Below are 72089 nucleotides of genomic sequence, written 5' to 3'. Positions count from 1 at the left end.
TTGGTGCAGAAGGCAAATGTTCAGGGTTCAAAAGAGCAGTTTCAGGAGGAGAGTCAGAACTTGGTGAATCCGTGATCAGTTCTGCATCGCTGAAAGGTATGAACCTGGGGACTCGTTCCGTTTCAGAGGCACCGATTCCTTTCTTTACCCAGTTGTCGTAAGGAAGTGGCAGAGGCACACGTTTAGCATGTGTCGTGTGGATCCAATGTTTCCTTCCGGCCACACGAATAGCAGTTCTCGTTGCTAACAGGACCTGGAAAGGGCCAATAAATCTGGGCTGAAGATTTTTCGTTCTTGCAAAATTTCGGATGACCACCTGATCACCCGGTTTCAGCTGATGGCCTGGACTCTCCGGTGGCTTTGGCAATGCGTCGAAAACCTGTTGGTGAATAAGACTCAATTTAGCAGTCAAGTCGAAAAGGTAATCAATTAACATTGGGTATTCCAGCTGCTTAAATTCTTTCGGTCTAGGTACCCCCCAAACATTTGCAGGACGACCGAAAACTATTTCGTAAGGACTAAGCCCTACTCTAGAATGTACAGTTGCTCTTGTTGATAGCAAAGCCAAAGGCAATGCGTCTGGCCAGGACAAACCCGTGGATGCTTGTATCTTAGCGAGTTTCAGTTTAAGGGTGCCATTGTAACCCTCGACTAAACCCGCGGACTGGGGATGATTCGCACTATGAAATTTTTGCCTAATCCCTAGGCCGGCACACACACTCTGCATAACTTTCCCTACGAACTCACTTCCGTTATCTGACCATACAATCCGTGGCATTCCGTATCGGGGGAAGTATTCTTTAAGAAGAATTTTGGCAGTGGATAAGGCAGTATTGTCCTTCAGTGGGTATGCTTCGATCCATCTGGAAAAAGCACAAACTACCACTAGGACGTATTTCAGGTTATTACAGCGGTCCATGTGAATGAAGTCTAGCTGGATCACTTCAAAAGGGCAGGAAGGAGGAGCGAAGTGACCTGCAGGTGTGGGGATTCCCTTGCCAGGATTATGCATCAAGCATACCATACAATTTCTCACCACTCTCTCTGCACACTTACTAATTCCGTCATTCTTCCAGACCGGAGCCAACATCTTACAAATCCCTTTTGAACTGATGTGCGCTGTTCCATGCGCCATCGTCACTACTGCAAGCACATACGCATCAGGCAACATCCAACGCTGTTGTTCCGACAAATCAATCCAACACCCACTCGAGTCCAATTTACCCGTGCTCTCTCTCCATGCACGTTTTTCCTCCTCAGTCGCCTCTTTCTGAATTTCCTTCACGCTTTCCACTGTGTCTTCACACATTCCAGACTCAGAAATCCATCTTGCAGACGTTGCAACATACATTCTACTCATCATATTTCTAGCTGTCTGTTTTGCGATCTCATCAGCAAAAGCATTCCCACGACCAACATCATCCGTGATTGCTTTATGAGCACTGCATTTCACAATCGCAACTTCAGTCGGTAAGGTTAGAGATTCCAACAAGTCATTAACTAGCTGACCATGTTGAATCTTAGTCCCATGGGACGTAATGAAACCTCTTTCTTTCCAGAAACGGCCAAAACTATGGGCCACGCCGAACGCGTACTGACTATCTGTGAACACATTCACTCTCTTTCCCTTAGCTAAAACGCACGCTCTTGTTAGCGCGATCAATTCTGCAGCCTGGGCAGAATTCTGACTCACTCTTGCAGTCTCCACAATCGTACTCAAAGTCGTTACGGCATAGGCAGCAGTCACATCACCATTCTCCAATTTGAAGCAAGACCCATCAACATACAACGTGCCATCTGGATCTGACAACGGAGTATTTTTTAGATCGATTCGTCCTTTTGTTTCTTCCTCAGTTCTGAAACAACAGTCGTGTGGTTCGGAATCACTCGACTCTTGGCTAGTCGGCAACAATGTTGCTGGATTCAATACATTGCATCTTTTGATCTGAATATGACTAGCTAATAGTGTCAATTCATAGCCGGATAATCTAGCACTGGTAAGGTGTTGCGTCTTGGTTCGGTTCATGAGTGTATCCACAGCATGAGGAACCATAACTACTAGCATGTTGTTCATGACTAAACCAGCAGATTGTCGAATGGAAGCTGCAGCTGCGGCTGTAGCTCTCAAGCAACTAGGCAACGCTCTAGCTACTGGATCTAATGTTGATGAAAAATACGCACAAGGGCGTTGTTTATCACCAAATTTCTGCGTCAACACACTCAATGCACAACCTTCTCTCTCGTGGACATAGAGCGTAAATGGCTTACTGTAGTCGGGTGTACCCAATACAGGTGCTGAACACAGTGCATTTCGTAACTCAGAAAAACTCTGCTGACATTCAGCAGACCATGGTACCGGACTCGGAACACCTTTCCCAGTCAAGGCTACTAATGGTTTTGCTAAAAGAGAAAAATTTGGGATCCATTGCCTACAATAGGAGGTAATACCCAAAAAGGCACGCACTTCTCTCTGCGTGCTAGGAACATTCATCTGTGTAATTGCTTTTATTCTCTCTGGGGTCAACTTCCTTCCCTCCTTTGACAAGAGATGACCTAGGTAGGTCACTTCTTGGCAGCAGTATTGCATTTTTGAAGGTGACACCTTGTGATTCAAATCTGACAAGTGATGCAATAAAGAAATCGTAGCTGTTTTGCAAGTTTCCTTGTCATCGGCAGCCACTAGAAGATCATCGACATACTGTACTAAAGCAGAACCACGAGGAAGTACGAAGGAATCTAACTGGCTTTTTAATGCTTGACTGTAAATGGATGGGCTTTCACAATAACCTTGTGGAGCGCGTTTAAATCTAAAACTTCGTCCTCCTAGAGAAAAACCGAAAATATCTCTGCTTTCCTCGGCTATCGGAATGCTGAAAAAGGCATTTTTCAAGTCGACAACTGAAAACCATGCTGCTGTAGCGGGAATCAACGTTAACAAGGCAGTAATGTCTGGTACCACAGGAAACTGTGGGATCACAATTTTATTAACCTCTCTAAGATCAATTACGAACCTATATACTGGAGGCTTTGTAGGGTCAGTTCGTTTCAAAATAGGCAGTACAGGACTATTACAGACATTACCTCTAGTCTCTTCTACAACATCTTTCTTGATCAGGTCTTGTACTATCAGTAGGAGCGCACGCTCACCTTCACTAGAGATTCTGTATTGTGGAATTCGTGGAAGTTTGACATTTGCTTTCAAAGTTACTACATAGGGTGGAATTTCCAATAGACCTACATCATTAGGACCAGTCGCCCAAAGAGTATCAGGGAGTGAACGCAGCTCTGGTGGGAGCGCATCCATCGACAAGTACATCGGGGAGATGATTCTTTTACCCAACGTAAGCTGTACTCCCGCTGGAGAACAGTACAATGTCGCGTACAGGCGTTTTAACAAGTCTAAACCAAGCAGATTTTCGTTACAACCTGTCGTCAAAATCAGGGGTGCTTTCAATTGACGGGGTCCAACAGAAATAGACAAAGGACCAGAAACAGGGTTGTGAACAGGGGCGCCCGAGAAACCTACTGAAACGTTTGTTGAGCCAGACAAAGGTGCGCCAGGGAGTTTTGCATGTATGATAGAACTTTTTGCTGCACCAGTATCCAACAGAAACGGTTCGACTATACCTGATGTTGCTACTGCGACATAAGGCCCACTCTGATCTACTGGTACTGATACTACTCCCTCTCTTTGTCCATGGCTGTCCTAGTATTCACTTTGCTGACCTTCCTCACTAGCTTCATAATAGTCTTCAACATGATACTGTGGAGACCTATTCTGTTGGGCAGATTGTCCATTTCGCTGGTCGAAATAATTAGAGGGGCGATCACTTGTCTGTGGAGGCATAGCACCTCGTCCTCGGCCTCTAGAGTTTTGCATAGAACTACCACGACCTCTCTGAGCTGCCGCATCATTATTTTGTGTTCGAACTGGACACTCACTTTTGTAATGACCTTCCTTTTTGCAATAAGCACATTGATTCCACTGGTATTGTGGCCTTTGAAAGTTATAATCCGTTCTTTGATATGACCCTTGCTGCATATTAGTTTGATTCATGCGAGGCGGATAAGCTTGTTGTAAAAGTACTTTAGTTTTTAAATCTTTCGACTTTTTATCTGATTTTTCCTTCTCTTCTTTATCCCTATTTTCATAGTACTGAGCAGTCGCAAGTATTTGCGCAGTCGTAGAGACAGCCCACGCACTTTCAGAATTTTTTAATTTACTACTAAGTTCTGGCAACAGATTGTGCACAAATTTATCGACAAATAATCTCTGACCTCCTTCTGTGCTCATATCCTGACCACTATGATCCACAAAAGTCTCCTCGAATCTTGTGAAAAAGTCGGAGACGCTTTCGTCTTTCTTTTGTTTGCACGCGGACAATTTGTCCCAGTTAACGCGCAATGCTGGCATCAAGGTTTTCATTAAATCGATTATTCTACCAGGCAAATTAGCAATTAAAGGTTCAGGTTTGGAACCACCTATTTGTTGACCATCCGCTGCAATTATAGCTGCCCAGTCACCACCTAGGGCAACCGGATGATTCTCTTTACGAATTTTAGCCCAAATTGGTTGCGGTACTACATTACCAAACAGCAGATCTATGTCAGTTAAATTTAATACACAAGCGTCAACTGTTTGAGCTAACTCTTTGTAGTACCCTGCAGGATTTTTACGCGGATCTGGCAAAGCCTGTTTTACTGCTAATACTTCAGCTCGCTTCCATGGAATATGTATCCATACTCTCTGGAATTGGGCCGGAGCGGCTGCAATACCAAGCGGTGCATTAGCTTGCACAGCTTCGCGCCAAATTGGTGGAACCTCTCTCATTGGATATTGACGATTTCGTTTCGTACTACGTTTCTCTAACTCTCTCGGTGAAAGAAGGGATGAGTCGGATCTATAACTTAGAACCAGTTCCATCGCTTCTTTTATATTTTGTCCAACTATCATACCTGTAGCAAACTCTTTCTGAACATTAATTAATTCTCCTAGATTTGATTCAGGGTCATCCTCTTCCAATTCCTCACGTAGAAGGAAACACATTTCATCGAACACATATCGTTGTGTCGGTTCGTTCCATTGCATAAATGTATCTAATACATTTTGTACATTATATCTTCCAACTTTCGAAACCCATCTAAGAGCAGTGGAATCTAGTATTCCTCTTTCTTCAGTACTGGGAAGCTGACTACGTCTCTGCACAGAGTCAGAGGTAGGAGTCTTAATCAGAGTTTTATAGAAGGGAGATAGAATATTAGAGACAGAATCAGTGATTCTTCGACGAACAGAAAGCGGAGTCATAATATTAGCAGAGGCAGTGAATAGAGTAGCAGTTGGAACAGATAGATCAGGAACAGTAGGAGTAGCAGGAAAAATAGCTTGTGAAGTAGCAGGTGTGAGCGACACAGGCATAGGTAAAGAAGTCGGCAACCCTAGAAGAGGGGTTGTCGAAGGAACATTAATATTGACCACAGGAGGTACAGGAATTTGATTCATGGGAGCGAGAACAGGGACACCAGGTTGTCCAGCAACCGGTAATTGAACATTCGGTATAGGTGGAGCCGTAGCACCTTGCGCATACGGTGGGGGTGATCGTAACAAGTAAGACAACAGGGGATCCTTTTCAGGGTCCTCTACTATCTTAGCCGTACTCGATGGTAAAGCAGGATAGCACTTGTCTATCGCTAAATTACGCTCTCTATCGGCCACCTCCATCGCTTTCTCGGACTCGTTGAGTTGCAGCTGCCTAGCAGACTGTTCTAAAGTCAACTCTTGCTCTTTCTGTTCTTTCTTCAACTTTTTAATTTCTCTCTGTTTAGATTCTTTTCGCCAATAACGGAAAGAATCAAACATTGCCGGCCGGGCTTTCTTCTTAAACAACCTTCTTTCTAGATTATCGAGAATTTCAGGTTCAAAACTACCATGTAGTGGCCAACTAAGGACACCATCTTTTTCTGTATAGCGGATCCATATCTCGTTATAAGAGATAGGGCCCACACCAAATTTGCAATATAGATCATAAAGGGGAGTTCCAATCGGAGGAACCAAACACGAGTCCTCCAACTGGGAATCACTGTTGCAACTAAAACAAGACAACATACAATTTTTCCGACTTACCATTTTATAATCCGGAACACAAGACAAACAAAACACAAAAAGATGCGCACTTGAACCGAGAACTTAGGCCTACCAGAACTGATAATTGTATCGATACCTGAACTGAACAGAATGATTATCGTAACTAGAATAACCAGTGATAACCTTACAGAACTGAACTGAACTGAGAACTAAAAGGATTATCCAAATAGGAGCAACCCTCACAAAATAACCAACTAGCAACCACTAAATACTTAACTGAGGCACTGAAGACGTCACCAAGGAGAAACCCGTCACGTTTCGCCGTACTGAGGACTGCACCTCGGGTCCAAGACAGGGCGACGGTCAAGGCAACGGACCACTGCAGCCGTCTGAACGGGAACCCTCGTGGAAGAGGACGTCGGGGCCACTTTTGCGATATGCCGGGATCGATGAAGTGGGGCGCCTCCCTCTGAAATCTTCACACGAAGCTCCTCGAATTCTTCAGGCTTTTGGACAGGTACCGAATGACGTCGCCCCGAGTTGGGCGCCAAATGGAGTTCTGGACTTTTTAGTTCCGTCCAGAGGTGTCAGGGACAACACCCGAAGACCCCGGAGTTCAACCTGTCTTGGTACACAAATAAACAGAAACACGGGCTTCTCGATGGTGGCGTCAAAGACCAAAGGTTTATTACTGCAGGGACACAGAAGTCACAGAAACTACACATGGGCAGTATCTAGGAGCCTGTTCGATTTGTACAAAGAGGGTTGTTCCTTATATACTAAATATTGGGCTTCAGGCAAATTCTTTACATGTTACCACAGTTCTAAACATTCGTGTCTTATACAATAAATATTTGGCGTTGCACAGGAATCGTCAACAGTATCTGATGTCAAAACATTGCAAATGAGGGGTTCCCACTAGTCCATCATAATCCCATGTCAATTCTTCATTCAAGACCCGGACCGCCTCATCGTAAATTTCGTTACCACCCCCTACTAAAGGCCCAGAAGGAAAGGAGCAGAGCCAGGTGTGGAAGATAGAAAGACAGGATAAGAAATGTTTGTGGGTCGTAAATGGGCACGGTTACCAGCTTCGGCCGCCTAATCATGATCAGGCCAACGAGCACAAGAACCAGTATAGCAGGACTGGCCTCAGGCTGGGGAGGCAGCTCTTGCCGAGTCATGCTGCCACAGCGTTGCTGGCCTAAAGTGCACGTGTCACTTGCAAGGTGAATCGCCGGCCAAAGCCTACGTGTCCTTTAATGAAAAGAGGTCATTGCGTGTCCATTGACTATGTGAGGGCAAGGAATACAAAATGGCTTCCGTGTTCTAAGATGGATGCCATGGGCAGATCACAAATGTGTTGGTAACAGGAGTGCTCTTGCTCGTAGCATAGCGAAAACACCAGGATATACTAAATGGATCATTTGCGGTTCACCGATACCAAAATTATGTATTTACGACAATGTTACAAACACGAGTAAAATCGTCACGGAACCTCAACACCACACAAGGATAAGGTTCAACGTTACTTTATAAGCAATTCTTTAAGTACGGTGAGGTGGTACAAGGAGGTCTGGACTCCGGGGTCCCCTCTATTCTAGTCTCTTGGTTGGGTAAGGGGGGTAGCGGGACAGTCTCGTTACCACTCTGGGGGATGTGGTGGTAGATGAATCAGCTCACAATCCTCGAGCTCGGCGTTCTAGATGATCGGGCCGCGGCGGAGCCAGCAGGTCCCGGGATGGTTGAAGGTAGTGACGGTCCGCGGCGGAGCCAGCAGGTCCCGATGAAGATGGGTGTAGAGAGCCGCGGCAGCGCCAGCAGGCAGATCGGTAGTTCGCAAGGCAGGGCTACGGCAGCGCCAGTAGTCCGTCAAGGATGAGTTCTTCACTGCGTCTCTCGACTCCAGGATACAACTGCCTTCCTGCTCTGGAGCTGCGCCAGTTATAGGTCTGGCGCCCTTTGATGTCCGGACCCTCGCACTGGGAGGTCGGGAGGTCCGGGATGAGGGAGTCCAGACACCCAGCAGGGGGGTGGAGCCAGCGCCTGGGGGAGCTGGGGGCGATCGGCACCTGGCGGGGGAGAGCCATCGACACCTCTTTCTCCCATTGACCTGCCAAGTAGTCCGCTCACCTCCTGGGTGGATGGTGGTGCCGGGATGTCGGGGCCTGGCCAGGCCCAGGGTTAGGGTTGATCGGAGGCCACGCGGCCTCGTGGTGCCGTGTCCAAGATGGCGCCCAGGCCGGGCGAGAGGGCCGGTAGGGAATCGGGCCCACGATGTGGAGATGTTCAGGGGCAGGGGCCCTATAGGAGACGGGAAACGGGTTGTTGTTGCCTGTAACGCCTGAGGAGCGGGGCTCGGGCCTGGTCGTGCGGGGAGGGAGCAAGCCTTACACGTGGCCTGTCCAACATGCGTCCCCCCAGCTGAAGGCGGGGAGAGTCACCCATCCTCTTGGGGACTCTCCTCGTCGAGGCGGAAAAAGCGTGACAGGCCATCTGCGTTGGCGTGGTCTTGCCCGGGTCGATGTTCCACAGTGAAGTCCATCCCCTGCAGGGAGATGGACCAACGTAGTAGTTTCGGGTTTTCCCCCCGCATCTGCATTAGCCATTGCAGGGGTCGATGATCGGTCTGGACCCTGAAGTGGGTGCCGAAGAGATAAGGCCGGAGCTTTTTGAGGGCCCACACCACGGTGAAGGCCTCCCTCTCGATGGTGCTCCAGCGTTGTTCTCGGGCCAGGAGCCGTCTGCTGATGAAAGCCACTGGCTGGTCAAGTCCTTCGGGGTTCAGCTGGGAAAGGACTGCCCCAACGCCATGGTCGGAGGCATCTGTTTGGACGATAAATTCCCGACTGTAGTCGGGGGCCTGGAGCACCGGGGCGGAGCACATGGCGGCCTTCAGCTTCTCGAAGGCCGCTTGACAGTCTGGGGTCCAGTTGACCTTCTTGGGTTGGTTTTTGGATGTGAGTTCCGTGAGGGGCCCTACAATGCTGCCATAGTCCCTCACGAACCGCCGGTAGTAGCCTGTGAGTCCCAAGAAGGCGCGGACCTCGGTCTGGGTGATGGGGGGCTGCCACGACTGGATGGCAGCGATCTTGAGTTGCAAAGGGGCCACCAGACCGCTTCCCACCTGGTGCCCGAGATAGGTCACGGACCCCTGGCCAATTTGGCATTTGCTGGCCTTGATCGTGAGGCCAGCTCGTTGGAGGGCCTGTAGCACCTCTCGGAGGTGGTGGAGGTGGTCGGACCAGTGGCGGCTGTACACAGCGATATCGTCCAGGTAGGCGGCGCTGAATTCTTCGAGTCCTGCCAGGACCTGGTTCACTAGCCGCTGAAATGTTGCTGGGGCATTCTTCATGCCGAATGGCATGACCTTGAAGTGATAGTGGCCATCAGGAGTGGAGAATGCAGATCGTTCTTGGGCCCGGGGTGTGAGACCGATCTGCCAGTAGCCCGCTGTCAGGTCGAAGATGCTGAGGTAGCGGGCAGCTCCCATGCGGTCGATTAGTTCATCTGCTCGGGGGATGGGGTGTGCGTCTGTTCTGGTGACCGCATTCAAGCCCCGGTAGTCGACGCAGAACCGAAGCTCCGGCGTGGCGCCGGGGGCGGCCGCTTTGGGGACCAGTACCACTGGGCTGGCCCAGGGGCTGTCTGAGGGCTCGATGACCCCGAGCGTGAGCATCTTGGCCACCTCCTCTTGGATGCAGGCCCGTACCCGATCTGGTACGCGGTAGGCCCGATGGCGGACAGGGGGACTGTCTCCAGTGTCCACGTCGTGTAAGCACCAGGGGGTGACCCCTGGGGTGAGGGAGAACAGGGTGGCGAACTGCAGCAGGAGGTCTCGGCAGCCTTGGCGCTGTTCCAGGGTGAGGGCCTCCGAGAGTCGGACCCCGTCCACGGAGCCGTCCTTCTCCCGAGACCGTAGGAGGTCAGGGAGGGGTTCGGAGTCCTCCTCGGTTCCATTGTCGGTTGCCATCAAGAGGCTGAGCTCTGAGCGTACAAAGTGGGGTTTAAGTCTATTAGCGTGGAGGACCCGGAGAGGGTTTCGTGAAGATTCCATATCGATGAGATAGGTGACAGGGCTCTTGCGCTCGATTACTTTGAAGGGCCCCGTCCATTTGTCTTGCAGGGCGCATGGTTCGGTGGGAGACATTACCCACACTTGTTGGCCGGGTTCAAATTCGATGGAGGATGCATTCTGATCGTACCACCTTTTCATGTCCTCCTGACTGGCCTCCAGGTTTGCTTTTGCCATCTCTCTGAACCGTCTGGTCTGGTTGCGGAGGGTTAGGAGGTACTTGAAAACATCTGGCGGGTTCTTTAGAGGGGGCATTTCCCAGCCCTCTTTGACTAGGCTGAACGGCCCCCGCACCGGGTGCCCATACAAGAGTTCGAACGGGCTGAAGCCGAGGGACTTCTGGGGGACTTCTCGGTAGGCAAAGAGAAGGCACGGTAGTAGCACATCCCACTGGCGACGGAGGGGCTCTTCCAACCCCCCAATCATCCCTTTGAGCGTGCGGTTGAACCGCTCAACCAGTCCGTTTCCTTGAGGGTGATAGGGGGTCGTGAATCGGTAGGTGACCCCACACTGTTGCCAGAGGGACTTCATGTATTTTGAAATAAAGTTTGTGCCCCGGTCGCTGACGACTTCTCGGGGGAAGCCCACCCGGGAGAAGATCCCCATCAAGGCCCGGCCGACTACCGGGGCTGTCACAGTTCGCAGGGGAACAGCCTCGGGGTAGCGGGTGGCGTGGTCCACCAGTACTAGGATGAACCGATGTCCTTGTGCTGTACGGGGGTCCAGGGGTCCCACAATGTCTATCCCCACCCTCTCGAACGGGGTGGTGACCACTGGAAAAGGTTGCAGAGGGGCTTTAAGCTTGCGGCCGCTCTTCCCGCTGGCCTGGCACGTGGGGCAAGATCGGCAGTATTGGAGTACGTCGTTCCTCATCTTGGGCCAGAAAAAGTGGGTCACCAGGCGACTGTAGGTTTTATCCTGACCCAGGTGGCCAGCCAGGGGGACATCGTGGGCCAGGTTTAGCAAGAAGTCTCTAAAGCGGAGGGGCACCACTAGTACTCGACTGGCCCCTAACTCTGCGATTCTCTGTTCGCTGTACAACAGGTCATTGTCCCAATAGACCCAATGGGTTCCGGAGGTATCCCCTGCACTCTGGGCGAGGGCTTGTTGGCGGAGTCCCTCGAGGGAGGGACAGGTCTTCTGCTCGTGGCGAAACTGTTCTTGGGTGGGCCCCCCCTCCTGACGCCACTGATCCAGGCCGGGAAGGTCCTGAGGCTGAACGAGCCCCTCGGGAGTTTGTTCTGGGGTGACGGCACGGTCGGTGTCTGGAGCGACCGGGGGAGGAGGTGCCGGCCATTCAGGTTCTTCGGGTCGGGGGATGGCACGGGCAGCCATGGACCGGGTGGTTACGCACGCCCAATCCGGGATGCCCAACATCCCTAGGTGCTCTCTCCTCTCTACGGCGGCCCACGGGGAACTCTCAAAATCATTTCCCAGGAGACAGTCTACGGGGGCATCATCTCGGACCGTCACTTCCAACATGCCGGAGACTCCTCCCCACTCGAAGGGGACGCAAGCCATCCGACATAGACTCTCCGAATTGTCGGCTGAACGGACAGGGCAGAGGACGTTCGGCAGAATCTGTTCTGGGGTCACCAGGTGACATCGGACGGCCGTTACACTGGCCCCGGTGTCACGTAGGGCTTCGGCCCGGCGTCCATTAATGTTCACCCATTGACTGTACTTCCGGGTGTTGGCGGGTAGGGGGACCCGCGGGACCATGTCTCTTCCCCCTAGGCACGCTAGAACCATGGCGGCTGGTTCCCATTCCTGGCGTTCTTGCTCACATTCCTCATGTTCTTCGTAGGTTTGTTCTTCCCCCAGGGCGGCGGCAGCCATCTGGCGGGGTCTCGGAGTCTGGCTCTGTGGACAATTCGGGTCGTTGGCGTAGTGGCCGACTCGCTGGCATCGGTGACACGTGACATTGGCTCTGTATCCCGGCCGCGCCGGGGTGTTGCCCCGGTTGGCCGGGGGTGGGGTGCTGGTAGCGGGAGCGGCCGGGGCGTTGTCTCTCCCTCGTCCCTGGCCCCCTACTCCTCCTCGGGGACGGTGCTGACCGTGGTTCCGGTTCTGTTCATGGGGCCCAGTTCGGCCCACTCGGGTAATTTCCCACCGGTCAGCCTCGGCGGCGAGCTGTCGTGGATCAGTTAATTTACTGTCGAGGAGGTGCTGCCTGAGCTCGACGAAGCAGTTGTTTGATAGATGCTCCCATACCATGAGATTGAAGAGTTGCTCGTAAGTCGTTACGTTGCTTCCCTTGATCCACCCCTCGAAGGCCCGGCTGAAATAGTTCACGTATTCCACCCAAGTTGTGCCCGGGATCCGAGTGCAGTTTCGGAACCTCTGGCGGTACATTTCGGGTGTGAGCCCATAGCGGGTGAGGAGGGTAGCTTTCATGTGGTCATAGGAGGTCATCAGATGGTCTGGGAGCTGTAGCAGGGCATCGCGGCCCTCATTGACGAACCTCCCCCATAGACCGACTCCCCAGTCGCTTCGATCGATCCGGTGGGAGGTCATAGCGATCTCGTAGGCCTTGAACCATTGCTGTATGTCGTCCTCTCGGAAATATTCTCGAACGACATCCTTGGGGATGTGTACCTTCCTTTCTGTCACCCCCGGGGTGCGCGGTTGCTCGGGCACTCCTAATTCTTTGTTCTGCTTGCGTAAGTCTATCTCAGCTAGTTTGCGTTCGTGTTCGTACGCCAGTCTCTTCTCTTCAAGCTCTCTTTGTCTCTGTTTCTCTTTCCGTTCTTCTCGGAGCCGCAGATGTTCCAGATTTAGTTTTTGTTCGGCTAATTTGAGTTCGCCATCCATTTTGAGCCGGGCCATCTCTAGCTCATGTAGTCGGTTTCTTTCTCGTTCTTGGATCTCATCTTGCGAGAGACCCGTTCTTCGCTCCTCGGGAGCCGTGGTGTCTTTCTCTGCTGTTGCGAGATTTTGGTCCGGGGGTCTGACGGCCCCGGTTTCTGCCCATGACTCAATGGCGTGCTTGAAATCGTCTTTAGTATTCAGACCGGTGGTAGCGATACCTAGTTCAATGCAGAATTGTTTCAACTCACGATGGCTGTATTCTTCCAATTTCTCCATCTGGAATTTTTCGGTGGATCCGCTTTCTTTGGTTGACATTGTGGTTTTGTCGTGGGGTGAGCTACTCTCTGTACGATTACGCGTTGATTCGGATCCCGTCGCTGGCCACCAATGTTAGACGGACCGGGAGGGTCGGCCGAGGATAAGGGGAGAGGTCTCCGGGGAGATCCGTCTCCAGCAATCGTACAGACAAATAACTTCCCCCCCACTGACGTACACCACACAAGGATAAGGTTCAACGTTACTTTATAAGCAATTCTTTAAGTACGGTGAGGTGGTACAAGGAGGTCTGGACTCCGGGGTCCCCTCTATTCTAGTCTCTTGGTTGGGTAAGGGGGGTAGCGGGACAGTCTCGTTACCACTCTGGGGGATGTGGTGGTAGATGAATCAGCTCACAATCCTCGAGCTCGGCGTTCTAGATGATCGGGCCGCGGCGGAGCCAGCAGGTCCCGGGATGGTTGAAGGTAGTGACGGTCCGCGGCGGAGCCAGCAGGTCCCGATGAAGATGGGTGTAGAGAGCCGCGGCAGCGCCAGCAGGCAGATCGGTAGTTTGCAAGGCAGGGCTACGGCAGCGCCAGTAGTCCGTCAAGGATGAGTTCTTCACTGCGTCTCTCGACTCCAGGATACAACTGCCTTCCTGCTCTGGAGCTGCGCCAGTTATAGGTCTGGCGCCCTTTGATGTCCGGACCCTCGCACTGGGAGGTCGGGAGGTCCGGGATGAGGGAGTCCAGACACCCAGCAGGGGGGTGGAGCCAGCGCCTGGGGGAGCTGGGGGCGATCGGCACCTGGCGGGGGAGAGCCATCGACACCTCTTTCTCCCATTGACCTGCCAAGTAGTCCGCTCACCTCCTGGGTGGATGGTGGTGCCGGGATGTCGGGGCCTGGCCAGGCCCAGGGTTAGGGTTGATCGGAGGCCACGCGGCCTCGTGGTGCCGTGTCCAAGATGGCGCCCAGGCCGGGCGAGAGGGCCGGTAGGGAATCGGGCCCACGATGTGGAGATGTTCAGGGGCAGGGGCCCTATAGGAGACGGGAAACGGGTTGTTGTTGCGTGTAACGCCTGAGAAGCGGGGCTCGGGCCTGGTCGTGCGGGGAGGGAGCAAGCCTTACACGTGGCCTGTCCAACACTCTCCATTATATTCGGGTTACAGTGGTCTTCCTTTTAAGAGGTATATCATTGTACAGAACAATTAGTCTCTTAATTTAAACCTTCAAAGCTAGTGCCTTGTACAGAACTAATATCTGTCATATAGATGGATATGCAACATGTACTACGTGCAAATTATCATAGCACATTAAATACATAGGCACTTTGTATGTTTTACATTTATACAGCCTTGAGGAAGTCGCGGGACAGACCCCCCAATAGCGACGAAACGCGTGTTGGCTTTGGCTGTTTTGACTACTAAATGGCAAGAACGATGAAATAAAACAACGAATAACCGGATGGAATTGTTGAAATTTTTACCTGTTTGACTATGACTATTTGAACTGTTTTCGACCATAATAGGGAAACCTTTATGTACATTTGACGTGTGCGGGGGAGTGTAATAATTTGTATATTGAGTTGAGGCTCAAGGTTTGTAGAGTTTGGTGGTTCTCTATACCTTTCAGCACCGTCCCATATAATTGCTTTAACCGAATCCATGTGTGTAAATTCCACCCGTAAGTGCCAATAGCCTAGGATTAATACCACATTTCGAGGTTTGTTTATGTTTTAGATATTGTTGATGGGAATCCACGTAGTACACGCAGAACAGTGCACACGTGCATCACGAGTGTGCAAGGGTGATTCTTCATCAGGTACAAGCAAAATCTAAGAGTATGCAAACTTTAGTGATGGGCGCACACAACCACACACACAACCACACACACAACCACACACACACAACCACACACACAACCACACACAACCCCACAACCACACACACAACCACACACACACAATCACACACAACCACACACACACAACCACACACACACTACCACACACTCAACCACACACACACAACCACACACAACCACACACACACAACCACACACACAACCACCTTCCTTTAGCACTCCTCACAGTGAATGCGAACTCAATAGTGATCACTGAGCGTCCATTCACAAACACATGAACAGCGCGAAATCAATAAAGTGCAGTATGCACTGTAACACCCGTTCATATAACAAAACAAGCATTTACAATGCAATGGTCTCGGCATTATTAAAGGGAGAGCTATTGGCATTGCTCATGACCTTTTTTTTTTTTTCTAATCATAAATAAATGGCATTGTCATTTACACTGCCAATAGCTTAATCGTTAAATAAATGACATTGTCATTTACAATGCCAATAGCTTAATCGCTCGCAAAAGCATGACCTATTGCATTTACACCCACACAGAGCCACTCACACATACAGAGCCACCCAAACAGAGTCATTCACATAGAGCCACCCACACACACAGAGCCATCTACACAGAGCCACCCTCACACAGACAGAGCCACCCACACATAGAGACACCTACAAAACAAGAAAAACTAGTGCAATCAGGGGGCAGAAGGCAAGAAAAACGAGTGCAATCAGGGGAGCAAAGGCAAGAAAAACGAGTGCAATCAGGGAGCAGAAGGCAAGAAAACGATAGCTTAATCGCTCGCAAATGCAAGACCTATTGCATTTGCACCCACACAGAGCCACACACACAAAGCCACCCACACACACATACAGAGCCACCCACACATAGTCATTCACATAGAGCCACCCACACAATCAATCAATCAATGAAAGATCTATATAAACACCAATATCTATATGGTTATGCAGTTTCGTCCTCTACATATTTGCCCATCATAAAGAATCACTGCAGCTTTATTTAAAAACATGCCATGTTTTTGGCTTTTCAAAAAATATTAATATCTATAAGAAATATCTACCGTGTGAGCATCACAAACTGAATTATAGCTAGGTCCTTGAATGGGAGACTTTTACACTATGATACTTGTTGAATCGACCTCAGAAAGATGAGAGGCTGACGCAGCCCTTTATTGACTAAGAACTATGCAGTTCACAAGGCTGGCACGCTGCCCACAGATTGATCCTGCGGCTGCTTCCTTCTTCTGTGTCCAAATGGCACGGGGACACTGCTTTAATGTGTCACTAGCAACCGGAAATGCGCTCCTCAGAAGATTATTGCATAGGCAGACTACGTTACTCAGTTTATTTATGGGCCTTATCTGAACCCAGCACTGGAATAAGGTACCAGGAACTTCCCTGTCTGAATTAATACTAAAGTGCTTACAACTCATTAACTTTATTATTGTGACTCGGATTATCTTCTTCTTACCACTTAAGTAGTAATTTATGGCTTCAAATTCCTGAAAACATACTTACACATTTAATCTAATTTACCACAAACAGCAACAATTCCGCTTGAAGTAAAATCAGGAAATTCACTATAAAAACACAGATTGTAAGTGACACAGAAAATACATAATATAACTATTCCCAAAGCAATCACTTCCTTTAGTCACAGAACCGATCTTAAGAAACATTGAGGGGATAGGGCGTGATCGAACACACCTCTTATCTGATTCTACTGGCCCATACCATTCCTAGGCTGCCTATGGGCTGGTGCTGACCATAAGAACATGTCCAAAGTTCGTATGAGGAGCCTCCAACATGTGAAAGAATTTCAACAACTCAGTCTTCAAGTGCAACTCTTCTTCACCTTGATTGACTACACAAATTTCGAAAACCAGAACATAAACCCTTGTCTAATATTTATTTGGTTTATTTTATAATATGTTCTTTAGTATGGCACCCCGGGTGCCAAGGTCGTATTTCAGAGGACTAAGGGTCAAACACAGAGGAGAATTGGAGAATGAGCAGGTGGCGGGGAAAAAAAATACGTCAATTAGTTTACGATTGATGATTCCTACACAGAGCAGAACAATTTGGTCTTCAGTACTCTTCAGAATTTCCTACATCTATGTTCAAACAGGGTGCAGCGTAAGAGCCTTTGCAGCAAAGGACTCTGACCCTAACTGTGGAGCGCCGGGGGATGAGGCAGCGCCCGGGGGGCCTGTGGGTGGCAAGAAGGAGCGCCGGGGGAAGGGGCAGGGCCCGGGGGGGTGCCTGGGGGTGACAAGAATGAGTGCCGGGTGATGGGGCAGGGCCCGGGGGTGACAAGAAGGAGTGCTGGGTGACGGGGCAGGGCCCAGGGGGGGGCCTGGGGGTGACAAGAAGGAGTGCCGAGTGATGGGGCCGGGGATGGCTCCGGAGGGGGCCTGTGTGGCAGAGGTCTGGCCGGGCAGTGTGGCTGGCACAATAGCGCGGTGTAAGCTCAAGGGCCGGGGGGGGTGCTGAGAGGGGGCCCCTAAGCTGATACAATATTAATAAAAACACACATGGCCCCCAGTCCCCCCCGACCCTCGAATGCTGCAGCGCTGTGAAGCCTGTGCTGAGATCACAAACAACATCATGAGCTAAAGAACAGCAAAACTTACGCCCCCGAATCCGAACGAGACGGGTCTTGTTTGGAGTGACTCCCTTCTCTTCCAATGGATGGCCTCCGTTTAGGAAGCCAGCCAATGGAAGCAAACGGAGCAGAGAGGCGGGTTTAAACTGCCCTACTCCAAAATATAAGATCTCCGGACCAGAAGCTGCGCTTTGCGCAGCTTATAGGTCCCTCGACCTAAAAAGCCAATGGGTGTTTCCCATCAATCACGCACAGAAGGGGGCATGTTTACAAGCAATGCCGAACCACGGCACACAATGCTGAATAGTTCCATTGAGAAATGCTCGCGACTTGTACGAAGAAAGCGGGTTTAGTGGGAAAAACAACAAAGCTGTTCGACTCAGGAAATGCTCCAGAGCCATGTGTAATACAAGAGACACCTCCGAACAGAGCAACCTTTAATCCATATGCCGCGACCCAACAGCGTTGGGGAATGTGCCTCACAGGAGTGGCACCAACAACGTTGTGATATGTTTCACAAGTGCTGTGTCACAGCACTGAAAGTCAGCCTGTATCACAAACGCGCAGTGACAGCATAGCAGGGCAGTGCGCAGATTTATCACGTGTAGTGTGTAGCGTTGCAGGGCAACACTTAAGACAAAAGGTGAACCACAGCATCACAGAGCAATGTGTTTTGTAGGGGCTCTGTCGCAGCTTGGTAGTGGTATTATCGGAGCTACACTGGAGCTTGGCGATAGCAGGACAATGTGCATTGTGTAGCGCTGAGGGGTAACGAGTCACACAAAAGAAACAACAACACTGCAGAGCAGTATATTGCAGAGGTTGGGTCATAGCAGGACAATGTGTATTATTGCACGTGCGCCACAGCAATCTGTGTAGAATGAAATAAAATCAAATTGAAAATGAGTTTTATAAAGCGCTCGAATACCCTAGGGCATCTTGGCGGTGGTAGCACAGGAGAAGATATTAATGACAATAAGAAGCAGAGACTTTAGATTGAAAAGCCAGGTCTTAAAAGTTCCTCCTAGAGATTAACAGGGAAGAGCTGGTCTTTAAGTTTAAGGGTAGAGCATTCCATCGTTGTGCTGTATATGAAGCTTCTGCCTCCCCCCTCCCCTCCCCCCACTGCGATCTTCTGACCTTAGGCACTGTCAGGTTACCTGCTGAGGACAATCGTAGTGTATCTAGTTAGCTTATGTTTAAAATAAACAGAGACCACCATGAAATGCCTTATAGGCGAAGCACATCGCCTTGAAGTCTATCCTCTTATTAACTGGCATAGTATGTGTAGCACTGCTAGGCAAAGTGCACTAGAAGGCAAACTACATCACTGCAGAGAAATGCCTATCTAAGGTTTTGTGTCATTGTGGGGCAAGGTGTATTACAAGCGATACCCCATGGTATTACAACACAATGTGTATGAAAAGAGATGCATTACAGCGCAATGGGATAATAACTGCTCTTTCAGAGCACGACAGTGAGATCTTAAACACAAGAACACGGAAGTGCGATGTGTACTATTACAGTGCTGCGTCCAAACACCACAGGGCAGTGCGTATTGCAAAATTCATCAGAACATTGCACGACAACATGAATCACTATTGCTCAGCCTGGACTCATGCCACTGATGCTCCGTGACACGAGAACACGAAAACCATACCATAGAAGCGGGGCCATACCATCGAAGGGAAAACTGGTGCACTGCCACAGGGCAGTCTGCCACAGGACAGACGGTCACAGGAGTGGCACCGCAATACAGGACCAACGGGTACCACCACAGCATGCAAAGTGCAAACCATATTATTTCGTCACAGCATCACAGAGCACTCCTTGACATGAAAGGAAAACACAAGGTGCGAAACAAAAACGTAACCTTAGTTTCTCTACCCGTCACAGGTGTAAGGCAGAGCAACGCAGATCCGGTAATCTGTTCCGAATCAATCCACTGCTCACTCTGGAAACATGAAAACATGCTGTTTAGCTCAGATTATCGCAAACAGGGGACGGATCACAGAAAAACAAAGACAGCTTTATACATAATTCACAGGTAGTTTGAGGGTGTTCCTGCAGACCACTGAAAGCTGGCTTCGCAAGTATCCCCACTAGCCGAGTCCAGGGCCGTTTCTAGGTGTTTTGCCACTCTAGGCGAGAATTGAAAAATGTCACCCTCTCCCTTTTACTACCATCACTCTCTACCCCTTTCATCCAGGCTTTTCAATATAAAAGTAAATATTTAAACAGCATATTTTGGGGTGAAAATGAATTGAGGCAGAGCTGAAGATGGCCTAGGGGCTCGGGACTGGAGCTCTGTGAGGACTGAGGCTGCTAGGGCGACGGGGGCTCTAAGAGGGCTGGGACTGCTAGAGGATGAGAGTTGAAGGTGCAGAAGCTGCTAGTGGATAGGAGGTCTGAGGGTCCGGAAGCTCTGGGACAGGAGCTTAAAATGCCGAGGGTTCCGGGAAGGCCCGGTCTGCCGGGGGGTAGGGAGTTCTGATACGACTGGAGCTGCTAGAGTGTGGAACCTTTAAGAGCTAGGACAGGAGCTGTACAGACAAAAAGGGTTTCGAAAAGACCAACTCTGCTTGAGGACGGGAACTAAGAGGGCAGGCTGCAAGGAGACATAGGCTCTGGGAGGACTGGGCACAGCAGCTAGAGGAAGGGGTTTGTGAGAGGGCTGGTGGTGGCTCCAAGAGACTCCCCTGGGGCACTGGATGGTCCAAAGGGCAAGGGGCTTCTAGAGGCAGTGAGCTACAAGAAGGTCAGAGCCACTAGGCGATAGGAGGTCTGGGAACACAGGCTGGCTGTTAAGGAGAGTCTCCGAATGTACTGTGTCTCTGCCTCCCATGAGCTGAGATTTCAACTTTCCGTGCGGCCTAAGCCCTGTTACTGTTTTGAGAGTGCTTGTTCTCCAAGGAACCTGTCCCTACCTTCAAGGCCCTACTGCCGAGATGATGGACAGAATGCTGAATAAATTAAAACATTCACCCAATCAAGAGATCTGGGTTAAATTTGACGTTCCTTTGCTCACCGTGCCACCCCAGTTTAGACCCACCCATATGCAAATCTGTCTTGCCCCTGTTGGGAACAGTCCAGCCCGAACTGCCAGGCCAGGTCCTCCCTGAACCAGAAACATGAGCCCTGGGACTGGTTTCGGGGTCTTACCCCTCATCAGCCAGGCTAGCTTGAATCCTGATCTGTGACTGGGAGTGAATGTTTGCATTGTCCAGCATTCCATCCATCATGTTCTTTTTGCAATTGTCACCCTAAGTGGGAAGGGTATGCCCAGACGTGGGTCGCATGCTCGCTACACCACCAGATTCAAGCTATCCTGGCTAATGAGAGGTGATGCCCCGAAACAGGTCCCAGGATGCTTGTTTCTGGTCCAGGGAGCACCTGGCCAGATAGTTCGGGCTCGACTGTTCCCACGAGAAAAAGGGTCAATACTGATTTGCATGTGGCTGGGTCTAAAGTGGAATGGCGTGGCATGGAAAAAAACGATGGATTTAACCCAGATCTGTGACTGACTGGGGCAATGTTTGATTGGCTCAGCATTCTGTCCATCTTCTGTTCTTTTTGCAGTCGTCAACTTAGGTGGCAAAGAGTGTGAGTACCTACAACATCCGAAGCCACATCCCACTGGCGTGCTTTCACTCGCCCATCTCCCTCCCTCCTCCTCGGCCCACCGACTGGGGCCAGATCACACAAAGCACACTCCACGTGACGGGCACTGTGCTTTTTGACAACCCTACCCTATCTGAAACAACTAGGAAGCAAAACCTGTCTCTGTCTGAAACATACACAAGGCTCCTACATAAAAGGTTACAGTTAAAGTTCACTGACTCAAAAGGATTGGCGGTATTTTACAGATGATAAAGAATGTAATTACATAGTACAGAACGTCATGTATTCATGTTGGAGGTAACTCAGGTTTTAATGTAGCAGGAGACCTGTAGACAACTGGAATTCTATTACTAAAGAGAGTTAAAGAACGAAGGGCACAATATTCCTTCTGTAAGAATGTACAAATGTTTCCTCAACGACCAAAGTAAGCATTTCTGCTTCGTAATGTGACCAAGGTAAACAAACATTCTTGTCCGGAGAGTTGATAAAACATGTCCCTTTAAGCATGTTTACTGGTATCTGATAACTAAGGATGTGTGTATGAGGGCTGGGAGTTCTGCTGAGGGCACTGTTAGGATTTAGGAGTGCAGGAAAAGGCAGCCGGCCTCCCGGTCTTTTATTAAATGCCAGCTTTTCCAATATGACAGATTTGAATACCCCTTTTGCCAAAGAACATCACACCCCTCCTCCTGTGCCCAAGCTCCATGCACAGGCCCTTTCAGGCGCCAATATTTTATAGCTGTTGGACAGCAGCGCACACAGGCCGAATTTCTGTGCCGGCCTTGTACCAGCTTGTAAGAGAGGCCTGGGCTGCACCCACCCTTCAGGGAACAGTTTGGCTCCTCTGAGCGCTGGAAAGAAGCATGCAGTGACAGGCTGCTCCACCCCCCCTCCCCTGACCGAGGACCCCCATTCATGCCCATCGCTTCCTCCAGGTGATAAATCACCGACTGTCTCATAGGAGCAGTGTGGGGGCGCCTCACCCGTGAACCCCATGCACGGCACTGGCCCCCAATTAAGTCCCTCATTTGAGCCCTTCAAAGAAGGCGCTGCTTTGTTTTACACTCTCTTGGAGGAAGATCCCACAAGCTGTCACATCGGAAGTCAGAAATGTCTCTGGGACACCAGAGCCTCTGGAGTCAAGGGCCAAACTCATGTTTTTTGCCGCCCTCCCCATTTTGCCACCCTAGGCAGCCGCCTAGGCTTGCCTAATGGTAGAAACGGCCCTGGCCGAGTCGCTGTTTTAGCACGTGTACCCTGAAATTATCGTCATTGCCGCCCATTTCTCGGATACTGCCCATGTGGCTCGAAGCCCAGTGCAGTGTGTTTGTGACCTGACTCTTTCTGCTGCTGTCTCGATTCTCCCATACCAGCCACTGTGGCTTCCCTCTCTGTATTTGGTCTGACTCTTCACTCCATAATGAAAATCGCTGGCCAAACACACCCTCGTAAACTCTCTGTTGTCTGACTCCCTGGTAAATTCTCCACTTTATTGTCTCCGTGGCCAGATTTCCCAGTCCCGTTTTATGGCCATAATCCCAGGCACAATCCGTGTGGGCAGTCCTCTGTACCCTCGTCATGGCCAAAGTCCTCGTTAACTTCGCCACGGCCACCAATCTCCGGTATCCCCTCCACGGCCCCAGAGTACCCCCATTTGAACCCTCTCCGTGGCCATCAAAGTCCCATGAACCTCTTGGTGGCCCCCAGAGTGGGGGAACAAAGACACGGACAGCAGGAGGGGGCGGGAAAAAAGACGGCGGGAACGAGGAAAGCGAGAGCAGCCTACCTCAACCTTACCAGCAGCAAAATGGCGGCCTCAAGCTTCCGGCATTTTTCGGATTCGGGGGCGTGTTTTGCTGTCCTGAGTGACGGATGACGTCACGAGCTAAAGAACAGCAAAACCTACGCCCCCGAATCCGAAAGAGACGGGGCTTGTTTGGAGTGACTCCCTTCTCTTCCAATGGCTGGCCTCCGTTTAGGAAGCCAGCCAATGGAAGCGAACAGAGCAGAGAGGCGGGTTTAAACTGCCCTATTACAAAACATAAGATCTCCGGACCGCATCTTATAGGTCCCTCGACCTAAAAAGAATGTGAGGTATATCATCTGCCCGCGGTTTTTATGTGCTTAAACATTTAGGTGTTTCCTTATAAGGACTTTCTTCACTGACATCGGTCCTGACTCCTAAAAAATTTCCGATGTCTACTTCTGTTCCATAAGGATCGAACCGTATAAATATTAATAAGAGCTATGATGTCACAACTAAACGGTGATATAAATACATCTTTTAGAGCTACTTTGGCCACATTGAATATGAAACTTTATCGGATATCGGGGTAAATAGACACATAATAGTTCAAAACTACATTTCCCAAGCCCCAATGTGTACTAAGTATTCACGTGACACGCACAGCACGTTTGGACAACAAAAATGGCGTCCAAGCGCGGCCGCTCACCTCCCCAGTGTCGTATCCACGACGGTCAGTAATCACTCTGGACACAGTTTGGGTAGGTGCACAGATGCTTCTTTATATCTATTGCTTATCAGTCTGTCATGGCACGTCTGTCCTCGTCCTCGTCCTGCTGCATAATGCCCTTTCCTGTCCCCCGACAGGAAGTGGTGTCCGGTGACCTGGTCACCACCCTGTGACCCACAGGGTCCTAGTGTCCGGCGTCTGTCGTCATCTGTCCTGGTCATCACATCTCCCCCCTTGTTACAACAAATGCTTTCCCCATGCACAAGTCCTTGCCCACACTGCGGACTGCCTGTGCGGCGGTGCGGGAGAGAGAGAGAGAGAGAGAGAGAGAGAGAGAGAGAGAGAGATAGTCTCTACATTTCTTCTAACAGTCTCTTTGGCTTTTTGCATTCTCTTCTTGGTCTTTGTTCTCCGCTCTGCTCTGGTCCTCCACCTTCTTCTTTGTGTGTTGTCACTTCTCCGTTTGTTCCTTGTTCTCTTTCCTCCACTTCCGCTGTTGTTATTGCTCTTTCTTCTTCTTCCATTTTGAGCTCCTTGAAATGCGAGCTATTTCTTGTTATCTTCCGATTGTCTGAGGCCGCGGTCACCATTGACCCTTTTACTCCAGTTACTACCAGCGGCTCTTTTGAAAAAGGGCTGTCTGATTTTCTTTGCTGTGTTTGCTTCACTATTACTATGTCCCCTTCTTTTAGTTGGTGTTCCGCTGCATGTCTCTTTTTGTCAGCGTATTCTTTCATTTTCTTTTTCTCTTTGTTGTCTCTTTCTGCGATCTCTTGTCTGTTGGTGTCTGCTGTGGCTTCTCTCTGTGGTAGCCTCGTCTTGCTTGTTCTTCCTAACACCAGTTCTGCTGGGCATTTGCCCGTGGTGCTGTGAGGGGTGTTCCTATAATCTCGTAGTACTTGACACAGCGCTTGTCCAATGGAGATCTGTGTCACTTTTGCTCGCTGGATGGCCCTTTTGATGGTCCCCATGAATCTTTCTGCCATTCCGTTGGCTTGTGGCCACAGTGGGGTTATTTTCCTGTGTTTGATCCCCAGGTAGTCCATGAACCTGCGGAATTCTTCTCCTGAAAATGGAGGGCCATTGTCTGTTTTCAGTGTTTGTGGTGAGCCCCAGGCAGCAAATATGTCGTCCAGCACTGGTAAGGTGGCGTTTGCCGATGTCGATGCCACTTCCTTCACTACTGGAAATCTTGAAAATTCGTCAATGACTACCAGCAGGTATTTTCCAGTCTCTAGTGGCCCATAGAAGTCTGCCGCTAGTTCAGTCCATACTGCCAATGGTAGTTCCGACATCCTCAGCGGTGTGGGCTTACTGGATGATCCCGTTACTTGACAGGTGTGACATTGTGACACTTCTTCCTCTACCATGCTGTCTAGTCCTGGGAACCACACTCTTTCTCTCAGCATCTTCTTTGTCGCTACTATTCCTCTATGCGACTCGTGTGCTATCTTGACTGTTCTTTTTCTTAGGCGAAGTGGTATTACAATCCTTGAGCCTCTCATCAGAACTCCGTTCTCTGTCTCCGACAATTCTTCGCCTATCTTTTTGAACGCCAATAGTTCTTCTTTGTCAACTCCTTCTTCTGTGATGGTGTTGTTATTAATGTGTCTCCATCTCTGTAACCTCACTATTGTTCCTATTGTCTTCATTGTCGGATCTCTTTTTGTCTCCAGTTCCAGTTCTTCGCTCGTTATTGACGCTGGAGTGTTTTGTTTCACTATGAAGTTGAGGTATTCTTCTGCCATTGTGGTGCTATTACTCTGGTGCGGGAGCGGGTGTCGCGACATGTAGTCAGCTGGATTTTGATCTTTGCCTGGCTTGTGTATTATCTTGAAGTTATAGTCCATCAACCTTATTCCCCACCTTTCTATTCTCGGTGGTATTTTCGCTTTTGGGTTGCCATAGATAGTCACTAGCGCTTGGTGGTCTGTCACTATTGTGAACGGTTTTCCATATATGAACATGTGGTAGTGCTCACATGCCCATACCACCGCTAAGCTCTCCTTTTCTGGTTGAGAGTAGGCTCTCTCAACATCGGATAGGCTTTTGCTTCCATATGCTACTACTTGTCGTGGTGAGTCTTTCCCAGGTTTGTGTTGTGCTAGTATTGCGCCCAGGCCTACCGGGCTGGCGTCTACTGTTAGTTCTGTGCATAGGTTCGGGTCAAAGTATGCTAGGTGGTCGACTGCTGTCACTGACGCTCTTATCTCTTCAAACGCTTTTGTGCATTCTGTGGTCCATTCAAATGGCTGCCCTTGTTTTGTCAGTTCTCTCAAGGGTGCGCTCACCGTTGCGAAGTCTTTTATGTACCTCGCGCAGTAGCTGGCAAGGCCAAGAAACGAGCGCACGTCGGCGACATCTTTAGGTTCACTGCTACTAGCTTTCTCAGCCTCGTTGCGAAGTCATCCATTGACTCTTCTGGCTGCTGGTATGCCATGTGGAACGAATATCTCTCAAAATCGACGTTTCTTTGCGGGTCGAACTTGGCCGTCAGACACTTTTTCAATTTGTCATAGGTTTCTAATTCACTTGGTGGTAGTGTTATGAGGAGGTCTTCCACCTCATCCCCCACTAAGTTTAGCAGTAGATCCAACTTCTTCTCATTTACATTGTCAGTCGCCTTCAGGTATCGTTCAAATTTTATGATCCACTTTTCCCACCGGATGCCCACTTGTGGCTCCGATACGACGAAAGGCACTGGTCTGCGGAATTGTGCACTCTGCGATTTTGTGTCTGGCATTTTCTTTAGACTCTTTTGTTTCTTATTATTCTTTTGATATCTCCTTTATTCTTTCTTTATTATTCTTCTTTGTGAGGTGATACTTTGTCCCCCTTTTTTTTTTTTGATTTCTGACAGTCTTTCTTTTCTTTTCTCTCTTCGTTTACTCTTTGTTTTCTGTGCTTTCTCTTTGTCTGCGCTTTTATGTCCTTTTCTCCTTGTAATCGTCGCTTTTCCTTAGTTTTTCGATGTTTTCTGACTTTAAGATGGCCGCCCAACTTTCCTGCTTCCTTATTGGCCCTCGCGCCTGACTTTAAGATGGCCGCCGAGACTCTCGCGAGACTTCTAGGCCAATCCGGGCGCCGCCTGACTTCAAAATGGCCGCCGCGCTTAGTCTTCGTTTGATTGGCTCCTACGCCTGGCCCCAATATGGCCGCCGAGACTCTCGCGAGAGCTCGCGCTGGCTTTGGGCTCTTTAAACTTTGCGCTCTTCGCGCTAGCGCTTAGCGCTTACCGGCTTTTCTGTTCTTTTCTTTTGCGGCGGTTGGGGTGGGCTCCCACGTCGCTGCTGATGGCTGGACGGCGCTTCACTCTTCCCTCTTCTTCTTGGCTGCAACGCGATCCATGGTGGGCTCCTGGTTTTAAAATCGCGATTTCTGGATCTCTGCACGCAGGGACCGGATCCGTCCTTCGTCGCCAGTTGTCGTATCCACGACGGTCAGTAATCACTCTGGACACAGTTTAGGTAGGTGCACAGATGCTTCTTTATTTCTATTGCTTATCAGTCTGTCATGGCACGTCTGTCCTCGTCCTCGTCCTGCTGCATAATGCCCTTTCCTGTCCCCCGACAGGAAGTGGTGTCCGGTGACCTGGTCACCACCCTGTGACCCACAGGGTCCTAGTGTCCGGCGTCTGTCGTCATCTGTCCTGGTCATCACATCTCCCCCCTTGTTACAACAAATGCTTTCCCCATGCACAAGTCCTTGCCCACACTGCGGACTGCCTGTGCGGCGGTGCGGGAGAGAGAGAGAGAGAGAGAGAGAGAGAGAGAGAGAGATAGTCTCTACATTTCTTCTAACAGTCTCTTTGGCTTTTTGCATTCTCTTCTTGGTCTTTGTTCTCCGCTCTGCTCTGGTCCTCCACCTTCTTCTTTGTGTGTTGTCACTTCTCCGTTTGTTCCTTGTTCTCTTTCCTCCACTTCCGCTGTTGTTATTGCTCTTTCTTCTTCTTCCATTTTGAGCTCCTTGAAATGCGAGCTATTTCTTGTTATCTTCCGATTGTCTGAGGCCGCGGTCACCATTGACCCTTTTACTCCAGTTACTACCAGCGGCTCTTTTGAAAAAGGGCTGTCTGATTTTCTTTGCTGTGTTTGCTTCACTATTACTATGTCCCCTTCTTTTAGTTGGTGTTCCGCTGCATGTCTCTTTTTGTCAGCGTATTCTTTCATTTTCTTTTTCTCTTTGTTGTCTCTTTCTGCGATCTCTTGTCTGTTGGTGTCTGCTGTGGCTTCTCTCTGTGGTAGCCTCGTCTTGCTTGTTCTTCCTAACACCAGTTCTGCTGGGCATTTGCCGTGGTGCTGTGAGGGGTGTTCCTATAATCTCGTAGTACTTGACACAGCGCTTGTCCAATGGAGATCTGTGTCACTTTTGCTCGCTGGATGGCCCTTTTGATGGTCCCCATGAATCTTTCTGCCATTCCGTTGGCTTGTGGCCACAGTGGGGTTATTTTCCTGTGTTTGATCCCCAGGTAGTCCATGAACCTGCGGAATTCTTCTCCTGAAAATGGAGGGCCATTGTCTGTTTTCAGTGTTTGTGGTGAGCCCCAGGCAGCAAATATGTCGTCCAGCACTGGTAAGGTGGCGTTTGCCGATGTCGATGCCACTTCCTTCACTACTGGAAATCTTGAAAATTCGTCAATGACTACCAGCAGGTATTTTCCAGTCTCTAGTGGCCCATAGAAGTCTGCCGCTAGTTCAGTCCATACTGCCAATGGTAGTTCCGACATCCTCAGCGGTGTGGGCTTACTGGATGATCCCGTTACTTGACAGGTGTGACATTGTGACACTTCTTCCTCTACCATGCTGTCTAGTCCTGGGAACCACACTCTTTCTCTCAGCATCTTCTTTGTCGCTACTATTCCTCTATGCGACTCGTGTGCTATCTTGACTGTTCTTTTTCTTAGGCGAAGTGGTATTACAATCCTTGAGCCTCTCATCAGAACTCCGTTCTCTGTCTCCGACAATTCTTCGCCTATCTTTTTGAACGCCAATAGTTCTTCTTTGTCAACTCCTTCTTCTGTGATGGTGTTGTTATTAATGTGTCTCCATCTCTGTAACCTCACTATTGTTCCTATTGTCTTCATTGTCGGATCTCTTTTTGTCTCCAGTTCCAGTTCTTCGCTCGTTATTGACGCTGGAGTGTTTTGTTTCACTATGAAGTTGAGGTATTCTTCTGCCATTGTGGTGCTATTACTCTGGTGCGGGAGCGGGTGTCGCGACATGTAGTCAGCTGGATTTTGATCTTTGCCTGGCTTGTGTATTATCTTGAAGTTATAGTCCATCAACCTTATTCCCCACCTTTCTATTCTCGGTGGTATTTTCGCTTTTGGGTTGCCATAGATAGTCACTAGCGCTTGGTGGTCTGTCACTATTGTGAACGGTTTTCCATATATGAACATGTGGTAGTGCTCACATGCCCATACCACCGCTAAGCTCTCCTTTTCTGGTTGAGAGTAGGCTCTCTCAACATCGGATAGGCTTTTGCTTCCATATGCTACTACTTGTCGTGGTGAGTCTTTCCCAGGTTTGTGTTGTGCTAGTATTGCGCCCAGGCCTACCGGGCTGGCGTCTACTGTTAGTTCTGTGCATAGGTTCGGGTCAAAGTATGCTAGGTGGTCGACTGCTGTCACTGACGCTCTTATCTCTTCAAACGCTTTTGTGCATTCTGTGGTCCATTCAAATGGCTGCCCTTGTTTTGTCAGTTCTCTCAAGGGTGCGCTCACCGTTGCGAAGTCTTTTATGTACCTCGCGCAGTAGCTGGCAAGGCCAAGAAACGAGCGCACGTCGGCGACATCTTTAGGTTCACTGCTACTAGCTTTCTCAGCCTCGTTGCGAAGTCATCCATTGACTCTTCTGGCTGCTGGTATGCCATGTGGAACGAATATCTCTCAAAATCGACGTTTCTTTGCGGGTCGAACTTGGCCGTCAGACACTTTTTCAATTTGTCATAGGTTTCTAATTCACTTGGTGGTAGTGTTATGAGGAGGTCTTCCACCTCATCCCCCACTAAGTTTAGCAGTAGATCCAACTTCTTCTCATTTACAACGTCAGTCGCCTTCAGGTATCGTTCAAATTTTATGATCCACTTTTCCCACCGGATGCCCACTTGTGGCTCCGATACGACGAAAGGCACTGGTCTGCGGAATTGTGCACTCTGCGATTTTGTGTCTGGCATTTTCTTTAGACTCTTTTGTTTCTTATTATTCTTTTGATATCTCCTTTATTCTTTCTTTATTATTCTTCTTTGTGAGGTGATACTTTGTCCCCCTTTTTTTTTTTTGATTTCTGACAGTCTTTCTTTTCTTTTCTCTCTTCGTTTACTCTTTGTTTTCTGTGCTTTCTCTTTGTCTGCGCTTTTATGTCCTTTTCTCCTTGTAATCGGCGCTTTTCCTTCGTTTTTCGATGTTTTCTGACTTTAAGATGGCCGCCCAACTTTCCTGCTTCCTTATTGGCCCTCGCGCCTGACTTTAAGATGGCCGCCGAGACTCTCGCGAGACTTCTAGGCCAATCCGGGCGCCGCCTGACTTCAAAATGGCCGCCGCGCTTAGTCTTCGTTTGATTGGCTCCTACGCCTGGCCCCAATATGGCCGCCGAGACTCTCGCGAGAGCTCGCGCTGGCTTTGGGCTCTTTAAACTTCGCGCTCTTCGCGCTAGCGCTTAGCGCTTACCGGCTTTTCTGTTCTTTTCTTTTGCGGCGGTTGGGGTGGGCTCCCACGTCGCTGCTGATGGCTGGACGGCGCTTCACTCTTCCCTCTTCTTCTTGGCTGCAACGCGATCCATGGTGGGCTCCTGGTTTTAAAATCGCGATTTCTGGATCTCTGCACGCAGGGACCGGATCCGTCCTTCGTATCCACGACGGTCAGTAATCACTCTGGACACAGTTTGGGTAGGTGCACAGATGCTTCTTTATTTCTATTGCTTATCAGTCTGTCATGGCACGTCTGTCCTCGTCCTCGTCCTGCTGCATAATGCCCTTTCCTGTCCCCCGACAGGAAGTGGTGTCCGGTGACCTGGTCACCACCCTGTGACCCACAGGGTCCTAGTGTCCGGCGTCTGTCGTCATCTGTCCTGGTCATCACACCCAGTCAGCTCGGAAGGACGCCAGGGAGAACCGACGGACAGGTTAGTGCCCGTATGAGTGCGCGTGATGAGATTTAACAAACGTTTTGCTAACTCTGAGGATGCTGCCCGGTTTTACAGCTTGGGCGAAACGATACTATAGCACTAGGATGTTTGCCGTGACCTTATCCCATTGTAAAGATGCTGGACCGATTTAAACACGCGCCTGTTTACAACAGAGGCGGTGATTCCTTGCAAAGGAAGAGAAATAATTATTCTACCTCTTCATGTAATGAGTGAGACAAGACCGTTACTAGCACAGTAGTATCGTCCTTTTCGATCATTTTATATAAGCTAGTTCGGAGCAGCGATCGGATCGGGTTTCATCCGGCCGACTTCGCGTCTCTGAGCCAATGTTTTATTCCAACTGAACCACATGAGAAGTGGCTTACAATACATTTGACTAAGCTTTGAGTTTCCCACATTAAGAATCATAACATACCCACTAGAAGAGCATTTGATACCATCTAGGAATGCCCTGATTTGTTATCCTTGTGTTTTTACTAGAGCGGTGCTCCACTTACCTGAGCTGCAGCCAGGTGAGGCGATGCTTTATCCTTCTACCGAATAGGTAAGCGGATGTATATCTTCAAAGTAATGGGTTTTTGTCCATACTTTCAAATGACAATCATGTAATAACAGGATGTACAATTTGCTGTTGACATCTTTGTTTTATTTTGTTTTTCTTCTTTTTTCTTTTTCTCCTTACGCCCTGTCTTTGGCACGACAATTCTTCTGATCCGAACAATCAGTTCTCTGGAGGAAATCACCTATGACCTAGAACAATCAGGTGACATGGTTGCTAAATTTGAATATTTTCACGACTTTGCAGTAGCGAACATATGGTCCTGATGAAAGCAGTGGAAAAATACTATCCACACTTGCTGAAACATGTCGACCGTAAACTTTAAAAAGCAGATATTTGGTTAATCTGCTGATATTCTGCACTGTTTTTAGAACTTGGAAGATTTGAGAGATATCAATACATTTTTCTTTCTACTCTCTTCTCTCCAATTTTATATACCTCACCTTTTTTCACTCACACTCATTCACGCACTGCAAATCAGTTACCCCTATACACATTAATTTTGGTACTCCCTATCAGTACATACGATTCTCAATGGTTGGGCGACAGCCACGTTAACATCTTGAGGCTGTCAGCATGTTCTCCTAGGTATGAGGAGAACCCATATGATTACAAGGGCGGTACAGAGCGGGAACTGATGGGTACTTTTCTTACCCTAGCGATATTATGCTGTGCCTTTAGTTTACACGAGAGCACACATTTCTTTTTTCACTACTAAGTGTTTTCACTATTTAGTTGTGTCTTGGATAGGTTGTACAGTTGACTTTTTAGACCCATAGACATTTTTTTTGTATTATAAGTGCATTTCCTGGGGGTTGTGTCTATGTGTTGGTCTTTAAATATACCCTTAGACCCTCTTTCAAACTGTTGTTTCTGTGACGCACACAACCACACACACAACCACACACACACAACCACACACACAACCACACACACAACCACACACACAACCACACACACACACAACCACACACACAACCACACACACAACCACACGCACACTCCACACACACACACAACCACACACACAACCACACACAATCACACACGCAACCACACACACACAACCACACACACAACCACACACACAACCACACACACACACACAACCACACACACACTACCACACACACAACCACACACACAACCACACACACACGCATAACCACACTCACACACAACCACACACAACCACATACAAATAACCACACACACAACCACACACACACACAACCACACACACATACACAACCACCCACACATCCACACACACACACCCACCTACAACCACACCTGCACCCACAACCGCTATCGGGTGTCGTGTCCACTGGTATATTCATTCATTTTATTCAAAAATTCAGAATGTACATAGACACCTTTCGGCCTCTGGGACGAAGGAATGAAATATTAAATATATTGGCGCATCCTCAGGGATGCGCCAGTTATTGTGCGCCATGCCGCCACCACCACGGATGCACCTTATTTACAATGCGGCGCACCATGGGACAATAACGGCACAGATGCCTGATGCATCTGTGCCGTAAAGGGGGCGCATTGCTGGAGTTGCGTCGCAAGTGCGATGCAGCTCCAGCAAGGTTCGGGGTTCCTATCTGTAACATGCTGCGTCCATCCTTACGGGTTTTGACGCAGCATGGGCCCAAAAGTGACTGAGTGAAATCTTGTAGATTTCACTCAGCCACTTTTAGGAGGCGTTCCTGCACCGGAAAGCCCTCTCGCACCGGAACATCTCCTTCTGGCGCAGGCCTTTACAACGTGGCACATCTCCCAGATGCGTCACGTTGGAAATACCCTGCACCATGGCCCTCTTTTGCACCACCGCTGCGTCACAAAAGTGACGCAACAGTGGCGTAAAAGAGGCGCGAGGGGCTTGTAAATCTGCCCAGGGTGCAGAATGCAGCCCTGAAAAGGAGGCATGTTTCATGTGGGGGCCTCGTGCTGAGCTCCCTTCTGACGAACTCGAAGCATGAAATGCAAGGGCTGGACGCAAGTTAAAGGACCCACCTGGTACTGGTTTCAGCTGAATGAATGGTTTCTTTTTGTATCTGCTCTCGTCTGAATTGCCAGGGGCTTGGTTTCGTGCAGCTTCAACACCGTCAGGGAGGATCCCCGGAATAAACCATTCACCCAAAGGAAAGGCTTGGTGGAGAAACATCTTAAAACATCCAGCCAGCCTCGGTCTTTTCAGACACTTCGTGATAAAGCACAAAGTAAACGTCTCTGAAATGTGAATCTTTAAGGCCCTTTGCCCAGTCAGTGGCTGCACAGGATTTTCCAAGGATGGGGTGTATCCCAAACTCTTTCCCCTTGTCACATAAAAATATTTGTGCGTGGCTTAAACACGAGGCACAATGCAATGAAACCAATATATTCTTGTGGCATACCCCTGAGGGCCGGATGTGACGTCACGGTCAGAGCTGCCGACTTTGGAACTGGGTAACCAGGTACTAGTCCCTGCTTAACATCATGTGGTCTGGGCAAATGAATTAATTTCATTTCACCTAGCCTAAAAAGTGATCTGACCTGGAGTAATTTAGGTGTTTTTTATATAAAGCGCTCCAATGCCCTTGGGACGAGTTCGCGCTATATAAAAGCGCATACAAGACACTGTTAGTGAAACATGTAGTACCCCTGGCGAGGCCTGTGTAACAGCCTGTTTGGCTCGAGCTAACAGCTCAATGGAAAATCAACTAGCATTTGCATAGCCAATTTGTCGTGGTGGGCCTCAGCAAGGCCTACCAGTGCTAGGGGTTCGCCCTTCTCTGCACAAGTCCTCAGACCAATAGAATAGAAGTTGGCACGGAAACTGAAATATAAAACAAAGTACTTTATTAACCTCAAGAGGCGGAACTACATTCACACAACACCCTTCGGTAGTGTATGAAGTAGCACACTGAACAGAAGGAACATGGACCTTTTATACCCACACAGGGGCTCAAAAGAAGGCGGTACAAGTACAAAAGAAGGTTTTATGTACATAAAAGGTCGTACAGAAAATGCACAGTCAACAAGAAGGAGGAGCTAGCAGTTGCTAATTCTAGTAAACACAACCTGACAGTTATATACTAAGAACAGCTCCATGGGGAGCTGCAACCTGAGCATGTGCAGAGTAGAAGAAGCTAAATATAGCTTGTTCACAGGCAGAATACAAGAGCAAACAACAGTAGGAAAGGACAGAGCACATGGTGAGCACATGGTAGCACATGGCAGACAAGATGGCTGCCGAAAACAAGATGGCTTCAGCTAGATGCTAACCCCGAACACTGCCAAATTACAACAGATTGGTTTCGCCTTTGGGACCTTATAAGTGTTTGGTTATCCAGCACAATATCCTTGGTGCAACTACATCAACTGTTATATGGCTAAACACTCCTGCACACTCCTGCACCCTCTTCTGAGCCCGTTTTCTGGCAAAATAAAAAAAATGCGTTAATAAAAAAAAGGGGGGAGCAAAATAGCCATTGGCAAGAGTGACCTCAACCATTCAGTAGCCAGCAACATGAGTACCACAAGTGCTACACATGCACCATAGCACTAACCAGCTAACCAAGTAATTTAGCATCCATTAGGCGTGCTTTAAAGAAAGCAAAGGAACAAAAGGCGAGAACAAAGTAAGGACAAGACCAAAAAAATCTAGGAAATAAAAATCAAATCACCCCCAAAACTCCAGCCTCAGCCAGTCCAGTCCAGTTCAACCTAAGCCAGCTCAGACCGGCCCTATTATTAGAGCCTAGCAGAACACGCCAGGGCTTCGGTTCCATCAGGGTACCAGCAGGGTACAGGCTAGTGCTCATAACCCACCAGAGTTGGCAAAATGTAGTCTGGCATGAGGTCAGGCAGAACGAGAGGTGGAGGAAAAAATATCAAGCCAAGTCCAAAAAGAAAAAGGACGGCCCTATGGGCATGGATCAGCCAATCACATCACCTGGAGCAAAGCCAGAGGCATTGAACCCCTTAGAGCCAGATACATTAAAAAAGAAGAGCTGCTTGGGCAGGCACCTTTCACCAAAATAACTGCAACAGTCACTACAATTGCCTCAAAAAACGTCTCGGAGATCACCCAATATGCAGACCACGAAGGAACCAGAAAGGCATGCTGTCAGTATCGACTACGCACAATTCAGGCCTTAAGGCCAGCAATCAGGCGCTGATCACAGACTTCTTAAAAGTATGCCGCAAAATCTCCACCGACAACAACCAGGATTGCATGGACCCATGGATCCGAAATACATCATACCAAGCAACAATACCACAAACTTTCAAAGCAAACACAACAAGGGCATCCGCCACGACAGGAGCAGCAACAAAAGTAAATGACTCAGGGCATGGGATCAGACGCTCGTCATGCCACAAAGAGAGAAGCCCTGGGCCTGCAAATAACAACTCAGGAGCCATTAACATTCAAAGTCCCTGACCCACCGGATGTCTGCCAAAGGCATAATTACCAAATCATTGAGGCATTAGTTCACAGCAAGCCCGCCCTAGGCTGGGAAATTTTGACGAGTCAAACGTCCCCTTCAGATACACAGCAACAGCAAATACTAAGCGAAACAAGTATTTGCTATGCAATAGGTCTAACATTGGTGAAAGTTAGCACTATTGGCGTTGTAAATAGCAATGTCCCTTGTACAGTAGCCGCGGCTGCCCCCGGAAGTGTCACTGAAGCATGTTTCACACCACAAGTGTGAAAAAACTGTACATTTGACTAACAAGACTGTCAACAGTTTAGAAGCCTGTGTTTAATTTTACCAGATACAAAACAGGCTCCTCGCTGTGTTGACCTAAGCCTAAAGTAACAATTTCTCAATAAACAAAAAAACAAAAGTGTGTTTGATATTCTAAATAAAAGCAATTGTGACTCCACACAACAAAAGAAAAGAATAAACAACAGGATAAGAATTTGCAGCTGCACTGCCAGCGCAGACAAGTAAACGCAGTAGCAATACTAGTATGATTTTTAAATCACCTAAAACATTTTATTACCACAAAGGGAAACAAGCACTAATTCATAACTTCCTCATGTTTACAGTAATCTTGGAAAGTTAGATGGCTTGTCACGCTACACTGTAAAAATAAATATATAGGTAACTCGTTAAATAGAATGTTTTTACCTCTTTGAGGTATACACTGAAAGCAACAAATGTGAGCCTCAGGTGGCGTGAGATACTGAACTGCTGTATGAATACTTTCATTTTCTGTCTATTAGAGTCAGCCTGGACTGTTGCCTCATTGGAACGCCCGTAAAACCAAGGAATGGGGAGATCAGCAGCACAGGGACAAAAAGCGGGCATTGTTCTGAAAGCCTTCACCCGTGCAGAGAAAAGTAATGCTTATGGCGTCCGTGAAGCGGGTGCCATGCTAACAATAAACTAGCATTTTAAGACGGAGAACACCAATTTGAGGCAGTAAATAAAAACAAAGTTAAATATAAGAAAAGACACCCACTTAAAGAACAAGCGCGCCCACTAAAAGTACATTTAAAAAAATGTTGTCAAAAGTGAAAGCGTTTCACTTGTGAGATCAAACAGCGCCAGAAGCGATAATTGCTACCATATTGCACTGCGCGCTCCCGCAAGTGATTCGCCAAACATGCACGCGTTGCCATTGAAGGCAATGGAACGCGTGCACGTTTCCGAAGCGATTGCTAAAGGTCTTTTTGCCTATGCAGTGCTTGCACGCTGTGTAGGTGAGACCTGAAAACTGAGGATGATTGGACGCATCAAAATATCAAAAACATCCTAAGCCGTTTTGGAGAAGCACACACTTTCTTGGCTGTACCATCATCCCCGGAACAGCCGGGTTTTGCCAAAGACAGCGTTCATGAGCAGGACACTCTCAAGCTATCATTCCTCTCACTTGAAACGGCACATCAATCCAGTCAGGAATTACTGCATTATAAATTAAACTAGCAAACTAAACCGAAAGAAATCAAAGCATCTCCACCCATGATATCTCTACAAAAAAACAAACAACAAAGCAGGATCCCGGGTTCTTCGGATTATCCATTCCAACTGGAACAACCAGCCATCCCCCAGTCAGAAGTATCAATTAGCTCACGAACATCTTCTGTATGGCTCTACTTGCTAAACTTACCTTTGGAAAGGTAATGATATATCACGCAGACAACCTTGACTCTCAGGTTGAGCTCCTAAATATCCTAGCAACCCATGTCCAGGGGGTAGAACAAAAGCTGCACAGTTTTAATGCGATGATCACAAAGGTCCAGCGAGACCCGGAAACAACATACCAAACATACCAAATGTGCCACAGCACCCAAATTATTGACAAACTAGCAGCGGTTCCAACCTTAATGTCAGAACTACTGGGGGCAGTCATGGACCCCCCACCAAAAACCGAAATGACAATCGGCCCGAGAACATGACGCATTAAGGAGAGAAGCTCAGGCGTGGCCCCAGACCCACAGGGGGCAAAGCCTAAGAGAAAAAGAGATCCATATCGCCCCAACACAGGCAAGTTCATCCACACTTAAAGCACCGAGCAACACCGGCAAAACTGGCGTATTAGACGCATCGCCCATTGACCACTGTTTGCAATCGGCAGCAGAAGCAAGCCATAAACAAAAACAAATGACAACCTCGCTAACAAAGAGGGAAAGGAAACGCTTGAGGAAAGCAAGGAAAAGCAAATCAATTGGACAGGGGCGAAACACAACCATTGCACTAACTGAGTGTGATAGGAAAAAAGGTAAAGACAACACTAAACGAACTATCACGGATGCAGCATGCACCGAGGAGAACGCTATTCCACCCACAAAATCGGCCGCTGCCTCAAGCAGCCAAAATCAACAAGAAAGGGAAATATTTCCATTAACAAAAATATATAGCATATTTAAGCCCTCGGATGGGCAAGGGAAAAACAATCCAACAACTCAGGCCGCTCAAACAACGAATACTATACCAACAGTATGGGGCAAAACGACAAAAGTCAGCACATCTTGCCCACAGGAGGCGATTATCACCAAGCCAGCAACCTGAGAAGAGAGGAGCCACAGTGAAGCAATCAGGATAAACACACACTGCTCAGGAGGCAAGGAGGCCCACCCTGCAATGAATCTCCAAAGTACTCAACAAAATAGAACACAAGATTACTCAAACTCACTTTCAGACCGCCTGGAGTTTATTGAGGTCATAACAGAGACCGATAGGTGCTCAGCCAAGGAGCTACAACTCAATACTTTGCGTAGATGTCACGAGATAGACCTGATCCCACACTACGTCTCGAGGGGAACACACAACATTTTAAACAGAAGTGCATTATTAAAACTATTTAAAGCTCTTACTACTCTGAGCCACATCAAAACCAGTGATCTGGAAAGCATAGAGTTCAAACCCAATCCCAACTTTATCGGTCAAGGAATGACAACAGCAACATGGTCCGATAACTTATTAGTCAAGCAGATCTGGCGGCAGAAGGAGTCATTCTCCAAATGGGGCATTGAGCTAAAAAAGGCTGAGCACCCCTGATATCCAAGCCTGTTACAACAACACAAAGAGACGGAGGGCATCTTAAAAGGCGTTAAAGGCCCGGACGAACTTACTACAACAAATGGCAGTGGCCAAACCTCAAGGAAAAATACCATCACTTTCACCCATCCCAAAGCAGTCATGTCCTACGGCACCCGACAGACGAGTTTTCCAACAACCAACTATGGAATGGCATGATTAAAACCAAGCAAGGACACAAATCCAATCCTGGGATGCAAGATCTGCTCTTGGAATGGGAATTACCAAAGCGCAAAATTAGTAGAAGCTGACTTTGTAGAATTTATTCTACAGTACGACGTACTTCTTTTACAAGAAACATGGCATACAAATAACTCACTAATAGTAGGTTATAAGGAATATCTGAACCCGGCTAAGAGAGACACAAAGTATGAGAGGGAAAAAGGCGGCCTTTCAATTTTTATCTCGACAGACAGCTCATGGAAAGTCTCTGTTATAGATCTTTATTCCTCTTGGATGCTATGCATCAAACTCGATGCTTCACCCTTTACCAGTCTGTTAATTTTGAACATTTATATCCACCCTGCGGCTAAACAGAAGGGGCGAAGAATCGAGCTACTAATCGCTACGCTAGAAAAACTACTACTTATCTACCCTCAAGCTAACACAATATTGACTGGAGACTTCTACATGAACATACTACAGGGCAGGAAAATAATACAACAGACCATATACAGGCCAGACAACGAAATACACTTAGACGTGACACATACGGAGAGAGATGTCCGGCTCGTCTGGACGTTCTTTCACTGTGCGTGCTTAACGGACAGGGGCAGTCAGATAGCCCAGCTGCATTTACAAGAGTGACCAACAAAACAGGCTCAATTATCGATTAAACATTCACGGACCAGGACCTCCTTCCTCTTATCCCGGATTTCCACATAAAAGAAAGAGCAGAAAGTGACCATTATCCTCAAACCTTTACACTGTCCACAATTACAGAAAGATCCGGACAAGACAAAGCCATGTTACTCGCAATTCATTTGTGTAAATTAAAACGACTCATCTGGAAAAAGGATAGCACAGATAGCATCATGGGGACATGCTTCAGATTACTGGAGGTACCCAAAGCTGGACCACTATGTGTAAAGGACTGGAAGTCATTCATCTGTGACCTAAACAAAACATTCTGCAAACAGGGCAATGGCCACAACGCGCACAGACCAACTGGGGCAGCTTGGTACACTAACAATTTAAGGACAAAAAAAAATACTGAATAAACATCTAAGATTACTGTGAACTTAGGGCCAGGAACCCTCACAGGAGATCCTCCTGCCAATCGCAAGAATAAAAAAAGAACTACAAAAGTACATGAAAGTGGCCAAGCAAGACTACAAAGAAGAATTTTGGGTGAAACTTCTCCATGCCAGCAAACAAAGAGAATCCAAACTTTTCTGGGAAACCATCAACCTCTTATCAAATGGCAAGAACCTGCACCACAACTCGGATATAATGGAGGACACATGGAGAGTCTATATCGAAATTACATACAACGCAATCTCACTCCCTGGTGAGCAAAACTCTACTAAACCTTGAAAACCAATCGGGATGGAGGATTACAGCGAACCAGCAGTCCAGGAGATAAAAAGGTTAGAATCATTGGAACTTTTCCCGCGGATCACTAAAGAGCAGGTACTGAAAACCATAACAAATTTGAGATCAGACGGAGCACCAGGGCTAAATGGCCATCCATATCATACGGATCGGAAATGTTGAACACAAAGGACTCAGCGGTTTTAAACACAGCTTAATCCAGGATCTTCAAGAAAATGTTCTTAACTCCACGACACATCTCACAGGCACAAATACGACTAGAATAAGGACTAAAAAATCAGATACCAGCAAGATTAGGATCCTTGGCCAAATATTATTGGAGGATTATTATTATTATTATTAAACCTTATAAAGCGCACAGCTATCTCCAACGGAAGTGTCCCGGCGAGGATGAGGGCAGCAGAAGATAACCCCTTAGCCGATTATTGTTGGCAGGAAATTCAAAATCAATCTAGGCTCAGCAAATCCATTTTAACAGTTTTAAAAGAATCACTTACCGCATTACAGCTAGATGAGGCTTGGATTACAATAACTACCATCTCTGGATTTAACCCTTTAGATGTGTTGCCTGGCTCCCGGTCGTCTGACAACACGGGTGGCGTGTGTGTCGGACGGCTGGGAGCCGTCCGAATTGCGCACGGGAACATTTCGGCCACATTTAAAGGGTTAAGAACAAAGCAAATAAAGCAATCAAATGGGTCTCACTGTTACTGGATAAAGCCGCCTTTGCCCACAAACAGCACATATGGGCCGTGATGCAATCTTACAAAACGTTGAAACCCCAACCACACTTGTCACAACACTTTTCACACCATAAAAAGCGAAACCTAACACTATTGAGGCTGGGATCATTACCCTCTAAAGATTTCACCCCAAAATGGAAACAGACGTGGATGACAAAGGAATGCCGCCTCTGCGGACAAGGTGACGACTCACTATTACATCTTCTATGCATCTGTCCTTCACTACTAGACTCCCGAAAACCCTTCTTCGGGAAATGCTGAGGAGAGAACAAATAAGGACTTGCAGAGTGGCTGTCATAGAATGCCTCGGAGGCTCGTCTGTTGAATTGTCCTGCAGAGCTATAAAACTATGGAACATTGCGGCAAAAGAATTAGAAAAAAAGAGAATTGATCCGCACCTGTCAAAATGGAATCGCCTTGCATATTTACTTTTTAATCGTCTTGCTCACATTTTTTTTTGTCACATTCTGTAGAAGCAAGTTAGTTTTAAATCTACTCATTCAGAAGATCGTCCCTCCATCACATGAATTTGATGTGTTTTTATTCTTCATTTTTAATCAAATGATTGCTTGATGCTTCATGTACCTCTGTGGCTTGTTCCACCCTTTTATGATTTTAACGAAATCAAATAAAAGTATAATTGACTTGACATCCTGGGTATGTGACGTACCCTTCCATAGGGCACTCTGGGGGACGACACCTGATCACCCAGCTCCTAACCCATATGAGTAGGGGGCTCGCACCTTCCCACTGCAGTACAATGAGAACAGGTTCTGAGTTCTAGGGTCACGAGGAGAGAGTAGGTGACGACTAAGAGGTAGAAAAAAGCAAAATGTTTTTGGGATGTTCCCCTAAGAAGGCAATGTCCAACAGAAGGAGAGAGAGATGGTGTAAAGAGAGGGAGGAGGGGGAGGTAGACAAAACGATCACAGATGGAGGAGAGAAGGGGAGAGAGAGAGATGGTTGGAAAGAGAGGGAGAAAGAGAGAGGGGAGGGGGAGGTAGAGAGAAAGCAATCAGAGAGGGAGCAGAGACATGGATGAATGGGTGGAAGGAGCGAGGGGTAGAGGAAGGAGGAGAGAAGGTCAGAGAGATGAATGGATGGTACGGGAGAAAGAGAGGGAGGGGGAGGTAGAGAGAAAGTGATCAGAGAGGGAGGAGAGATGGGGAGAGAGAAGGATGGATGAAGGAGAGAAAGAGAGGGAAGAGGGAAAGGTAGAAATAAAGCGAACAAAGAGGAAGGAGAGAAGGGGAGAGAGAAGGATGGATGAAGGAGACAAAGAGAGGGAAGGGGGAAAGGTAGAAATAGAGCGAGCAAAGAGGGAGGAGAGAAGGGAGAGAGTTGGATGGAAATATAGATCTAGAGAGAAAGCGATCAGGAAGGGGGGAGAGAAAGGGAGTGAGAGATGTGGAAAGAGGGAGAGAGAAAGAGAGGGAGGAGAGGTGGAAAGAAAGCAATCAGAGAGGGTGGGGAGAAAGGGAGTGAGGGATGGATGGATGGATGGATGGATGGATGGATAGATAGATAGATAGATAGATAGATAGATAGATAGATAGATAGATAGATAGATAGATAGATAGATAGATAGATAGACAGAGATAGACAGATATATAGATAGACAGAGATAGACAGATAGATGGAAAGAGGGAGATTGCACAAAGGGGTGAAGGCAGCGGGGCTGTTTTGAACATTTTCCCAGGGCTGCTTTATGTTCCACAGTCCGGCCCTGGAAGCAAGGACCACACGGAGCCAGGAGATGCTGGTACCACAGAGTCCTAGATTACTACCACTGGGGAGGGGGCACCACTCCACTCATTCTTCTTCTTGTCATTAAACACCCCTCCTTCCTGTCCCCCCCTCAGCAGAAGTAATGTCCAGGTGTCTGGGAGGGGCAACTCACTATGGCTGCAAGGTCCTGCTGTCCTTCACTGTACATAACACCCAGTGCTTAATTTGTAAACAATGTGCTCAGAAGCCCACAGCCAGCGCTATTGAGGGTCAGTGTTAGACCAGACCGCCTTAGGGTTGTCTTCCCTCCAACGTTTTGCCTTCCTCCTCCACTTTTACTGACCTTCTTTTTGCTGGTATTCAGACTCTGAGCACTTTACCACTGCTAACCAGTGCTAACGTGCATGTACTCTCTCTCCTAATCATGGTAATATTTGTGAGAAGTTGGCCTGGTATAGGATGTCCACTTTTCTAGTGGGCACCTTGTACAAGTCCAAACGGCCCTTATTGATGGTAGGTTCAAAGACAACCTATATAGAAAGCAATCCTAGTGGTAGCTGTGGAGAGCAGCCTTCAGGCTCAGTCTTGGAGGAATGTAAAGCAGCTTGTTTCACCAGTCTATAATCTCGTGAATGACCAAATGAAAGGAGAACCACACCAGGTATATATATAAAATATATGTATTTATTCTAAACACATCCCTCTAGTCTCTTTATGAGGCTAGAGGCAAAAGCACATTCAGTAAACTTAATTAGCACACAGTAAATTAGCACAATATACGTTGAGTCCTAGGGGTGTACCAAACCATATATTAAGAAAGTGGTATAAGAACCACGACTGACTTAGAAACCAGGCCTAGAGCCTGTAGAACTGCTGGGGCCACCAGGAACTACCCAAGGTAGTGGCACAGGGGACCCACGGGAGAAGCATGCAGTGTCTAAACACAGCTGCGAATCACTATTAACTTCCATGGGGAAAGTCGCGGTTGGAATTTTAAAGATTAAGGACACATAGAAGAGGACTTGGAGCAAACCTCTTTAGAACTAGGCAGTTCTATAGTCAATACCCACGGGAGCACCGGGGTACTCGAGTTACCTCACCCAGTGAAGGTAACTCGGTAACATAGGTGTTTTTTGGTGTCGGGTTTCGTCGTCGATTTGAATGGCGATCTGCTGCTAAGATCTGCTGGCGACCAAGTCGAAAAAGTCCGGGTGGATCCAAGAGTGGATTGGAGATCTGAAGAACCTGAAAGCAGAGGGGACAGAGTCTGGGTCACTAGCCAGTGACCAGGAAGGTGATGAGCAGATGCCCACCGATGTCGGGTGCTTTCAGATGAAGAAGGTGAAGCCACGAGGATCAGGAGGTGTTGACGATGACCAGGAGCTGGATTTGAGTTGCCCGCGAAGTTTGTCGAGTGCTGTGGTGTCGGTATCCAGATTGGACCCAACAAGCCTTTGCAACAGCAACCCACGCAGAAAGCAAAGATCGGTTTTGTTGCAGACCAGCAAGGTCTGAGGGACTCACCACTTGGTGGGGAGTCAGGGCATGTATGAAGCAACCAGAAAAGCCCAAGAAACAGAACAGTTACCTTCATGGGGACCCACCAGTTGACGGACCAGGGATCGCGAAGGAGCCTCAAGCGGAAATGCTAGAAGTGGGCCCCCGGAACACTCGCGGAGTGTAGGTTCACAGTCTTTGGTGCAAATGGTGCTTGGGGCTTGGACTACAAGTAGCCCAACGCACAACTTCAGGAGAGCTCAGGAAGTTGATGCACTTGCAAATGTGCACGGTGTCCAGGAGTTCCGGTTCCATATCACTTGTGAGGGCTGCAGGTTTTAGCTTTGCTGGGATCCCGTGTCGGCCTCTGAGAAGTCTGGAAGTCTGTGTCCTGAGTCACAAATTCATCGGGATCTGGCAGGAGCTTTGGAAATGCAGACTGGTAAGATGCTTCTTTGGTGCCTGTTTAAACAGGGGAGTCACTCCTTGACCCCAAGGGAGATTCTTCCGTCTTCTAGTCGTGTAGAATGTCGAAGCACCAGGATATATGTATCAGAGTTTCATTCAGGTGTAATCTGAAGTCCTAAGGACTGGGTTCCCATACATATACTAAGTTAGGGGGATGGACATACTCTGGGGACCCACCTATGGGAGGGTCTGGGGAGAGTGGTAGTTACACCACTTTCCCTTTGTCCAGTTTCACGCCAGAGCACGGGCTGAGTGCCGCTGTGACCGGTTTGAACTGGGATATGCACAGTGTGGAAAAGTAAATTTTGCCATGTTATATGTGCCTACGTGTTCCCCATTCTATGTTATATGTGCATGATCGATATGCATATATCCCCCTATGATCGATTAAAGACGCAATCATAGTTGTGTCCAACTCTAGTATGCCAGTTTCCAGTTCTCGTGAAAGCAACGAGTATTAGGCCTATGTTGCCACGTTTTACAGTGTGCACGTTAATCCATCGAATTGTCCCCGTTTCTAGGCCTCAAAAGGGCCCGGACATCAGATTCAGCTCCAGTTTCCTGAACCCGCTCCGAGGAGCGATGCAGCCCCCACCTGCATCCCTGACCCTTCACTTACTTCCTGCCTCACGGTGCCCGGCCCGGTCTGGCTCTGCCTGCCTGTCTGCCAAGAGTATGTTATGCTTCTAGTTATCAGTCCAGCCCTCCTTCTCTGCATTCCTAAGCTACTGAACTGCATCAACAGTTCCAGTCATGGTCTAGTCTTTCTGTCTCCATGCAAGAGAATTACTGTATTAATATTCATAGAATATTCCTAGCACACGCAATACATGTAGAATATATGCATGCACCAGTCTTAGTGTCAAGTAGCCTTTGCCCTGATAACTTTTGGATTCTATCAACATGTACTCCAAACACCAGATACCAGATATGCCATAGGTACATGTCGTCCTGACACCGTAGACTTTAGTCTCCTTTTCTAGTGCAGAAGTCATAGCCCCCAGTTCTCCCTGGTAACACGTCATTGCCCGTTTGCGCGCACCACTAGGTTAAAGGTCCCAGCTGCTCTCAGGTAGCCCCCTTCATGTTTCCGCCCCATTTATGACACTTCTGTGATGTTTCATACCACATGTCTATGTATACGCCCTGTACACGCCTTCTTGTTACACCCATTTTTGTTCTTATCTTTCGCGACTGCTACGAGTTACGCCTACTGCTACGCCTATTGTATGCAATGTAATGTAATGTATTATACTATATATATGCTGCACTGTCGATGAGGCATTGCAGCTGCCATCCATTCTATTTCCATGCAGGCTATCCCGTTCCTGTCCCTTCCCTTATGCCTGATTAAAGCCTGTTAGACTCAGATACCTCGAATCCTGTCTCTTATTTATTGAGCTATCTGTTTTATTCACTGTATTCAAAAATAGTACCGGTAATTAATTATTTATTTACCACATAATGGCGCCCGAATAGGGACTTGCCTTTTCCCCACGCGCCGGCGAAGCCACGCAGGCCCCCTGACCCTCTGCAGCCGTGACGGAACCATACCGTGCACGTGCAGATATTTCTGCTTCAAGTATCCCTCAGGCCCACGGAGGAGACGGAGGTTGCGGTCCAGCATCCAGACGAGGCGGTGAGGAACGCGGCGAGTCCCGACCAGAGCCCAAGCCGAGAGTACAAGGTCCGAGGTATCCGGAGGCCCACCTGTAACTGAAGTCCGAAGTTCGTAGTCCGACGTCGTAGCAGTCCAGTCCAGTCCGAGGCCTTTCCGTTCTTGCTGCCCGGTGAGTACCGTTGCTGGGGTAGTATCTAGACAGGGTCAATTAATTTGTCTCTGGTCCGTTGGGTTTGGGTACGCAGATCCAGTCCGAAGTGTCCACCTAGGTGGATACGGGTCCGACGTGTCTCTTTATGGGACCGGTATGTTCTGTACTGTTTTAGCAGTGCATCCAGTAATTCTAGTAAGTCTGTTCTCGAGAAGTTCAAGTATTATGTTTTAAATGTACCAGGTAATATTCTGTTCGAACTGTTATTAATGTTATTTAATGTGTTTTCAATGTCATGGTATGAGTGATTTGTTTTTCTATGCATTACTGTGTTTATCGTGTATTGTATTGTGTTCAGATTCAAGTCTAGGATGCCTCTGTTTTCCAAGTTACGTCAGTTAAAGACCCGGAAAGGGTTACTCTAAGAATCAGTTCCTGTCCCGCCTAGGGACAGTCCAGGACATTTTATGTATCATAAGCATGGCTTAAGTGCCATATTGTATTTAGATTTATGGGTCGACTATACCAAGGATCTAGAAGAGAAATATAGATGGCCTGTATCAGGTACATGGGATGCCGAGTGCATCATGCGAGTAGAAGAGGCATTATGGAAAAAGAAAGCCCGACAGTCCCAGAAAGAGGCCATCGAGTTATGGCGCAAAGAATCTCATAGAAGAACCGAAAAAGAAATCAGAAAAACAGAGTTAAGTAGGGAATCCTCAGAGAGAGCCCAAGAAAGGGAACTTCTAGAAGAAGGTGAACGAGTTAGAGCAGAACAGTCAGACAGACAGAGAAATGCTCTTATAAGGGGCATGCATCCTCTTCTTGCCGAGGGTTTGCCGAAGGCAACCCCGGAAGCATCCAGTAATTTTCCGCCACCATTAGTCCCGATTAAGCTACGTCATAAACCGACCGCAGCTGAAATTTTTCTTTCGTCCTATTTGGACGATACAGTCCCAGAATATGCAAATCATATTCCGCCTGTTCAACCTCAGCACCCTGTTAATAATGTAATTCCTGTTCCTCCAGCCACTGGTCCCGGGGACCAAGTTAATGCACCCCCGGCCCAGCCCACAGTACATGTACCCGCTACATCAGCCACTCTCCCAGCACGTACAGTACACACCGACGATTCTAGTTTAGGAGCCGCGGGGGGAGATTCTCCTGGTACCCCGCCTCAACACAGACGTATGACGCTACATGAACTAGCGTTACAGCGTACGCCAAAAGTGAATACATACGTAGATATCAAGCGAGCACTTACCGAATGTCGTTATGATCCAGTTCCAGGCGAAGGTCATATGGTCATATATTCATTACGTTTAAGACGGGTGACTGACTATTTGGACACCCTGCCCGATATGAGAGAACATCTAGACAGAATATATCGTTTTATCCGTACAGGAGCAAATCCAGAAAGTGTTCACGAAGCCATGGTTCAAAGAAAAGTCGAGACTCAGCTCATGCTTTTAAAGTTTCTAATTAACTGTTTAATTAGAGAGCAAGATTGTCCGGAAAAAGATCCGGAAGAAATGAAAGTCCTGACCAGGTGGAGTGACAATATAGCAGAGGGAAAACACAAGACACAAAACTGTATAGAGAGTATGTACAAGAAAATTCATAGGGAAATAATAAAGTTACACGAGAAACGAGAAGCAAAACAAGCAACCGAGAAAGAGAATGACTCTTCTACTGAAGAGGTAGACGACGAGAATCCCTCCAGAATAGCGTATGTAGGTAGAACTAGACTTTCCGACCGACATTCACGCCCAGAGCATAAGAAAGTTTTCCCTCCTCCAGCACCAGAACAGTGTTCTCTTGAGCAAGTATTCCAAGCTACTGATCACATTCTGAAATCACGAATAGGTTATAGTGAGCTCAGTACAATGCATGAACAAGAACTAGCCCGATCAGCAGTCCGGTGGACTACTGATTCTACCACTTTTCCAGACGAAATAGTGGCACAGATGTTTCTGAAACTGCCCCCAGCCGAGCAGCGACTGGTGGGTATGTATATGATCCAGCACCTCATTACCCTGTATGAGGAACAGCATTCTGATCCAGGTCCACTACATGATGTCTTGAACGAGTTACTCCAGTACAGATGGAGAGGTCTAGGTACTGATTTAATTAATGTCATTCTAGAACAGCGCCACAAATACAGTACGTTCTTGACTCCGCATTTTGTTCCCGTTCCACCCCCAGTAAGGAAGTCATTCTACATAGATAGACAGAATCCGTTACGAGAAGTACATCCAGTTAGGACAGCGGGTGGTGATCTAGAACGAGTATTTGTTTACACCCCCCTCACAAAGATGGAACTCTTAGAGATGAAGAAGCTAATTCCCTGTCACGATAAAGATCCAGCAGGGTTCCACCGTGAATTAAAAGACATGCTCCGTATGGGAGAATACACGTATCCTGATATCATTAAAATGTTAAAGGTCCTGTTGCCCGCGGGCGTATATGAAAAACTCAAGGAAAAAGAATGGGAGGTGGGGGAGAAAAAGATAGATTGGACAGCTCTAGAAGCTGAAGATAATACCCGAGTACCAGGTACCGGTCTTGGGGATAAAGCTAAAGCTTTGCCCGAACTGTTAATACAAGTCTTGCCAAGATTACTAGCCACGAAAAAGGAAGACTGGGATGCCATCTCAGCCTGTAAACAGAAACAAGATGAAGATACTAGTGACTTTTATTCTAGATTCGAGAAATGTTTCATTATTAATAGTGGTCTGAAAACAAGTAGTGAATCATACCCTCATCTTTTTGTTACCAAACTAGTCGAGAATTCAAGTTCACAAGTTAAAAATAGAGTACTGAAAGTCGAAAGTACCTGGCAAGCTAATACTCCGTCACAGATGCTTCAAATGCTCCAGTATCACCAGAACAGAATCAGGGAAGAGCAGGAACACGAAAGGAGACGTATGAAAGACACGAAAATGAAAGTATTAGTTGCACAATCTGTTCCACAAGACAGTCAGAAGAGGGGTCCGAATCAAGTCAGTCATCCTGCAGCTCCCGTTAAAGGGACCTGCAATTACTGTAAACAGCCAGGTCATTTTATAAACGAGTGTGCAGTTCTGAAACACAACATAGCTACTGGTAAAACTAAAGAAAGACCACGTCCGCCTAGACAACAACAAGTTTCACAGACTTCCCAGCCACCACCGAATGCACAACAGACAGTTACAGCACCGCAGCCTATTGCTGCAACACAGCATGTTACACAGCAGATGTACCAGTATGCCCAGACAGAGTATCCGGATTATCAGCCGTATTCATGAAACAGCCTAGAGAGGGAGGTAGGCTTGCCTCTCATCGAGATACCTGTAGATCAAGAGGGTCCCTATGTACACAGTCAAGTATTAGGGAAAGACAGAAAGTTTCTGATTGATACAGGGGCAAGTAGGACTACTATCAGTCATGACGAGGTTCCAGGGGCTCCACTCTCAGGCTCTAGAAATGTTTCCCTTGGATTTTCAGGAAAGCCTATTGTTAATGAAATATCCAAACCAGTTACTCTAGAAGTCGGTCCATTGTCCCGAACTACTGATTTGTTACTCACGAAATCTTGTCCAGAAAATTTGTTAGGCATTAAGACATTGAAAGAATTAGGAGCAGTCATTTGCTGCTCCCCAGAAGGGGTCCGCCTGTTCTTGCGAGATTTTAAAGGTCATTATGTATTACGTGATTTTGATCCAAGATTATTGAATGTACCACAGTATTTATGGGCGCAAGGTCCAACTGATGTAGGTTGTATGCATATCACACCCCATCGTGTGATTCTAAAGCAAGGTGTTGTTTTACCACGAATCAGACAGTACAAATTGCCACCTGAGGCTGTAGCAGCCTTATCCAAAATTATTGACGAGCTTATTGCTCAAGGAGTGGTTGCAGAAACTGACTCCAATGTATGTAATTCTCCTATCATTCCGATTCTTAAACGTACTGATCCAAATGCATCTCCAGTTTATCGATTAGTGATTGACCTTCGAGAACTTAATAAATGTATCATACCCCAGTATCCAGTAGTCCCAGATATTTCATCCCTCTTGACAGCCATTGATTCTGAAGCTACGTTCTTCACAGTTATCGATCTCAAGAACGCATTTTTCAGTGTCCCCATTCATCCAGACAGCCAGTTCCTTTTCGGATTCTGTTTAAATGGAAGAAGCTATAAATTCACACGAGCACCTCAAGGTTTCACAGAAAGCCCTAGTATTTACAGTCAAGCACTTAAGAGACAACTAGACAATATTCACATGCCAACTGACACTGCCCTGCTCCAGTATGTCGATGATCTACTGATCACAGCCCGTTCTGAACATGACTGCGAGCGTGCGTCACTTACAGTTCTGTATTTTCTGGCCGAGATGGGGCACAAGGTGTCCCCTTCCAAGTTACAATTCTGTGTCCAGCAAGTGGTATACTTGGGACACTTACTGTCCAAGAGGGGTAGGCAGTTGACACCTGACCGTATCCAGTTAATAGCATGTCTTCCACAGCCCAAGACACAGAAGGAGGTACGAGCTTTTATCGGCCTCACTTCTTACTGCAGACAATGGATTCCTCAGTACGCATTTCTAGCCAAGCCACTGATACAGTTAACGACACAGGAGGCAGCCGTATCGACTGTCCTCCCTTGGACCCAGGAACATACACTTGTTTTTAATGAGTTAAAGAAAGCCTTATGCCAAGCACCTGTTCTAGCAACACCGAACTACAGTAAGTCTTTTACACTTTTTGTTACTGAACGTGATGGTACTGCATTATCTGTTCTCACACAAGATCAAGCAGGACAATACAAGCCCTGTGCTTATTTTTCGAGCACATTAGATCCAGTGGCCCAGGCTCTGCCTGCGTGCCTCAAGTCAGTTGCAGCCACAGCTCTAGCTATCAGACAGAGTGATTCCATAGTGTTAGGACACTCCCTGACAGTACAAGTTCCACACTCCGTGGAAGTTCTTTTAAACCGAACTCAGACTCAGCACTTGACAATTGCACGTTTAACAGGTTATGAACTGACACTATTTCAGTCACACATAGAAATCCGACGCTGCAACATTCTAAATCCAGCTACACTGTTACCGTCAGTTACTTCAAATCCTGCCACACATGACTGTGTGGAAGTTGTTAACACCATGACAAAGCCAAGACAAGACTTGACAGATATTGCATTACCTGATCTGACACTTTATGTGGATGGTTCATGTATGAGAACAAGTACAGGAGAACTAGTAGCCGCGTATGCAGTGACTACTGACACTGAAGTTATAGAAACACATCGTATTGACACCCTGTCTGCTCAAGCAGCAGAGCTAGTTGCTCTGACCCAAGCCTGTATACGTGCCAAAAACCTGAAAGTAAATATATACACAGATTCACGTTACGCATTCGGAGTCGTACACGACTTTGGAGTGCTCTGGCAGGAGAGAGGTTTCATGACTTCTCATGGAACCAAGATTCAGCATGGTCTCCTCATTCAAGCTCTGTTAGATGCAATACATTTACCGACAGCTATCGCCATCATGAAGTGCAAAGCACATACGAAAGTCACTGACATCATTTCCCAGGGTAACGACCTGGCAGATCGTACAGCCAAGCTTACAGCTCAGACTCCAGACATTCCAGTTAACACGACACAGACACACCTTCCAGATCAGACTACTTGTATGACAGTTAAGGACCCTACACAAGATGTAATAGATATCCAGTCACATGCTACTTCCGAAGAAATCAAGAAATGGTCCGAACAAGGAGGGGTCCAGACAGATCAGGGATGGTTGACGAAGGGAAAAGCCACATGGTTTCTCCCCGACTCTATGGTTCAAGTCATTATTAACACCGCACATAGTCCAGCACATTTAGGAGAAAAAGCTATGTTAGACAGTATCCAGAAACTTTGGTTCAACAAGCATTTACGAGCAGCAGCCAAGCAGAAAGTACGTACCTGTATGATATGTTGTCAGTTCAATCCAGGTAAAAGTGTCCCGGTGGAACAAGGTGGATTCCAACCTCCTGACCACCCTTTTGAAGTCCTCCAAATGGATTATATTCAGATGGAGCGATGTCGAGGTTTCAAGTATGTCCTCGTAGTTGTATGCGCTTTGTCCAGGTGGACAGAAGCATATCCAGTTCCAGATTACACAGCTGCGACCACTGCCAGGCAGTTGGTTCGTGAGTATTTTCCCGCTATGGATTACCTACGGTCGTGTATTCAGATAACGGCCAGCCATTCTCATCCGAGCTCATGAAACATGTTTCCCTTCTGTTAGGGTACCAGTGGAAGTTCCATTGTGTACGCCATCCTGAAGCAGCCGGTCTCGTAGAGAGACATAACCAGACTTTGAAAATCCGCATTGCTAAAGTGTGTACAGAAAAAGGTGTAGATTGGTTAGTAGCCCTGCCAGTTGCTCTTTTTTATATGAGAATGGTTGCACACTCCAGATCAGGTCTGTCCCCGTACGAGGTCGTATTCGGCCGTCCTCCAAACATGTGGGGTACACCTAGACCCCGTAGCATTACAGACGTTTCCAGTAATATGCTGACAGATTACCTAGCTTCCTTGATGTCTGCCCTACACTCTTGTCGTTCACAGGTTGCCGCTGCATTTCCAGACAACACTGAGGTGAAACCGCATGAAGTCGTTCCGGGAGAATTCGTCCTGGTGCGCAATTTCGATCGTTCAAGTCCGTTGGAGCCCCGTTGGAAGGAGCCCCAGCTGGTGTTATTAACAACAAGGACCGCAGTCAAGCTCGAAGGACGCAAAGGCTGGGTGCATACCAGCCACATCAAGAAATTCCATGGATTACGGCCAAAGACATTTATCAAAGACTGCCCTGTTCTTAAGGACTGCCCAAAGACAGACTCTGAATTCAAACTTCCCCTGTTAGAGAAAACTCCGCAGCAGGAGTATAAAGCCAAGTTGAGGTCTAGCAAGTCAGACAGTTTAATTGTTTAAGTCCCTCTCGGGTGAAGCGGTTAGACAGGTTCCTGACATGTATGAGATAGACCCACATAGTGAGAGAGTTAGTCAAAACTCTAAGAGAATACGCTATCAAAAGAATATTTGCAGTAGATGCATTGTTACTCTGTTATTTTTTATGTTTCTGAGTCTTATGGTTACCTGCATAAGTTATGCTTTTCATTTATGTTTTCCTATTTCACATGTACATATGTTTCCTAATGTTACAGTAGAGCACACATTTAGTGACCTGCCTCCTCACGAGTTATCCTATCGTCTTGCTATGCGTAATAACACATTTATCAGAATGTTACACTATTCACACCAGACCAGCAATGCCACTAATTGTTGGGTGTGTGGTCGACTTCCCCCTTTCCAGACACCGAAGGGAGTTCTGCCACTCTTTCCTTATCCGTTTTCACACAATGGTTCGTGTGGAGCATGGTCCACGTTAACGTCATCCCTAACCGATATGTCCCTTCTGAATCGAACATGTTTCCCAGACAAGCAAGGTCTTTCCCATAGAACAGGGTTAGATCTAGAAAACGAAGTGTATGATTTAGGTAATTATTCCTCGAATTTCATGGTCCTGAATGTTCAGTCCGATACTACTCCAGATTTGCCTGCTATTTCAGTACTACCAGTTAAAGGTGAATTATGTGTCAGAAAGAAAGGTTCCGCACATGTAGGACATAGTGATTGTACTACTATTGTCGAGTATAGTGACAGTGGGAAATCTATTTTCAAAGCCTCACGTCATTCTTATTTTGTTTGTGGTCAGACCGCATATATACGTCTGCCCCTCGATTGGGATGGAACATGTTATATTGCCTTCCTACTGCCACCAGTTTTCCTAGCCCCATCCGATTATCACAGAAACACATATCTAGTACACGTGAGACATAGAAGGGAGACTGAGTCCCCAATTGTCGATCAAACTGAAACTGCTCTAGAACAATATCAAGACTTCAATAAAGGTTTCTTTTTCTTTATAGGTCCTGTCCAGAATAGTAAGTTAATACGTAGGTTAACCAGAACCCTTGAAGCAGTAGTGAATGAGACTACTTCCGCTCTAGGTAATTTAACCGAAGAGCAATCTGCTATGAGATTTGTCGTGCTCCAAAATCGTCTCGTCCTTGACGTCATACTGGCCGATAGGGGAGGAGCTTGTAGAGTCATCGGATCTAGTTGCTGCATTTTCATTCCTAATAACGCGCCGTCTGTTTATTCAGCTATAACCAGACTTCATAAAATTGCCCATCAGTTACACCAAGATCCAGGCACCTGGACATGGTCCGGTTGGCTCTGGAGTATAATATCAGCCTGGGGATGGAAAGTATTGTCATTCATAGGTATAGCAGTAATGATCATATTCAGTTGCTGCCTCTGTTTACAATGTGGCCCTGCGATTTGCGGCTTGTGTGCTACATCCTGTATTCCTAGTCCTAAATCCCGTTCCAAAACATTTCGAGACGAGCAAATGATGCTATATGAACAGATAGATGGTATCATGAATATTGATGTTTCCTGATGGAAACGTAGGGCACAAGGAGAGAATGTGGAAAAGTAAATTTTGCCATGTTATATGTGCCTACGTGTTCCCAATTCTATGTTATATGTGCATGATCGATATGCATATATCCCCCTATGATCGATTAAAGACGCAATCATAGTTGTGTCCAACTCTAGTATGCCAGTTTCCAGTTCTCGTGAAAGCAACGAGTATTAGGCCTATGTTGCCACGTTTTACAGTGTGCACGTTAATCCATCGAATTGTCCCCGTTTCTAGGCCTCGAAAGGGCCCGGACATCAGATTCAGCTCCAGTTTCCTGAACCCGCTCCGAGGAGCGATGCAGCCCCCACCTGCATCCCTGACCCTTCACTTACTTCCTGCCTCACGGTGCCCGGCCCGGCCTGGCTCTGCCTGCCTGTCTGCCAAGAGTATGTTATGCTTCTAGTTATCAGTCCAGCCCTCCTTCTCTGCATTCCTAAGCTACTGAACTGCATCAACAGTTCCAGTCATGGTCTAGTCTTTCTGTCTCCATGCAAGAGAATTACTGTATTAATATTCATAGAATATTCCTAGCACACGCAATACATGTAGAATATATGCATGCACCAGTCTTAGTGTCAAGTAGCCTTTGCCCTGATAACTTTTGGATTCTATCAACATGTACTCCAAACACCAGATACCAGATATGCCATAGGTACATGTCGTCCTGACACCGTAGACTTTAGTCTCCTTTTCTAGTGCAGAAGTCATAGCCCCCAGTTCTCCCTGGTAACACGTCATTGCCCGTTTGCGCGCACCACTAGGTTAAAGGTCCCAGCTGCTCTCAGGTAGCCCCCTCCATGTTTCCGCCCCATTTATGACACTTCTGTGACGTTTCATACCACATGTCTATGTATACGCCCTGTACACGCCTTCTTGTTACACCCATTTTTGTTCTTATCTTTCGCGACTGCTACGAGTTACGCCTACTGCTACGCCTATTGTATGCAATGTAATGTAATGTATTATACTATATATATGCTGCACTGTCGATGAGGCATTGCAGCTGCCATCCATTCTATTTCCGTGCAGGCTATCCCGTTCCTGTCCCTTCCCTTATGCCTGATTAAAGCCTGTTAGACTCAGATACCTCGAATCCTGTCTCTTATTTATTGAGCTATCTGTTTTATTCACTGTATTCAAAAATAGTACCGGTAATTAATTATTTATTTACCACAACAGGGACACCAAGTGTGCCCCCAGCACTGTCTGAAAAGCATTCTCTGAATGCACCTACCCAATCACAATACACTAAAGCCTATCTGGGAGGTGGTTACAACTCCCTGTGACAGGAAACCTATTGTCCAGGCCTCCCCTGCTGGAGTTTCGTCCAGCAGCAGGAGGTCAGACCCGTGTCTGTGGCTGCAGCATCCATTTTGTGATGCCAGGGCTCTTTTAAATTATTACCCTTTAGACAAGTGTGTACATGTCTCTCCCTCTAGAAGGATGGAATTCTACACCAGCCGCCAGGAATGGCGGGGGGTGGGCAGGGGGTTGGGGGGGGGGGTAGGATTGCAAAGTGTTTGACACCAAACACAAAATTTTTCCATGCCGCCTGTGAGAAGTTGGCCTGGTAGGGGATGTTTCCAATTCTGGAACCACCTACTACCTGACCAAACAATCCCTTATGGTGTCTGGTTGTAAGTCAACCTTATTAGACAAGCTATCCTAGGGGTAGCATGGACTAAGCAGCCTAAAGGCTTAACTTAAGAGGTCGTGTTAAGCGAGCTGTTTTGCCACATACAATCCTGTAATACCAAATGAAAGGACACCACACAAGTATATATTATAAAAATATATGTGTTTATTACTAAAAACAATCCCCAGTATTCTTTATGAATAAAGGGGCACAAGCGTTAAATCAAAAGCACTGTTTAAACATACAAGTTGCACAATTATGGATGAGGGCGGGTGGCCACTCAAACCATATACTAAACAAGTGGTATAAGAGAGGCCACTCGAACAGTGGTTAGGCCTAGGGCCTAGGGAATCGCTGGGAGCAGTCAGGACAAGCAATGCTGAAGTCGGGAATGGCCCTCGGGATTCGGGAGATGTGCGGAAAGCGCACGCATGCACCAATGTTAACCAATGGTGCATAAAAGTCATAGAGTTAAAGTTTAAGGACACTTCCGCTGAACCTAGAGGAACAAAACTTAACACACAGACCCTAGAGGTGTGCACCAGTGTGGGAACACCGGCGGAGCAAAGTTACCTCACCCACAGGAAGTGGGTGCACAGGGTCGAAGTGGCGTCGGGTTTTGACACGCAGGCTCTTGGTGCTTGAAGCTGAAAGGGCTGCAGGCTGGTTAAAGATGAAGTGTCCGGTGGAGTCCAAGGGTGGACTCAAGTTGTAGAGTACCTGAAAGCAGAGGGGACAGAGTCTGGGTCACTCAGCAGTGACCAGGGTGGAACCAGGACGGAACCAGGCAATGTCGGGCGCAATCAGGTGGTCGTCGAGGAGCTTCTCTCCGCTGTCACGTGGGCTCTGGGGCATCTGCGATGTCCAGGAGCAGGTCACGATCTGTCCCACGCAGGCTCTCACCGTCGGTGCAGTCGGCTTCAAGTTTGGAGCAAACAAGCCTTGGCAAGAGCAATCCACGCGGGATCGGAAGATTGCTTCTCACTCGGACCAGGAAGGTCAGAGTCGGGGCTCCTTTTCAGGGGAGCTGGTGTGGATCTGGAGCAACCAGATTCACGAGTCTTCTTAGGTAGTTCGTCGGCACAGGGACCACTAGCCAGCTGGCAAGTGACCGGGCCAACGCGTTGAGCCAAATAGAGCCAAAGGGCCCCACGCAGCACTCGTCGAGTGTGGAGGGCTGAACTTCGGCTCAGGAGCAGCTCAGGGTGGGGGCTTCTCAAACCCCGGTGCACAGCTTCGAGGGTCACTCGTGGGCTGCACGGTCAGCGTCTCGTGGTCAATTCAAGATGGCGTGCCCCACGCTTCCGGTCGCCTCCACGGGTCTCAGCTCTGCAGGGACTGTGGATCGGGCTGTTGGAAGGCAGGCAAGCTTGATCTCGTCGATCTCAGTCGCTCGAGTTCCGGCGGGAACTGCAACCAAGTAGATGTCGAGGGCTGGATGGTGCCTGCTGCTGCAGGGTGGTCACTCCTTGACCACAAGGGAGATTCTTCGGGCTTCCACGTTGAGATGGAGGTCCAAGGGTCCAGAGTTTCGTTTCTAATGTTTCTTCCAGGAAATCTGATGTGCATTGGCACTGCTCCCACTCTTATTCCAATCTGGGGGGCGTGATTACCTGCTAGGTCCCCTCCTATGGGTGGGACCCAGGAAGTGGGTGGATACACCCCCTTCCTTTGATCCAGGCCGCCCTGGCACGAGGGCTGGAGTGCCCCAGAACCGGTTTGGCCGGATTATGCAAGGGGCAGCCTTGTGCGCCCCAGGCAGTGTCTGGTTTCTTTCAAACCTCCCTGCTACAATCCACTATCTCCTGTCTGGAGGGCGGTGACACCCTCCTGTGACAGGAAACCCTTTGTCCAGGCCCCATCTGCTGAGTTTCGGTCAACTGCAGGGGTCCAGACATTTGTCTGTGGCAGAGGCATCCATTTTGTGGATCTTAAGGTCTTTGGAGAAATTAACCGCATTTAGTAAAGGAACATGTCTTACCCCTCTAGAGGGGTGGAATGCCATCCCCGTCGCCAGAACTGGCGAGGGGATGGTATTCCAAATCGTATGACACCTTACACGACATGTTTTGATAAAGCCAAACCAAAGTTGCTATTTAACCGCGAGGATTATAAGGCACTTAAGAGTATATGGTATGGCATTATCCTGAAACAGCTTAGGGAGTTGTTCCCGACAGCTGCAGACAGGCTCAGCTCATGCTAGAGCTCCATCTCACATAAAACCACGCACCCTGCCTCCAGGATTGATGAGGCCTTCCATAGGAGTGGCTCACAGGTTTACATGTGTCCAGATATAGGTTTAGATATAGGTATACTATACCTAAGCAAGGGGTGATTACACCACCTTACCCCAGCTGAGTGATCAGCCAGTTGTGTCAATTTAAGAACCAGCCAGGGGTGGCAAAAGATATGCTGCAGCCCCTGGTAGGCCTTGGTGGCCCCTATGCCCTGGGCACCTATAGTGCATTATACAGGGGCTGACAAGGAGTCCATTTCCAATTGTGGTATGTACCTAGGGTACATGGAATCCATTTTACAGAGAGAGCAGATGGCCTGGGGCCCTGATTAGCAGGGAACCAGGTCAACTAAGTCAAAAAAACAGCTAAACACAGGCAAAAAATCTGGGGTAACCATAGTCAGGTAGCCACCTTCCTACACCGCCATTCCAAAGTTATTTACAACAAGGGGTGGTGAGGGACAGAGTCTCTGAATTAAGCAGAATACTCTCACCCAGTCAAGAGATAAGGGCTAGATCCAACACCGTTTTTAGCTCATTGCACCATCCCAGTTTCAGAACCTGGCTGTATGCAAATTAGTCTGTTCCTGTCCCAGTGCATGATGGGAACAGGGCAAACCAAACTACAAAAGCCAATTCTTACACTGGGAAGGAAACAAGCTTCCGGGGACCGGTTTCTGGCATTACAGCCGTCTTCGGCCCGGCTTGCTTGAATCCTGATGGTGCAATGAGCAAGGGACTCATGTCTGAGTATACCGTTCCACGCTTAGGGTGGACAAAATAATTTACAACAAGGGGTGGTGAGGGACAGAGTCTCTGAATTAAGCAGAATACTCTCACCCAGTCAAGAGATCAGGGCTAGATCCAACACCGTTTTTTAGCTCATTGCACCATCCCAGTTTCAGAACCTGGCTGTATGCAAATTAGTCTGTTCCTGTCCCAGTGCTTGATGGGAACAGGGCAAACCAAACTACAAAAGCCAATTCTTACACTGGGAAGGAAACAAGCTTCCGGGGACCGGTTTCTGGCATTACAGCCGTCTTCGGCCCGGCTTGCTTGAATCCTGATGGTGCAATGAGCAAGGGACTCATGTCTGAGTATACCCTTCCACGCTTAGGGTGGACAAAATAATTTACAACAAGGGGTGGTGAGGGACAGAGTCTCTGAATTAAGCAGAATACTCTCACCCAGTCAAGAGATCAGGGCTAGATCCAACACCGTTTTTTAGCTCATTGCACCATCCCAGTTTCAGAACCTGGCTGTATGCAAATTAGTCTGTTCCTGTCCCAGTGCATGATGGGAACAGGGCAAACCAAACTACAAAAGCCAATTCTTACACTGGGAAGGAAACAAGCTTCCGGGGACCGGTTTCTGGCATTACAGCCGTCTTCGGCCCGGCTTGCTTGAATCCTGATGGTGCAATGAGCAAGGGACTCATGTCTGAGTATACCCTTCCACGCTTAGGGTGGACAAAATAATTTACAACAAGGGGTGGTGAGGGACAGAGTCTCTGAATTAAGCAGAATACTCTCACCCAGTCAAGAGATCAGGGCTAGATCCAACACCGTTTTTTAGCTCATTGCACCATCCCAGTTTCAGAACCTGGCTGTATGCAAATTAGTCTGTTCCTGTCCCAGTGCATTCCAAAGTTAGCATTTACCTCGAGGTTATAATGCTCTTAAGAGTTTATGGTTTAGGTGCATCACAGAACAGCCTCAGAGAATAGATTCTGAAAGCTGCAGAGGTGTCCTGCTCATGCATGGGCACCCTCTCACACAAAATCAAGCATGGCGCCTTCAGGATTAATAAGGCCTGTCATAGGAGTGACTTATAGGTTTATATGTGTTATTGATTTATGGTAGATATAGGTTACCTATATCTTAGTAAGGGGTGCATGTACCACCTTACCCAGGCTGCAGTAGCAGACCTATGGTGCCAATTTGGAAGGCTCCCAGGGGTGGCATAATACATGCTTCAGCCCCTGGTAGGCCTCTGGGGTACCTATGCCCTTAGTACGTAAGGTACCATATACTATGGACTCACAAGGTTAACCCAAAAACCAATCCGGAGTGTACCTAAAGTACATGCAATCAATTTAGAGAGGAAGCAGCTAGGCTGGAGTCCTGGATAGCAGGTCCCCAGCCAGACTAAAGTCGAAAAACAGTGAAACACCAGCAAAAAGTGGGGGTAACCATAGTGAGCAGGTCCTACTCGCCTACAATATTTGTTCATCCCCAATTGGTATATTTCATTTCATTCAAAATCTCTAGTACAGTGGTACTACTTATACTTGTACTTGGACTATAAATGAAATGCTGCTAGTGGGCCTGCAGCATGGTTTGTGCCACCCACAGTAGTCTTTTAACCATGTCTCAGACCTGCCATTGCAGAGCATGTGTGCGATTTTACACTGCCATGACAACCTAACAAAATAAACCTTTTGCCAGGCCCAAACCGTCTATCTTTATACATATACGTTACCCCTAAGGTAGGCCCTGGACAGCCCAGGGGGCAGGGTGCAATGTATTTAAAAGGCAGGACATACATTTTTAGGTTTTACATGTCCTGGTAGTGAAAAAAACAAAAATGTGTTTCTCACTACAGCAAGGTTTATATCTCCTAGGATACCATTGGGATTACCTTATCACACTTTAATAAGTGTAATTCCCAATTGGGAAGAAATAAAGCATTCAAGTCTCATGTCTCTGGAATCACAATTTAAAATCCAAACTGATGGTGAAGTTGGATTTTAAATAGCAATACTTTTAGAAAGTTCCGGAAAGAAGATTGACCGTTTATGACATTTAAATCAATGTATTGGGCACAAAACTTAATTAGCATTGCCACATAATTATTCTCTTACATTTTTTACAAATTTATAACAAGTGCATTCAACACCAACATGTCATAGACTTTGGAACCCAAAACCAGTTGTGAAACTCGGGTAGCTGCTTTTCAAAGACACTACAATAGTGAACACACTTGGATAAACAATAACTAGCATTCAAATCATACATTTAACCACTTCCGTGCTGATGACGGAACTGCTCCGTCATCAGCCGCAGTAGCGCTGTGCTGATGAGGGAGCGTTCCGTCATGGCCCGCCTGCGTGGTGCTGATTTCGCGCCTGCGCGGCGCTGTTTTCGCGCCTGCGCGGCGCGTTCTATTGAGCGGGCGCGGCCATGACGGAACCGCTCCGTCATGAGCACAGCTCGACCGAGGCTGGTGACGGAGCGGTTCCGTCACCAGCATGGGCACGCCGCGCCGCCTCCCCACCCCCTTAGCGCTGCGGCGGAATAGCCGCCGCAGCGAAGGTGTTAAGCCATAGCAATATGCATACAAATAATTAAATTTGGATTAAAATATTGAGTGAATAATTATACTATTAATGTTATCCCAGTTCTTAATTCTAATATTCAAGGAGTAAGTTTTCATTACCCTACTCTATACTCCTACACAAAAAACTAGAGGTTGGAGAAACTTGGGGACCCGAGTTTTCTTTCTATTTTCATCAGGTTCCCTTTGTCCCAACTCCCTAATATTGAAAGTGTTGACGCGTTTCGAACCCGACCCTTAAGGGTTCTCCCCAGGACCATGAACTGGGTGACACTGTAAATAAAAAAAGGACCATGGTGAGCTGCATGAATGTGGTGGAAAATTTGTTTCTTGTAAAATTCCCAAGAGGATGGCCTTCAAGCCATTGAAATGTATCTGGAAACAAGACCAAAACCACATTTCGTCCTGAATGAATTTATCATTGATTTGGCAAGACTCGCCTTAAGGAAAAATCAAAGGGACTGGGATGAGATGTTCCTTCACCCCAGAGCTGGCGGTTCAAGGACAAGTTTGTCTACAATAACAATATCTGTAGACACCATGTCATAAGCTGGCATCAATACATAAATATAGCTAAACAACAGGAGAGTCAGGGTCAGTAGGTCACTCCTTTACACCTATAAATTATGTAACAACAACATAAGAGTGACTAAAGGTGCAATGATAATATCTTCAAATAGCAACCATCAAAAATAAGATCAATAAAAAGCAGGAGGGTGTGGACAGGTGTGAGAAAAGAGGAGAACATACTTACCTGAGAAACATGTCTTATAAGAATGGTGTTCTAACAAATACTAATTTGTTCAATGTCACTCTTATGCTGTTGTTAAATCAATACATAGATGACATTCTTTGCATCTGGACAGGAGAGGAACACTCCCTTGACCGGTTTTTCAATTGGCTGAATAACAGCTCTCCCGACATCAAGTTCAGTATGACCAAAAGTAAGAAATCTATCATATTCATAAATATAGAAATGCTGGGCATTCACAGACAGATAATAGCAGCATTGCACCGCAAGCCAACTGACAGGTGTTAGAAATGAGGGTCTTTAGTTGGCAGAGGTAGGTACCTTTGTCCAAATAGGGACCCTTGCTTCTAGTCAGGGTAAGGGGGATACACTCCTAAAATAACCCCTGCTCACCCTCTTGGGGTAGCTTGGCACGAGCAGACAGGCTTATCTCAGAGGCAGTGTGAAAAGCATTTGTGAACACATACAGTAATACAGTCAAAACACTACAAATGGACACCACATCAATTTAGAAAAATAGCAAATCTTTATCTAAACCGACAAGACCATACACGATAAAATCCAACATACAATACTCTTGAAAAATAGTCCTTGTGCAAAATAACCTTTAAATTGCAGGAATATCAATTAAACACAGTTCGTCTGACTCAGTAGCTTCTTCTGAGACTACCGCAATACTGAATACGACAAAGTCTAACAATTCCAGCTGACTTCGTCGATACGGGCCAGCTAACGCGTCAACAGAGTCGGACACAGTACCTTTCTTTTTGCGACCAATACGTCAGTGCGAGACGGTTGAGGCTAACGTCGAGGTCGCGTTGTGTAGCGGAGCATTGCGGTGGGCAATGTCCTCATGATTCAGTGCAGGCAGTGGCTTGTTGACGAAGTCTGAGAGACCAGGGCTTCGTTTGAAGGCTGAGACGATGCTCGCTGCGGTGCTGGCAGGTCACAGTGCGGCGACAGAGCCGGTCAATGTTTAGTCGGGTAGCAACAGAGTCGTGATGTACTTGCAGCATGTAGCAAAGCTTTGCAGAGTGCGCTGCCCTCACAATGCGGTGCAAGAAGCGTCTCGTTGACGGAGTCAGTTAAACCAGGGTTGCATTGTGAAGCGAGTCGTTGCTCTTGGCGGGGCTTTCAGTACACGGGATCCTGTGACAGACTTGGTGACGGAGTCGGTTACCCTTTTCTTCTGCGGAGACAGTTTCCACGGATGTGGTGAGGACTTTGCTGGTCATGAGACCTCTAGAACTGGGGGCAAACTCAGTTTCAAGCCCTTGGAGGTCTTCTTCAAGCAGGTGACAAAGCAAGCAGCAAATTCCTTCTTCTCCTTTCCTTGGCAGGCCAACCCCAGACAGCAAACAGCACAGGGGCAGTATTCCTCCTCAGCTTCTCCAGCTCTTCTCCTTGGCAAAGGTTCCTCTTGAGTTCCCAGAAGTGATCTAAAAGTCTGGTATCTAGGCCCCTCTTTTGATATACAAAAATCCATTGTTCTCTGAAGGCAGAGAGTGTCTGTACCCAGCCAGAACCAGTTCTGTCCTCACTGGTGCAGCTTCCTGGCAGGAGGTGGAGACGGCATTGTTGAAGGCAAACCAGGCCCATTCAGATGAAAGGAAATCTCTCCCCCCTACTCCAAATGCAGCCCAGGTCTATTCAGCCCAGCCCTGACACATCAGACGTCTGGAGCCACTGCCCCTCTCCAGCCCCTGTCATCCAAAAGCCAGACATGCAATACACAACCCTAGCAGAGGCATACTGCAAGAAAATACCTACTTACTAAATGTGGTATGTTCAAAAACAGAATGTAACAAGCATTGTCATAGCCATTATTTCTCACTTTTGGGCCCTTCTAAGTATTTAGTTATGCAGCACAATATCCTTGTTGCAACAACATTAACCGTTGCGTGGCTAAACACTTATAAGGTCCCAAAGCGAGACCTATTGGCTATGCCTGGAGATCGAACAGGGCAATCTGAGCCCTTCAATAAGGCCCAGGTATGTGGTCCTTCAATGTGCAATTCTGAACAGGAACATCTGGTAAGCCACTCTTCAAAGTGCAGGGGGAGGGTGAAACACAAATAATGCAGGCGAGGTCACAAAAGAAGCAACAGTAGATGAACAAACCCTGTCTGCGTTTGACTTTTACACTGATGCATTTAAAGGACACCTTCGCCCCCACCACCCTTGACTGAGCTGCGCCCAGAGAAGCATGTGTGCCTTCTTTGTAATAGGATGCACTGTCCTTGCCGCCCTTTTTTGAAAGGTTTAACGTGGTGCAAACAGGGAAAGTCTGCCCTATGCATAGTACGGCCCCCAGATAAACAAAAAAAGTGACCCACATTTTTCAAATATGGCAGTATTGAACTGGGACAGACATGTTGTATAGGTGTTTTGCAAGGTATGGGAAAAAGCATGGATTCTATCTTGTTGCAGGAAATATTTGTGGTAATATTATAGAAATTCCAACAGTAAACCCCGGAGCCAGCAGACCATAAAACAGGCATACAGACTTCCAAAAAGATCAGTTCATACCCACATCTATCGGATCAGTCCCTCTGGCACTGCCTGATTTGATTACCCTATAGTCCAGCCCGACCCTAGTTATATACATAATAATGCAAAATTCCCCCCAAAATTGGTAGAATTATGCGAACTACAGTGGCCAACATTTGGCGCCACATTTCAGTGTAAATGTGTCCTCCCGTCCAAGAAGAGTACAGAGGCACAAGTGCCACGAACAAAAGTCACTCGTTGCCTGTGCCTGTGCCATTCCTGTGCTTCCATGGTAAAATTGAGCCATAAGGGTGGAACTTCGTGTAACAAGCAATTTATGAAATTACGCAAAACTACGCCAGCGTAATGGGAATTTTGGTTTGGCCTAGCGTTCTGCACCACTCAAAGTAAACTTTTCAATCATCAATTAGTTGGGGTGCTTTAGGGTACTTTAAGAAAGAGGCTAAAATACTTTCTTCTCTGGGGGCAGAAAGGGACGGCAGGGCTGGGGCTCCGCAGGTATCTTCTTCCCACAGTGGGACGTGAAACCCTGACTGTTTGACGGGGTGAGAAGTGGTGGGAGATGGTCTGGGTGCACTAATGATTCCAAAGCATGGATGGAAGCGCCGTCTGCGGCTGTGGGCCTTCCGTCGGATTACTTTCCATTTCTGCGCCTCTTCTCTGGTTTATGCGTGGAGAGGGTGCTGGGAGTTTAGGAAGTCTGCTCATTCTGCTTGTCGCATACACCTTCTACTACTCTGAGGATACATTTGTTTTCACTGTGTTCCAATCTTGTTGGATTAGGATGACATTATTTTAAGGCTGCGCTTTACTGCATCACACGCCACGTCGTGGCCTCCGGCCTTTGCATCGCTATCAAAGGGACTGCCTGATGTTGGCAGCTGCTGTTGATGATACAACCAGCTGTGGGGTCAGTTGGCCTCCTTGTGCAGGGCGCAGGAAGAGGCCTAAAGGCCACGACTGTGAAGTTTGGGCAAGCAAGCCACACCGGGAGCTTTCACACTCTGCTCTCCATTTCTAGAATTAAACCGAGCATTCAACTCGCTGAGCTACATCGCCAGAATGACGTCAAGATTTCCCAACTGGGAGCAGAGTGAAGAACTATAGAGCCGACAAAGAAAATGAACACTACCCTGTTAAATGTGACAACACGCAACTCTACGTCATGTTAAGCCAATGCACTAGAAACACACCGACCGAGATAGAAGGCTGAAAGTAAACATCACTCTTTGCAAATGAAATCAAATAAACGGGGGGTTTTCTGCTAAAACTGAGATCCTGAGCAGCCACACTGGATGTATGACGTTAGAACGCATACTTTTACCACGCATACCTTTACAACGCATTTTTTACAACGCATGATCCATTACAACGAAATACCATTACAACGCATTTTTTTACAACGCAGATACCTTTACAACGCATACCATTACAACGTAAGTATTGGTAAGTATATAATTTATTTTAAAGTGTAAGTAATTAATTTTTTTATAATTTAATTAAATTTAATTTTAATTTAATTTTATTTATAATCTAAACTTACCCTAAACCCTAAAAATACCCATTTACCCCAAAACCCAAACCTAGTCCTGAACCCTAAAAATACCCCTTTACCCAAAAACCCAAACCTAGCCCTGAACCCTAAAAATACCCCTTTACCCAAAAACCCAAACCTAGCCCTGAACCCTAAAAATACCCTTTACCCAAAAACCCAAACCTAGCCCTGAACCCTAAAAATACCCCTTTACCCAAAAACCCAAACCTAGCCCTGAACCCTAAAAATACCCCTTTACCCAAAAACCCAAACCTAGCCCTGAACCCTAAAAATACCCCTTTACCCAAAAACCCAAACCTAACCCTGAACCCTAAAAATACCCCTTTACCCAAAAACCCAAACCTAGCCCTGAAACCTAAAAATACCCCTTTACCCAAAAACCCAAACCTAGCCCTGAACCCTAAAAATACACCTTTACCCAAAAACCCAAACCTAGCCCTGAACCCTAAAAATACCCCTTTACCCAAAAACCCAAACCTAACCCGTAACCCTTAAAATACCCCTTTATTTTACGAAATGCGTTGTAAAAGTACATGTGTTGTAAAAGTACTTGCGTTGTAAAAGTACTTGCGTTGTAATAGTATCCGTTGTAAAGGTATTTGTGGTAAAAGTTTTTGCGTTGTAAAAAATGCGTGGTAATGGTATTGCGTGGTAAAAAATGCGTGGTAAAGGTTACATACCAGCCACACTTAATTATCAAAGCCCTGTTCTGTCGAGTCTGCTAAAGAAAGCAAAAGAAATGCGAGCAGCGCTTCAAAGGGATGGGCTAAAAGGGAGGGGGGAATGCAAGGAGCACCGGAGCCTTAATGAGCATCAGGAATGCCATATGGCACCTCTGCTCAAGCATGTGCCCGAGCACATGCACTGCAAGCTGTAGCCAGCAGCATTTTTTGGGTTGCATTTTCTGAAGCCCTTCTTACATGAGGTCTGGCCAGACCATCGCAAGCAATGGGTCAGGCTCGACCTAAAAATCACCCTCACTAAAAGATGTATTTTAACATTCTGAGTTCAGGCATACTAAACTTTATTTTCCCACCTTGTTCTCAGGGTCAGTTATGTTCATAGGATGTTATAAACATACTCCCCATTCTGTCCTATGGGAACAGGTAGCCTTGCAATTAACACTGGGCATAGCACTACGCATCGCTCACGGAGCATGTATAGTTCGTATTACTATGCACTACGCAAAATGCACGTAGCAAATAACACGTAGCGTAGCAGCAATATCAACAATACCCACAAATGCTGTGATAAAGCAACTTTACATGCTAGAAAGCATACACCCAATTCATAAAAATGAACTGTGAATGAAAATATTAGGCAATGAGAGAGGTGATGATTTTGAGTTCCCCCTAACCTAGAGGGAAAACCAAGCAGATGCCTTAAACACAAAGAGCATATCATACTGGTGAACGATTCAGTGGTGGTCCCTTCCTCCTGAGACCACCCCAAGCACAGTTATGGGCAAAAATACCAAACCAAAGGCCTTGCAAAGCATTATGGAACGAGATTAGCAGTGGGCAGTGACTATTATAGGGGTCGACGTCTCTCCTACCTCTTTAGATGTTTTCTTATTGGTCTCTACGACCGTGTAGTCATATGATCCCTCAGCGATGTTGTCCTCTTCGTTGCTGGAGAGGCACAGTTCCCGAAGCGACGGAGGTTGGCCTTTGCCTTGCATGTTGTAGTTGGCTCTTCTCTGCCTCTCTCTAACCCCGAGAGTCTTCGGGGTGAAGACGGAGCAGGCGTTGCAATCCTTGCCCTCGTGGTTGACGGGCAGGCAGAGGTTGCAAACCAGGTGCTGGTCCTTCTGCGCGTATTTGTGGTGGCAATTACGGCAGAATTTAAAAGGGGTTTTGTCCATTGCTGCGCTCAGGGGGCCCCCTGTGTGCGCATCCTCAGTTGGACGTCGAAGTTCTCGAAGATCTCCTCCTTCTTCGTCGTCCCGGCTCACTGGTCTTGTTTCTCGATTGTTAGACCTGACACCCTTGGCGTGGTTTTCCCCCATCTTTTTGCCTCTGTCTCCTGTATTTTTGATGCTGTGCTGGATTTCGTTTTTGCTGGTTTAGATGCTTTGGACACTCTGCCACTGCTGATCAGTGCCAGAGTGTAAGTGTTCCCTATGTAAATTGTCATATTGATTGGGTATACCTGATTGGCATATTTGTTTCACCATGAAGTCCCTAGTAAAGTGCACTGTGTGTGCCAGGGCTGGTGATGACAGATGCTACTAGTGGGCTTGCAGCGCAGATTGCGCCACCCACATAAGTAGCCCTAAAATGGTGTCTCAGGCCTGCCAGCGCAGTGCCTGGGTGCAGTCAGTTGTCATATTGCTACTGATATTCTGAATCCTGTGTTAAGTTAGCGTAGGCTCATTTAATGTTTAAACGCCATTTTTCCTTTTGCTGCTTCTGCACACGTTACACAATTGTTGATTTAGCTCTCAACCTAGTAGTTTACTTGAGAATAATATGTTATTGCTTTCAAATCAGCTTTGCTTAATAAATAATGTCTGTACAGTGAGTGCTGAAGCTACAAGGATAACAAGACACAGATTGTTGTGAGAACTGATCTCCGCACCTCCATAAACATAACATAAGTGCAGCTCCTGCCAAATTCTGGCTTTGGGCGCGTTTTATATTGCAATGATCAGAGCACATACACACACTTGGTGCGGTTTGCATGCAGAGAGCTGTTGGGAGCAGATGTGATCTCTTCATACTAGGATCTCCAGGTATGGGCCCGCCCTGCTAAAAACCCAAAGAGACCTTCTTATATATTAATATAATATACCATTTAGGTAGGGTGAGAATTATGTGTGTGTAGCACTTATTCATTTCAGCATAATAACATGCTGTCACCGTTTGCTTTTTATGGACTAGTAACTATGCTGGTAACTTTGCTTCTGATAATATGTTTCCTTGTATTATCTAAGATACTGCGTTTGAGACAACGGCATTAGTAAATAAATATTTCAAATGTGCACGTGTCCTCATTACTCCACGTTCTGGATTGAAATGATTGTATAACAAAAGAGTGCTCATGTGTTCCACGTAACCTGAGGTATTGTGAGTTCATGTTCTGGTTTGTCTAAGCATTGGATGTTCTATTATGTCCAATGAGACACTGTAGCTAGCTCGGTAAGGGGTTTTTGTGGGTACTGAGGTGAGTTTTGGGTCACCCTAATTCGCGAGGTTCCAATCCTCTGTGCACAGTTCTGTGGGAGAACAGAAACCCTGCGACATGGCGCCCAATGTTGTCGGTAGTCTTATATCATGACACTTGAGTAGTTTATCATTCAATCCTTAACCCATTCACTGTCATTTCCGGAGAACGGTGGTGTCGGAAAAAAACCTACCTGTTATTTCTATAGGTCTTTTCAAGCTTGAATCTTTCTAAAACGGTTTCTTTGAATTACTACCCAGTTGTGCTACAAGGTTTACTTTGTTTTTCTGTGGTTCCGGTGTTATCATGGCACAAGCTGTGGACATCCCGCAACATAGTCGCATCGCGGTGCGTAACCATTTGCAGGCTTTCCAAGTCCCAGTGGATGGCTTGGCTGTGATTTTGGTGGTGTCTGCGGATCCGGCGTACCCGTTCGAACTGTTTTATTCATGGGTAACGTTTCCGGCTCTTGACGCAAATTCTGGTGTTTACCACACCTACACCCCCTCACCTGTACCGGCTGAATATACTCCGTACAGGGCACTGGAAATACCTATTGATCATTGGCAGCATCGCGTTTGGTTTGGTGGCGCCCTACCCCACTCATTGTCCGCTGCGAGGTTATTTCCTTTGTCCATTCCAGGCACTAATTGTCCTGCTTTGGCTGGATTTACTCCTCATCCTCAACACGGCAATTGTACCTTGGCGGAGGTTCGCAGACTACATGTTGTCTCGATTGACGTGATTCGTGCATTAGTGCAATACATAGCTCGACATCTCCCGGGTGGACCCCCGGGGGGTCCGGCTGTCCGTACGGAACATGGCGGTTTAAAGCTCAATCCGGTGATGGTCAATTCAGTTTTTGGTCAACGCCCAGATGATCGGGATGAGTTCCCATTCTGGCTTGACGAGAAGTTTGACCAGCTGGAAGCTGTGTTTCCGAATTCTACTCCTGCTGATAAACATCGAATGTTGACGATTACTTTGCCTAAGGATTTAACTCCTGAACCCGTTGACTGTGAAAGTTGGGGGAAAACTTTTGCGGCTGTTTATGCGCGGTGTTTCGGCACCCCTTCAATGGCTGTACTGCCTACGATCATTAAACGTGTTCAGGATGATCACGGACCGGAAGCAGCGGTTGAGTTGGGTATGCGCCTGTGTGGCTCTTTTGAGATTGTTAGCGATCTCATACTCTCCAATGTTAAAGGGGATGCAGTGAGCTTTCAGGTGTCTAATGCTTTGGCAGCAATACCCGAGGCCGAAAGACCCCGCCAGTTGGCAAAGATTGGTCGCACAAGTAAGGGTCTGAAATATTTTGCAGTTAAGGAGAAGAAACAACCACAAGGACAATCTGCTGTGGCAGAGGTCCAACCCAAGTCCAAGAAACGAAATTGGCCTAAGAAACAGAATCAGGGGAAGCAACAAAAGCAGACTCAGGAGTCTTATCCTGCACCACAAGTTTCTGCTCCGACAGAGAGAGTTTATGAATTGCGCGATCGCACGACAATTAAATCACCTGATCGATTTCAGGTTTCTGATCAACGCTCTCCTCGTTCCTTTCAGGACTCA

Source organism: Lissotriton helveticus (genome assembly GCF_964261635.1).
Source record: "Lissotriton helveticus chromosome 1_1 unlocalized genomic scaffold, aLisHel1.1 SUPER_1_unloc_80, whole genome shotgun sequence".
Taxonomy (NCBI): domain Eukaryota; kingdom Metazoa; phylum Chordata; class Amphibia; order Caudata; family Salamandridae; genus Lissotriton; species Lissotriton helveticus.
This window is presented reverse-complemented; position numbering follows the sequence as displayed.